The sequence below is a fragment of the Bufo gargarizans genome, chromosome 6 (genome assembly GCF_014858855.1).
Source record: "Bufo gargarizans isolate SCDJY-AF-19 chromosome 6, ASM1485885v1, whole genome shotgun sequence".
NCBI lineage: Eukaryota > Metazoa > Chordata > Amphibia > Anura > Bufonidae > Bufo > Bufo gargarizans.
In genome coordinates this window covers 15484192-15555886 of record NC_058085.1, presented here as the reverse complement: position 1 = coordinate 15555886, position 71695 = coordinate 15484192, and the positions used below count along the sequence as shown (strand labels likewise).

Below are 71695 nucleotides of genomic sequence, written 5' to 3'. Positions count from 1 at the left end.
ACAGCTTAGTTTGCTGTTCACTACAATTCCTAGATCCTTTTCCATGTCAGGGTTACCCAGTGTTTGACCATTTAGTATGTACGGGTGACTTGCATTATTCCTTCCCTTGTGCATAACCTTACATTTGTCAATGTTAAACCTCATCTGCCACTTCTCTGCCCAAGCCTCCAATCTATCCAGATCCATCTGTAGTAGTATACTGTCCTCTGTAGTATATATACAGTATACTGTCCTCTGTAGTATATATACAGTATACTGTCCTCTGTAGTATATATACAGTATACTGTCCTCTGTAGTGTATATACAGTATACTGTCCTCTGTAGTGTATATACAGTATACTGTCCTCTGTAGTGTATATACAGTATACTGTCCTCTGTAGTGTATATACAGTATACTGTCCTCTGTAGTGTATATACAGAATACTGTCCTCTGTAGTATATATACAGTATACTGTCCTCTGTAGTATATATACAGTATACTGTCCTCTGTAGTATATATACAGTATACTGTCCTCTGTAGTATATATACAGTATACTGTCCTCTGTAGTATATATACAGTATACTGTCCTCTGTAGTATATATACAGTATACCGTCCTCTGTAGTATATATACAGTATATTGTAAAACACAGATAACACTAGTGCTGATAATGTAGTAGTGTTACCTGCAGTCCTATGTAAAGCCATATAACACTAGTGCTGATAATGTAGTAGTGTTACCTGCAGTCCAATGTAACAACACAGATAACACTACAGCTGATAATGTGGTACTGTTACCTGCAGTCCTGTGTAAAACCACAGATAGCACAAGTGCTGATAATGTGGTACTGTTACCTGCAGTCCGATGAAACAACACAGATAACACTAGAGCTGATAATGTGGTACTGTTACCTGCAGTCCTGTGTAACCCACAGATAACACTAGTGCTGATAATTTGGTACTGTTACCTGCAGTCCTGTGTAAAACCACAGATAACACTAGTGCTGATAATGTATTAGTGTAACCTGCAGTCCTGTGTAAAACCATAGATAACTTTAGTGCTGATAATGTAGTAGTGTTACCTGCAGTCCTGTGTAAAACCACAGATAACACTAGTGCTGATAATGTGGTAGTGTTACCTTCAGTCCTGTGTAAAACCATAGATAACTTTAGTGCTGATAATGTAGTAGTGTTACCTGCAGTCCTATGTAACAACACAGATAACACTAGAGCTCATCATATGGTTGTGTTACCTGCAGTCCTATGTAACAACATAGAAAACACTAGAGCTGATAATGTGGTACTGTTACCTGCTGTCCTGTGTAAAACAACAGATAGCAATAGTGCTGAGAATGTAGTAGTGTAACCTGCAGTTTTATGTAAAACCACTCCAGTATACTGTCCTCTGTAGTATATATACAGTATACTGTCCTCTGTAGTATATATACAGTATACTGTCCTCTGTAGTATATATACAGTATACTGTCCTCTGTAGTGTATATACAGTATACTGTCCTCTGTAGTGTATATACAGTATACTGTCCTCTGTAGTATATATACAGTATACTGTCCTCTGTAGTATATATACAGTATACTGTCCTCTGTAGTATATATACAGTATACTGTCCTCTGCAGTATATATACAGTATACTGTCCTCTGCAGTATATATACAGTATACTGTCCTCTGTAGTATATATACAGTGTACTGTCCTCTGTAGTATATATACAGTATATTTTCCTCTGTAGTATATATACAGTATATTGTCCTCTGTAGTGTATATGCAGTATACTGTCCTCTGTAGTGTATATATACAGTATACTGTCCTCTGTAGTGTATATACAGTATACTGTCCTCTGTAGTGTATATACAGTATACTGTCCTCTGTAGTATATATATATATACAGTATACTGTCTTCTGTAGTATATATACAGTATATTGTCCTCTGTAGTGTATATGCAGTATACTGTCCTCTGTAGTGTATATATACAGTATACTGTCCTCTGTAGTGTATATGCAGTATACTGTCCTCTGTAGTGTATATGCAGTATACTGTCCTCTGTAGTATATATACAGTATACTGTCCTCTGTAGTATATATACAGTATACTGTCCTCTGTAGTGTATATATACAGTATACTGTCCTCTGTAGTATATATACAGTATACTGTCCTCTGTAGTATATATACAGTATACTGTCCTCTGTAGTGTATATGCAGTATACTGTCCTCTGTAGTGTATATATACAGTATACTGTCCTCTGTAGTGTATATATACAGTATACTGTCCTCTGTAGTATATATATATATATATAACACAGTATACTGTCCTCTGCAGTATATACATATACTGTCCTCTGCAGTATATATACAGTATACTGTCCTCTGCAGTATAATATACAGTATACTGTCCTCTGCAGTATATATACAGTATACTGTCCTCTGCAGTATATATACAGTATACTGTCCTCTGCAGTAGTATATATACAGTATACTGTCCTCTGCAGTATATAACAGTATACTGTCCTCTGCAGTATATATACAGTATACTGTCCTCTGCAGTATATATACAGTATACTGTCCTCTGCAGTATATATACAGTATACTGTCCTCTGCAGTGTATATACAGTATACTGTCCTCTGTAGTGTATATATATACAGTATACTGTCCTTGTAGTAGTATTATACAGTATACGGCCTCTGTAGTATATACAGTATACTGTCCTCTGTAGTATATATACAGTATACTGTCCTCTGTAGTATATATACAGTATTACTGTCCTCTGTAGATATATACAGTATACTGTCCTCTGTAGTATATACAGTATACTGTCTCTGTAGTATATATATATTACAGTATATGTCCTCTAGTATATAACAGTTATACTGTCCTTTAGTATATATACAGTACTGTATCTGTAGTAGATATACAGTATACTGTCCTCTGTAGTATATATACAGTATACTGTCCTCTGTAGTATATATACAGTATACTGTCCTCTGTAGTATATATACAGTATACTGTCCTCTGTAGTATAATACAGATACTGTCCTATGTAGTATATATACAGTATACTGTCCTCTTCATTTAATTACTTTACACAGTTTAGTGTCATCTGAAAAAATGTATATTTTACTTTGCAAGCCTTCTACAAGATCATTAATAAATATAGTGAAGAGGATAGTGCCCAATACTGACCCCTGAGGTACCCCACTAGTAACAGTGACCCCTCCAGTACTGACCCCTGAGGTACCCATAGTGACAGTGACCCCTCCATACTGACCCCTGAGGTACCCCATAGTGACAGTGACCCCTCCAATACTGACCCCTGAGGTACCCCACTAGTGACAGTGACCCCTCCAGTACTGACCCCTGTGGTACCCCACTAGTGACAGTGACCCTCCAATACTGACCCCTGAGGTACCCACTAGTGACAGTGACCCCTCCAATACTGACCCTGAGGTACCCACTAGTGACAGTGACCCCTCCAATACTGACCCCTGAGGTCCACTAGTGACAGTGACCCCTCCATACTGACCCCTGAGGTACCCCACTAGTGACAGTGACCCCTCCATACTGACCCCTGAGGTACCCACTAGTGACAGTGACCCCTCCAGTACTGACCCCTGAGGTACCCCACTAGTGACAGTGACCCCTCCAATACTGACCCCTGAGGTACCCACTAGTGACAGTGACCCCTCCATACTGACCCTGAGGTACCCCACTAGTGACAGTGACCCCCTCCATACTGACCCCTGAGGTACCCCACTAGTGACAGGGACCCCTCCAATACTGACCCCTGAGGTACTCCACTAGTGACAGTGAACCCCATCCAATACTGACCCCTGAGGTACCCCACTAGTGACAGTGACCCCTCCAATACTGACCCCTGAGGTACTCCACTAGTGACAGTGACCCCTCCAATACTGACCCCTGAGGTACCCCACTAGTGACAGTGACCCCCTCCAATACTGACCCCTGAGGTACCCCACTAGTGACAGTGACCCCTCCAATACTGACCCCTGTGGTACCCCACTAGTGACAATGACCCCTCCAATACTGACCCCTGAGGTACTCCACTAGTGACAGTGACCCCTCCAATACTGACCCCTGAGGTACTCCACTAGTGACAGTGACCCCTCCAGTACTGACCCCTGAGGTACCCCACTAGTGACAGTGACCCCTCCAGTACTGACCCCTGAGGTACCCCACTAGTGACAGTGAATCCCTCCAATACTGACCCCTGAGGTACTCCACTAGTGACAGTGACCCCTCCAATACTGACCCCTGAGGTACCCACTAGTGACAGTGACCCCTCCAATACTGACCCCTGAGGTACTCCACTAGTGACAATGACCCCTCCAATACTGACCCCTGAGGTACCCCCTAGGACCACTCCAATCTGGACCCCTGAGGTACCCCTAGTGACCAGTGACCCCTCCAATACTGACCCCTGAGGTACCCCACTAGTGACAGTGACCCCTCCAATACTGACCCCTGAGGTACCCACTAGTGACAGTGACCCCTCCAATACTGACCCCTGAGGTACTCCACTAGTGACAGTGACCCCCTCCAATACTGACCCCTGAGGTACCCACTAGTGACAGTGACCCCTCCAATACTGACCCCTGAGGTACCCCACTAGTGACAGTGACCCCTCCAATACTGACCCCTGAGGTACCCCACTAGTGACAGGGACCCCTCCAATACTGACCCCTGGGTACTCCCACTAGTGACAGTGACCCCTCCAATACTGACCCCTGAGGTACTCCACTAGTGACAGTGACCCCTCCAATACTGACCCCTGAGGTACTCCACTAGTGACAGTGACCCCTCCAGTACTGACCCCTGAGGTACTCCACTAGTGACAGTGACCCCTCCAATACTGACCCCTGAGGTACCCCACTAGTGACAGTGACCCCTCCAATACTGACCCCTGAGGTACCCCACTAGTGACAGTGACCCCTCCAATACTGACCCCTGAGGTACTCCCACTAGTGACAGTGACCCCTCCATTACTGACCCCTGAGGTACTCCCACTAGTGGACAGTGACCCCTCCAGTACTGACCCCTGAGGTACTCCACTAGTGACAGTGACCCTCCAATACTGACCCTGAGGTACCCCACTAGTGACAGTGACCCCTCCAATACTGACCCCTGAGGTACCACCACTAGTGACAGTGACCCCTCCAATACTGACCCCTGAGTAACCCACTAGTGACAGTGACCCCTCCAATACTGACCCCTGAGGTACCCCACTAGTGACAGTGGACCCCTCCATACTGACCCCTGAGGTACTCCACTAGTGACAGTGACCCCTCCAATACTGACCCCTGAGGTACCCCACTAGTGACAGTGACCCCTCCAGTACTGACCCCCTGAGGTACCCCACTAGTGACAGTGACCCCTCCAATACTGACCCCTGAGGTACCCCACTAGGTGACAGTGACCCCTCCAGTACTGACCCCTGAGGTACCCCACTAGTGACAGTGACCCCTCCAGTACTGACCCCTGAGGTACTCCACTAGTGACAGTGACCCCTCCAATACTGACCCCTGAGGTACCCACTAGTGAAGTGACCCCTCCAATACTGACCCTGAGGTACCCAGCTAGTGACAGTGACCCCTCCAATACTGACCCCTGAGGTACTCCACTAGTGACAGTGACCCCTCCAATACTGACCCCTGAGGTACTCCACTAGTGACAGTGACCCCTCCAATACTGACCCCTGAGGTACTCCACTAGTGACAGTGACCCCTCCAATACTGACCCCTGAGGTACTCCACTAGTGGACAGTGACCCCTCCAATACTGACCCCTGAGGTACTCCACTAGTGACAGTGACCCCTCCAATACTGACCCCTGAGGTACCCACTAGTGACAGTGACCCCTCCAATACTGACCCCTGAGGTACCCCACTAGTGACAGTGACCCTCCAATACTGACCCCTGAGGTACTCCACTAGTGACAGTGACCCCTCCAATACTGACCCTGAGGTACTCCACTAGTGACAGTGACCCCTCCAATATGACCCCTGAGGTACCCCACTAGTGACAGTGACCCCTCCAATACTGACCCCTGAGGTACCCCACTAGTGACAGTGACCCCTCCAATACTGACCCCTGAGGTACTCCCACTAGTGACAGTGACCCCTCCAGTACTGACCCCTGAGGTACCCCACTAGTGACAGTGACCCCTCCAATACTGACCCCTGAGGTACCCCACTAGTGACAGTGACCCCTCCAATACTGACCCCTGAGGTACTCCACTAGTGACAGTGACCCCTCCAATACTGACCCCTGAGGTACCCCACTAGTGACAGTGACCCCTCCAAGTACTGACCCTGAGGTACCCCCACTAGTGACAGTGACCCCTCCAATACTGACCCCTGAGGTACTCCACTAGTGACAGTGACCCCTCCAAGTACTGACCCCTGAGGTACTCCCACTAGTGACAGTGACCCTCCAGTACTGACCCCTGAGGTACTCCACTAGTGACAGTGACCCCTCCAATACTGACCCCCTGAGGTACCCCACTAGTGACCAGTGACCCCTGTTGGAGGTACTCCACTAGTGAGTGACCCTCCAGTACTGACCCCTGAGTGTACTCCACTAGTGACAGTGACCCCTCCAGTACTGACCCCTGAGGTACCCCACTAGTGACAGTGACCCCTCCAAGTACTGACCCCTGAGGGTACTCCACTAGTGACAGTGACCCCTCCATACTGACCCCTGAGGTACTCCACTAGTGACAGTGACCCCTCCAGTACTGACCCCTGAGGTACCACACTAGTGACAGTGACCCCTCCAAGTACTGACCCCCTGAGGTACTCCACTAGTGACAAGTGACCCTCCAAGTACTGACCCCTGAGGTACCTCCACTAGTGACAGTGACCACTCCAGTACTGAACCCCTGAGTACTCCACTAGTGACAGTGACCCCTCCAGTACTGACCCCTGAGGTACCCCACTAGTGACAGTGACCCTCCAGTACTGACCCCTGAGGTACCCCACTAGTGACAGTGACCCCTCCAGTACTGACCCCTGAGTTACTCCACTAGTGGACAGTGACCCCTCCAGTACTGACCCCTGAGGTACCCCACTAGTGACAGTGACCCCTCCAGTACTGACCCCTGAGGTACTCCCACTAGTGACAGTGACCCCTCCAATACTGACCCCTGAGGTACTCCACTAGTGACAGTGACCCCTCCAGTACTGACCCCTGAGGTACCCCACTAGTGACAGTGACCCCTCCAATACTGACCCCTGAGGTACTCCACTAGTGACAGTGACCCCTCCAAGTACTGACCCCTGAGGTACTCCACTAGTGACAGTGACCCCTCCAATACTGACCCCTGAGGTACCCCACTAGTGACAGTGACCCCTCCAATACTGACCCCTGAGGTACCCCACTAGTGACAGTGACCCCTCCAATACTGACCCCTGAGGTACCCCACTAGTGACAGTGACCCCTCCAATACTGACCCCTGAGGTACCCCACTAGTGACAGTGACCCCTCCAATACTGACCCCTGAGGTACTCCACTAGTGACAGTGACCCCTCCAATACTGACCCCTGAGGTACTCCACTAGTGACAGTGACCCCTCCAATACTGACCCCTGAGGTACTCCACTAGTGACAGTGACCCCTCCATACTGACCCCTGAGGTACCCCACTAGTGACAGTGACCCCTCCAATACTGACCCCTGAGGTACTCCACTAGTGACAGTGACCCCTCCAATACTGACCCCTGAGGTACCCCACTAGTGACAGTGACCCCTCCAGTACTGACCCCTGAGGTACCCCTAGTGACAGTGACCCCTCCATACTGACCCCTGAGGTACTCCACTAGTGACAGTGACCCCTCCAAGTACTGACCCCTGAGGTACCTCCACTAGTGACAGTGACCCCTCCAATACTGACCCCTGAGGTACCCCACTAGTGACAGTGACCCCTCCAGTACTGACCCCTGAGGTACCCCACTAGTGACAGTGACCCCCTCCAATACTGACCCCTGAGGTACCCCACTAGTGACAGCGACCCCTCCAATACTGACCCCTGAGGTACCCCACTAGTGACAGTGACCCCTCCAATACTGACCCCTGAGGTACCCCACTAGTGACAGTGACCCCTCCAATACTGACCCCTGAGGTACTCCACTAGTTACAGTGACCCCTCCAATACTGACCCCTGAGGTACTCCACTAGTGACAGTGACCCCTCCAATACTGACCCCTGAGGTACTCCACTAGTGACAGTGACCCCTCCAATACTGACCCCTGAGGTACCCCACTAGTGACAGTGACCCCTCCAATACTGACCCCTGAGGTACCCCACTAGTGACAGTGATCCCCTCCAGTACTGACCCCTGAGGTACTCCCACTAGTGACAGTGACCCCTCCAGTACTGACCCCTGAGGTACCCCACTAGTGACAGTGACCCCTCCAGTACTGACCCCTGAGGTACCCCACTAGTGACAGTGACCCAATCTGAGTGTGTACCACTAATAACCACCCTCTGTTCTCTATCACTGAGCCAGTTACCCACATGCAGACATTTTCTCCCAGTCCAAGGATTTTATATACTAACCTTTTATGTGGTTCAGTGTCAGATGCTTTGGAGAAGTCCAGATACACGACATCCATTGATTCACCGCTGTCAAGTCTAGAACTTACCTCCTCATAGAAACTGATTACATTAGTCTGACATGACCGATCCCTCATGAAGCCATGCTGATACGGCGTTATTTGCTTATTTTCATTGAGATCCTCCAAGATAGCATCTCTCAGAAAACCTTCAAACAGTCTATTTGGTGGCCTCTTACGGTGTTTGTTATCCATGTGTCTGTTGAAATCATAGCCCAGACGTGGATAAAATGTTTTCTCCGACCTCCTAAGGGAATGTGGGAAGAAAATAGAAAGAGATTTCTTACCTGCAGAGGGTCTTGATCTCGGGAATCCTCTATTTCCTCTCGCACGCCATGGTCTTCCTCTTGGATGGAAGAACGGAATGGTAGTGTAGCAGGTGGATAGGTAAGTAGTATATTCTTGTTGTTGTGGGGAAGGACCGTTAAAGAATTGTCTGTCGTGGGATCCTCGGCTGGGAAACCGGCCCTTTCGTCTCCCAGCCTTAACTAGTTTTAAAGAAGTCTGGGCCTTATCAAGTGATGAAAATAGCCCCACATACTTGTTAATATCTTTAACAAAATAATCTCCAAAGAGTAACCCATCGGAGGATGGATTACTCTCCGGGCCATTAGGCACCGTGGCAAGGTGCGTCAATTGTGGGTCGAAGCTCATAAGAATAGACCTCTTTCTTTCAGTGCACACGGTCGCATTTGTATTACCTAATAGACATATTGCCCTTTGTGACCATCCTTTTAGGGCTGATAAATCCACAGGGTTGTCTGAAGTAGAAGACTGTTCGGTCAAATCTAATATTTTTGTCAAAGGACCGACCATGTCTAGTAATCTATCTTGGATTGTCCTGAAGGAACGATCTACTCCTTTTTGGGGATTTGTTCCCGATTTGGATAAATATATACCCAAGATTGGATCAATTTCAGGCGTATCTGAAATTTGATGTGGCAGAGTGGGTCTAGGGCATTCGGCTCGTAGTTTGTTTCTTGCAGATCTTTCTAGTGGCTTTTTGAGCCAAGAAGAAACCAATTTAGACACCTGGGGTAATGGTACCCATTCTCCTGACCTGGGATGCTTAATCATTCCAGGGTCAAAGAAAGGTACCCCTGATCCATCCAAATAACGGATGAAGAAAGATTTCCTTCTTCCAGGTTTGTCTCCTCTTCATCAGAAATGTCCACATAAGGAGATATTATATCACTCTTAGAAGAATTATCTTCTTCACTAGAGGATTCAGGAGGGGAAGAGTTAAATGAGTCCAGCTTAACTCTTAAAGCCTTAGATGCCCGCTTCGTGGCGTCAACCTCCGGGGCAGAGGGTGCAACATTAACTGCTTTAGCAGTGGTTATAGTGCTTTTTAACCCTAACCCTGATCCCAATTATCATGTATTTTCTGTAGCTTTTTAGGAGTGGGGTCGGTAGAAAATCGCCTTTTAAACCCATCCGCAAGGCGGGAAGAGGTCTCCTCCGTAGACCAGAATTGGTCGGACGGGGTAACAGGGTGATTTGGTTTTTGCGAGGTTTGCGCGTTAGTCATAGCCATGGTCACAGATTGTGTAATGATATTTGGCTGTGTAACTGCACCTTGTACAGATCTAGATACTGTTTCATTGACCATGGATTGGAGGAGGTCTTCCTCCACAATAAGTGACCTGGTTCCAGGAATATTTGTATCATTTTCAGCAGACATGTTGGCTGACAATATATAGATAAAACCAATTAAGGAAAATGCTGAAATTGTAAAGGATTGTAAAATGTCACAATATACACCAATATAAAGAAATTGTAATGAGGAAGAGTAAATGTAAAGGGTATTATGAAAACTATCACTAGGTGGCAGCAGAGGACAAGGAATGACATTAGCTGGAGCAACAGAAGATACTATATCTCTGAATGAGGAGGAAAGGGCGCGCAGGCTGATGGGGTCCAGCCGCACCTGCGCACAGGGGGTCCAGCCGCACCTGCGCACTGGGGGTCCAGCCGCACCTGCGCACAGGGGGTCCAGCCGCACCTGGGCACAGGGGGTCCAGCCGCACCTGCGCACGGGGGTCCAGCCGCACCTGCGCACAGGGGGTCCAGCCGCACCTGCGCACAGGGGGTCCAGCCGCACCTGCGCACAGGGGGTCCAGCCGCACCTGCGCACAGGGGATCGAGCCGCACCTGCGCACAGGGGATCGAGCCGCACCTGCGCACAGGGGATCGAGCCGCACCTGCGCACAGGGGATCGAGCCGCACCTGCGCACAGGGGATCGAGCCGCACCTGCGCACAGGGGATCGAGCCGCACCTGCGCACAGGGGATCGAGCCGCACCTGCGCACAGGGGGTCCAGCCGCACCTGCGCACAGGGGGTCCAGCCGCACCTGCGCACAGGGGGTCCAGCCGCAACTGCTCACTGGGGGTCCAGCCGCACCTACGAACTGGGGGTCCAGCCGCACCTGCGCACGGGGGTCCAACCGCACCTGCGCACAGGGAGTCCAGCCGCACCTGCGCACGGGGGTCCAGCCACACCTGCGCACTGGGGGTCGGGTGCTGAGGTAAAATGAAAGTAAACCGTGACAGTGCTACTACAGGTAAGTTAGCCTAGAGGAAAGAAGCGGAACTGAAAGCAGGAGAAACACATTAATATGTGAGTGTACACAAATGTTTATACTGTGTTACATAGGACTGCAAGTAACATTACCACATTATCAGCACTCGTGTTATCTGTTGTTTTACATAGGACTGCAGGTAACACTACTACATTATTAGCACTAGTATTATCTGTGGTTTAACATAGGACTGCAGGTAACACTACTACATTATCAGCTCTAGTGTTATCTGAGGTTTTGCACAGGACTGCAGGTAACACTACTACATTATCAGCTCTAGTGTTATCTGTGATGTTACATAGGACTACAGGTAACACTACCACATTATCAGCACTAGCGTTATCTGTTATTTTACACAGGACTGCAGGTAACACTACCACATTATCAGCACTCGTGTTATCTGTTGTTTACATAGGACTGCAGGTAACATTACCACATTATCAGCACTAGAGTTATCCATGGTTTTACACAGGACTGCAGGTAACACTACTACATTATTAGCACTAGTGTTATCTGTGGTTTTACATAGGACTGAAGGTAACAACTACATTATCAGCACTAGTGCTATCTGTGGTTTTACACAGGACTGCAGGTAACAGTACTACTTTATCAGCACTAGTGTTATCCGTTTTGTTACATAGGACTGCAGGCAACACTACTACATTATCAGCACTAGTGTTATCTGTGGTTTTACACAGGACTGCAGGTAATACTACTACATTATTAGCTCTAGTATTATCTGTATTGTTACATAGGACTGCAGGTAACACTACCACATTATCAGCACTAGTATTATCTGTAGTTTTACATAGGACTGCAGGTAACACTACTAGATTATCAGCCCTAGTGTTATCTGTGGTTTTACACAGGACTGCAGGTAACAGTACCACATTATCAGTTCTAGTGTTATCTCTGTTGTTACATAGGACTGCAGGCAACACTACCACATTATCAGCACTAGAGTTATCTGTTGTTTTACACAGGACTGCAGGTACCAGTACAACATTATCAACTCTAGTGTTAAATGTGGTTTTACATAGGACTGCAGGTAACTCTACCACATTAATAGCTCTAGTGTTATCTGTGTTGTTACATAGGACTGCAGGTAACACTACTACATTATCAGCACTAGTGTTATCTGTGGTTTTACACCGGACTGCAGGTAACAGTACTACTTTATCAGCACTAGTGTTATCCGTTTTGTTACATAGGACTGCAGGCAACACTACTACATTATCAGCACTAGTGTTATCTGTGGTTTTACACAGGACTGCAGGTAATACTACTACATTATTAGCTCTAGTATTATCTGTATTGTTACATAGGACTGCAGGTAACATTACCACATTATCAGCACTAGTTTTATCTGTGGTTTTACACAGGACTGCAGGTAACATTAGCACACTATCAGCTCTAGTGCTATCTGTGTTGTTACATAGGACTGCAGGCAACACTACTACATTATCAGCACTAGTGTTATCTGTTGTTTTACACAGGACTGCAGGTAACACTACTACATTATCAGCAATAGTGTTATATGTGGTTTTACACAGGACTGCAGATAACACTACCACATTAATAGCTGTAGTGTTATCTGTGTTGTTACATAGGACTGCAGTAACACTACCACATTATCAGCTCTAGTGTTATCTGTGATGTTACATAGGACTGCAGATAACACTACTACATTAATAGCTCTAGTGTTATCTGTGTTACATAGGACTGCAGGTAACACTACCACATTATCAGCTCTAGTGTTATCTGTGGTTTTACATAGGACTGCAGGTAACACTGACATTATCAGCACTAGTGTTGTCTGTGGTTTTACACAGGACTGCAGGTAACACTACTACATTATCAGCAGTAGTGTTATCTATGGTTTTACATAGGACTGCAGGTAACACTACTACATTATCAGCACTAGAGTTATCTGTGGTTTTACACAGGACTGCAGGTAAAATTACTACATTATCAGCACTAGTGTTTTCTGTGGTTTTACATAGGACTGCAGGTAACACTGACATTATCAGCACTAGTGTTGTCTGTGGTTTTACACAGGACTGCAGGTAACACTACTACATTATCAGCAGTAGTGTTATCTATGGTTTTACATAGGACTGCAGGTAACACTACTACATTATCAGCACTAGTGTTATCTGTGGTTTTACATAGGACTGTAGGTAACACTACTACAGTATCAGCACTAGTGTTATCTGTTGTTACATAGGACTGCAGGTAACACTACTACATTATCAGCTCTAGTGTTATCTGTGGTTTTACATAGGACTGCAGGTAACACTACTACATTATCAGCACTAGTGTTATTTGTGGTTTTACACAGGACTGTAGGTAACACTACTACAGTATCAGCACTAGTGTTATCTGTTTTACATAGGACTGCAGGTAACACTACTACATTATGAGCACTAGTGTTAACTGTGGGTTTACATAGGACTGCAGGTAACAGTACCACATTATCAGCACTAGAGCTATCTGTGGTTTTACACAGGGATGCAGGTAACAGTACCACATTATCAGCACTAGTGTTATCTGTGGTTTTACACAGGGCTGCAGGTAACAGTACTATATTATCAGCTCTAGTGTTATCTGTGGTTTTACACAGGGCTGCAGGTAACACTACTACATTAATCAGCACTAGTGTTATCTGTAGTTTTACACAGGACTGCAGGTAACAGTACCACATTTTCAGCTCTAATGTTATCTGTGTTGTTACATAGGACTGCATGTAACACTACTACATTATCAGCACTAGTGTTATCTGTGTTGTTACATAGGACTGCATGTAACACTATTTGGCCTCATGCACACGACCGTTGTGTGCATCCGTGGCCGTTGTGCCGCTTTGTTTTTTTTCGCAGAACTATTGACTTTCAATGGGTCCGTGGAAAAATCGGAAAATGCACCGTTTGGCAACCGCATCCGTGATCCGTGTTTCCTGGCTGTGAAAAAAATTTGACCTTTCCTATTTTTTACGGCCAACGGTTCACAGACCCATTCAAGTCAATGGGTCCGTGAAAAATCACGGATGCACACAAGATTGTCATCCACGTCCGTGATCCGCGTCCGTGATCCGTGTCCGTCTTTTCCTATCATTTCAATGGCAAACCAGACTTAGATTTTTATTTAATTTTTTATGTCTATGGATCCTCCAAAAATCAAGGAAGACCCACGGACGAAAAAACGGTCACGGATCACGGACCTACGGACCCCGTTTTTGCGGACCGTGAAAAAATACTGCCGTGTGCATGAGGCCTTACATTATCAGCACTAGTGTTATCTGTTGTTTTACATAGGACTGCAGGTAACACTACTACATTATCAGCACTAGTATTATCTGTGGTTTTACACAGGACTGCAGGTAACACTACTACATTATTAGCACTAGTGTTATCTGTGTTTTTACACAGGACTGCAGGTAATACTACTACATTATTAGCTCTATTATCTGTGTTACATAGGACTGCTTTTAACACTACAACTTTATCAGCACTAGTTTTATCTGTGGTTTTACACAGGACTGCAGGTAACATTACCACATTATCAGCTCTAGTGTTATCTGTGCTGCTACATAGGTCTGCAGGTAACACTACAACATTATCAGCACTAGTGTTATCTGTTGTTTTACATAGGACTGCAGGTAACACTACTACATTGTCAGCCCCAGTGTTATCTGTTGATTTATATAGGACTGCAGTTAACAGTACTACATTATCAACCCTAGTGTTGTCTGTGGTTTTACACAGGACTGCAGGTAATACTACTAAATTATTAGCTCTACTGTTATCTGTTGTTACATAGGACTGCAGGTAGCACTACCACATTATCAGCACTAGTGTTATCTGTGGGTTTACATAGGACTGCAGGTAAAATTACTACATTATCAGCACTAGTGTTTTCTGTGGTTTAACACAGGACTGCAGGTAACACTACTACATTATCAGCACTAGTGTTATCTGTGGTTTTACACAGGACTGCAGGTAACAGTACCACATTATCAGCTGTAATGTTATCTGTGTTGTTACATAGGACTGCAGGTATCACTACTACATTATCAGCACTAGAGTTATCTATGTTTTTACATAGGTCTGCAGGTAACACTATTACATTATCAGCACTAGAGTTATCTGTGGTTTTACACAGGACTGCAGGTAACACTACTACATTATCAGCACTAGTGTTATCTATGGTTTTACATAGGACTGCAGGTAACACTACTACTTTATCAGCACTAGTGTTATCTGTGGTTTTACACAGGACTGCAGGTAACAGTACCACTTTATCATCTCTAGTGTTATATGTCTTTTTACATAGGACTGCAGGTAACAATACCACATTATCAGCTCTAGTGTTATCTGTGTTAATACATAGGACTGTAGGTGACACTACTACATTATCAGCACTAGTGTTATCTGTGGTTTTACACAGGACTGCAGGTAGCTGTCCCTTACACTCAGACGGACTGTAGGGGGCTGGCAAAAACAGGGGAGCCAAACGCTCCGCTGTCTCAGACAGCCTCTTGCACTCAGGAACATGTGAATGTCCTGCAGTGTCTGTGAGGCCCCTCCCCCTGCTGGGGAATCATCAGAGAGCTGTGATAAGTGAGCTCAGTGTACAGTAACGTGTGGTTGTCCTGCAGTGTCTGTGAGGCCCCTCCCTCCTGCTGGGGAATCATCGGAAAGCTGTGATAAGTGAGCTCAGTGTACAGTAACATATGGCTGTCCTGCAGTGTATGTGAGGCCCCTCCCCCTGCTGGGGAATCATCAGAGCTGTGATAAGTGAGCTAAGTGTACAGGAACATGTGGCTGTCCTGTAGTGTCTGTGAGGCCCCTCCCCCTGCTGGGGAATCAGAGCTGTGATAAGTGAGCTCAGTGTACAGGAACATGTTGCTGCCCTGCAGTGTCTGTGAGGCCCCTCCCTCTTCTGGGGAATCATGAGAGAGCTGTGATGGGAGCTCAGTGTACAGGAACATGTGGCTGTCCTGTAGTGTGTGTGAGGCCCCTCCCCCTGCTGGGGGAATCATCAGAGAGCTGTGATAAGTGAGCTCAGTGTACAGGAACATATGGCTGTCCTGCAGTGTCTGTGAGGCCCCTCCCCCTGCTGGGGAATCATCAGAGAGCTGTGATAAGTGAGCTCAGTGTACAGGAACATATGGCTGTCCTGCAGTGTGTGTGAGGCCCCTCCCCCTGCTGGGGAATCATTAGAGAGCTGTGATAAGTTAGCTCAGTGGACAGGAACATGTGGCTGTCCTGCAGTGTGTGTGAGGCCCCTCCCCCTGCTGGGGAATCAGAGAGCTGTGATAAGTGAGTTCAGTGTACAGAAACATGTAGCTGTCCTGCAGTGTGTGTGAGGCCCCTCCCCTGCTGGGGAATCAGAGAGCTGTGATAAGTGAGCTCAGTGTACAGGAACATGTGGCTGTCCTGCAGTGTGTGTGAGGCCCCTCCCCCTGCTGGGGAATCATCAGAGAGCTGTGATAAGTGAGCTCAGTGTATAGGAACATGTGGCTGTCCTGCAGTGTGTGTGAGGCCCCTCCCCCTGCTGGAGAATCTTCAGAGAGCTGTGATAAGTTAGCTCAGTGTACAGGAACATATGGCTGTCCTGCAGTGTGTGTGAGGCCCCTCCCCCTGCTGGAGAATCTTCAGAGAGCTGTGATAAGTTAGCTCAGTGTACAGTAACATATCGCTGTCCTGCATTTTCTGTGAGGCCCCTCCCCCTGCTGGGGAATCTTCAGAGAGCTGTGATAAGTGAGCTCAGTGTACAGGAACATGTGGCTGTCCTGCAGTGTGTGTGAGGCCCCTCCCCCTGCTGGGGAATCAGAGATCTGTGATAAGTGAGCTCAGTGTACAGGAATATGTGGCTGTCGTGCAGTGCGTGTGAGGCCCCTCCCCCTGCTGGGGAATCATCAGAGAGCTGTGATAAGTGAGCTCAGTGTACAGGAACATGTGGCTGTCCTGCAGTGTCTGTGAGGCCCCTCCCCCTGCTGGGGAATCATCAGAGAACGATGATAAGTGAGCTCAGTGTACAGGAACATGTGGCTGTCCTGCAGTGTCTGTGAGGCCCCTCCCCCTGCTGGGGAATCATCAGAGAGCTGTGATAAGTGAGCTCAGTGTACAGGAACATGTGGCTGGTCTGCCCTGATTCGACTCTGCATTGTCCCAGTCTGCTGAGTGAGGGAGCGTCTGCCAAGTGCAGGTCCAGCATTTGGTTGTAGGTGGACTGCCAGACTAACTCAGGTACTGACTGGCATGAGGTCAGGTACCTGGTTAGTCTTCCCTGGCAGGGGGAGATGTGTGGCCAAACTAACCTCGCCACTGGGTTTTGGAGGGGCCTGTTTGCTAGCCTCTCGCTCCAGGATTATGGTCCCTCTCATCAGCCAGGCTTCTTTTGTTCACAAAGGACTTGTACTAACTTGAACCCCTGGTCTAAGTCGTGCCATTTTGGGATGTTAAATGTCTATGTGTATTGTAAAGGGTGGGACATTGTATACGTTGAGTAGTGAGGTCTGTTCCATTGTCTCTCTGGGTGTATTGGCGATGTCCCTTTGTCCTGAGTGATAATTGAATTAGAACTCGATTGTCTCCAGGACAGAGGACATTGTGTATTCTCCTGCCTGTGGTGATTATGTTAACCATGGTGTACCATGATTATATCACAGGCAGAGGGGAGGATTCTATGTGGGTTGTAGCCTTTGTGTTATTGGTAATTGTATTTTGTTGATTGCGTCTCAGACAATGCCAGTGTGCTAGTTAATTGCGTCAAAGACAATGCTCATTGTCTTTTGTTGATTGCGTTACAGACAGAGGGAAGGGGGTTTTGTGGACAATTGCTGGGAAGGTTTCAATACTGTAAATGAATGTGATTGGCTGTTTTTACAAAACCCTGTGGGTGGTAACCTTGTTGGAAGATGTGTATAAATCACTGCTGTGTGTTCAAATAAAGAGTTCCTATTTTACATTCAACATAGAGCCTCGTCTCGTGTGTGGGGATTGCTATACGTGTATACTCCCCTGGCTATTACTCCTAGCTCTTGTAAGAGCTGTTCCTGTTCCTGTGGTGGTATCGGTGTCAAGTGGAGTGCTTGCAGTCCTCGGGAGGCACTGGGAGCATCCATCAACGGAGGTACGCAGTTGGGGTGTCAGGAGATCCTTTACAACGTGTAATCCCAGACGTGCAGTATATCAGAGACTTTTTTCAGCCCAGTAACCAAAAAGCCGTATTTCTGGCCTAAATGTGACAGTACTAATACCTGTCTAATCCCAGATGTGGAGTATATTAGAGGGTTTTTTCACCCCAGTAACCAAAAAGCCATATTTATGGCCGAAATGTGACAGTCACTTATGCTCATGTGTGTAGGGATTGCTATACGTGTATACTCCCCTGGCTATTACTCCTAGCTCTTGTAAGAGCTGTTCCTGTTCCTGGTTCCTGTGGTGGTATCGGTGTCAAGTGAAGTGCTTGGAGTCCTCGGGAGCATCCATCAACGGAGGTACGCAGTTGGGGTGCCAGGAGATCCTTTACATTGGTGGCAGCAGTGGGATCGTTCCCACAGCCATAAGGACAGATACAGGAGACACCATTCCGTGGATTTTACAATTTGAGGGCAACGCATGTCCTAGCACAGCGACCCTGACAGCACCAGAATGGAAACAGCAGTGGAGTACGATGAGGGTGTCATGGATGACAGAGATACAGCCCGCAAAGGCATGTGGTATCGGGCACTGGGTATTGTGCAGTATCTGTGGGAAGGAGAGGCTCCCCACGGAAGACCAGCGGTTGCAGCAGGGAGTAGCCCTGCGGATGCCCTTCCTGGGAGAGCAGCCCCGGGAGGAATGGGTAAAGGAACTGGAACTCCTAGCATGGCAGGAGCTGTGGCTAGAAGATGCCTACCAGGCGCTCTGGTGGTATGGGGCACAGTACCTAGCCAGGACAGCTGAGCATGACAAGTCAGAGGGAGAGGAGTTTGATGGTCCTGGTTTGTTATGGGAGACTTTTTCAGAGCTGGAGTTTGGGAGCCCTACACAGTAACCAAAAAGCCGTATTTCTGGCCTAAATGTGACAGTCACTTATGCATGTGTAATCCCAGATGTGCACTATATTTAACAGATGTATTTTATTAACCCCAGTAAGCAAAAAGCTGTATTTCTGGACTTGCAGACATGCAGATAGCCTGTGCTGGTGCACTATCATTGCATAAAATGGCTGCCGATTATGTATTGATATTGACTAACTGAAGGAAAAAAAAGTTTGTTTTCAGCAGTAGTTGTCTCGGGGCAGGCTTAAAAAAATTGTGCACTGCACCCACAAAACACATTTGCTGTAGATCGCTGAGTACATAAACCAGTTCTTGATGAGATTTCTCCCTAATCTCTCCCTCACAGCAGCTGTAGCCTCTCCCTACACTAATCTGAGCAGAGTGACGGGCGGCGCTACGTGACTCCAGCTTAAATAGAGCCTGGGTCACATGCTGCAGTTGGCCAATCACAGCCATGACAATAGTAGGCATGTCTGTGATAGCCTTTTGGGGCAAGTAGTATGTCGCTTGTTGATTGGCTGCTGTGCAGCCTTTCAAAAAGCACCAAGAAAGTGCCGAACACCGAACCCGAACTTTTACGTAAGTGTTCGGGTTCGGGTCCAGGTGCCGAAAAACCTAAAGTTCGGTACGAACCCGAACTTTACAGTTTGGGTTCGCACAACTCTATTTAAGAATCCTACATTGCCAGGTCTTGTAAAAAGCCTCCAAACACAGAAGACATGACTGCAGCAAACACCTTCTGGTTATTACTTACAAACCTAAACAGTCCCAACACTATGAACAGGAGCATTTGTCATTTCACTCCAGAGCGTTTACCACCCGCTGCCACCAGCATCATATGCAGTTCACAAGGACTCATGGGCGTTAAACAGAAAAGAACGCACACCTCATACAGCATTCACAGCAGTAGACATTTCAAGGAGAGGAAAAATTATTATATTTGAACACAAACGCATTTCAAACAGTTATATCTTTTAGGCCATGAAAAATAAGCTCCAGTCTTCCAAATGTAGAAGAAACATTGGTGCGTTACTTGCTCCCACTGCTCTCTGCACACGCTCAGTATGGCCACTGGATCGAGAGACACATCTCCAACTTACCTACCCCCCACACTAAGCCATACTATCTACATGTCCCAAACAGAGGACTTTGATTCCATGTTCGAGCTCAAGCCCCCATTGAACCCAGTACCAGAGCCACCATTAGGAGAACCCCAGCCTATAGCAGAGTTCGAGCCATGAGAATTACTACCTGAGCCAAAACTCTGTGGCCGGTCTCTTGGCTGATTCCCTTGCCACTGATTGATACCCTGTGGACCAGGCTGATTCTGCTGACTAGCAAGCATACCCATCATCCCCGAGCTGCTCTGTAAGGCTGCCGGAGCAGCAGCCATCATTGTAGGCTAAATGCTTGTAACGGATCTCCTAGCACCCCGACCGGGTACCTCCGTCGATAGATGCTCCTAGTGCTTTCTGAGGACTCCAAGCACTCCACTTGACACCGTACGCACTGCAGACCCCACGAACCGCCGCAGCTTGGTTGGGGTCTCAACGTCCTCCACCCACGCTGGACCTACGACAAGGCTCCAGGCTCCAGTGGGTGAACCTCTCCTACAGCCAGAGAGCAGGAACAGCTCTTACAAGAGCTCGTAGTTATGCCAGGGGAGTATAGCAAATCTTCAGCGTATAGCAATCCCCCAGTTTTGATCAGTTATCCAAACACCAGTCTCAATATGATGAGGGATAAAACAGGAACACTTTATTGAGGGCTACCCGCCCGTATTTATGCAGGTCCCCATCTGGTGGACACGCCCCCAGGGGACCAGAATGGAGACTGCGACACACCAAACAGTTCCCCACAATGCATCATGGTTTCCTCCTCTCTGCCCCAGAGACAACGAGGAATAATCCAATTATCTCTCAGGACAAAGGGGAGATCGCCAATACACATGTGGAGACAACAGGACAGACATCACCATTTCAACACACAATGTCACACCCTCCCAGCAACCACAGACATTTAACATATTCCCAGATAGCTCAAGTCTGAGTGCATATCATTAGGCGAATGGCACTCAGATCCACACGAATACAATTAAACTAGCCATCTGGGTACCCTCACATAACAAAATACAATTCCAAAGACAGATTTAAGCTGTGCGGCCGGCCTGTCTTCTTTAAAGTTAGTATGGGCCATAATCCTGAGGCAGGAGGCTGGCAACCAGCCCCCTCCAAAACACCGTGGCGAGGTTGGTTTCGTCACACATCTCCCCCTTCCAGGGAAGACTAACCAGATACCTGACCTCACGGTCAGTACCTGAGTTAGTCTGGCAGTCCAACCACAACCCCATACTGGACCTGTTGAATTTTGGGGCCTGGCTCTGTTCTGTATGTCCCCAGCTGTTGAGTGGGCATCTGCGACTCCTTGCTGCCTTGTGGTTCTCCAGCTTGGAGCTGTAAGTACTTGGTTGGCAGAGGCCGACTGCGCTCTGCCCAGATGCCAGCTCTTCTGCGGGGGTAGCCTGTGGAAAGTCCGGCTCTGAAGAAGAGGGTAGGGGAGGGCAGAGGCCGACTGCGCTCTGCCCAGATGCCAGCTCTTCCGCTGGGGTAGCCTGTGGGGAGTCCGGCTCTGGAGAAGAGGATAGGGTAGGGCAGAGGCCGACTGCACTCTGCCCAGATGCCAGCACTTCCGCTGGGGTAGCCTGTGGGATGTCCGGCTCTGGAGAAGAGGATAGAGGAGGGCAGAGGCCGACTGCGCTCTGCCCTGATGCCAGCTCTTCCGCTGGGAAGAAATCAGTGGGTAGCGCAGGCTCATCCCCTGCCCCCAGAACTATGTTGGGAAGTAGCTGGGAAGGGGAGGGCTTGCTTACCTCCTCCTCCTGGTATCCCTGCGGAGATGGATGGGGATCTGGACCGACTGTCCAGCATCCCTGTAGGGCCAGTAGAGAGACATCGGTCCCATCTCCACCTGCCATCTGTGGGTCCTCCCAGGACCGGTATGTGAAGTCCCTCAACATTTGCGAGTCAGGATCACCTGCGTCCACACCTGGCAACTCCGGCTGCTGCTGAGGGTCTGGGCCAGCATCCCAGCATCCCGGTGGAGAGCCCTCGGTCCCGTCTCCACCTGCCTGTTGTGGTTCCTCACAGGACCAGTCTATGAGGACCCCTACCTCTGTAGCTGGTACTGAAGCAGGGGATACTTCAGTCGGGTCTTCCCAGCTGTAGGGTTGTAGGTCTGGGACTGCCACCCAGCTCTCTGGCAGTGTATATTGGGACCGAATTGAGCTGAAGAAGTATTGGTAGTCCTGCTCCAGCTCCCACTCCTTTGTCACTAGAGATGCCAGGTCTTGTCTCACCTCTCTCGCTGTAGCCCAATCATGCATAGCCTCTCTGTAGTCATAGATATCCCAGAACCGGGACCCTCCAGCATCTCCGAACTCCGGTTCTGCGAAGGCCTCAAACAACAGGCCAGGGCCATCATAATCCTCACCCTCGGGTCTGTCGTGCTCAGCCATCCAGGGAGAGTGCCGAATCACATACCACCAGAGTGCCTGGTAGGCGTCATCTAGCCAAAGCTCCTTCCATACCAGGCTCTCCAGTTCTGTCACCCACTCATTCAGGGGCTCCTCTCCCAGAAGGGGCATTCGCAGGGCCACTCGCATCCGCAACTGCTGCTCCTCACTGGGGAGACACTCGGCCCGCCGACGCTGTACATCTTCCAGGGCCTCGTGCCAGACGCCTTTCTGTCTGCATCCCTCCAGTCCGGGTCATCATCCTCCTCGTAGTGGAACGCTGTTCGAAGACTAGCCGATTCCATCCTGCTGTAGCCAGGGGCGCTGTACGGATACTAGCGTTGCCCTCAATATACTCCACGAACGGTGTCTCTGAGCTGCTTCTCTTCACACTAGGACGCCATCCCACTGCTTGCCACCAATGTAACGGATCTCCTAGCACCCCGACCGGGTACCTCCGTCGATAGATGCTCCTAGTGCTTTCCGAGGACTCCAAGCACTCCACTTGACACCGTACGCCCTGCAGACCCCACGAACCGCCGCAGCTTGGTTGGGGTCTCACCGTCCTCCACCCACGCTGGACCTACGACAAGGCTCCAGTGGGTGAACCTCTCCTACAGCCAGAGAGCAGGAACAGCTCTTACAAGAGCTAGTAGTTATGCCAGGGGAGTATAGCAAATCTTCAGCGTATAGCAATCCCCCAGTTTGATCAGTTATCCAAACACCAGTCTCAACAGGATGAAGGATAAAACAGGAACACTTTATTGAGGGCTCCTCGCCTGTATTTATGCAGGTCCCCATCTGGTGGACACGCCCCCAGGGGACCAGAATGGAGACTGCGACACACCGAACAGATCCCCACAATGCATCATGGTTTCCTCCTCTCTGCCCCAGAGACAACCGAGGGATAATCCAATTATCTCTCAGGACAAAGGGGAGATCGCCAATACACATGTGGGGACAACAGGACAGAAATCACCATTTAAACACACAATGTCACACCCTCCCAGCAACCACAGACATTTAACATATCCCCAGATAGCTCAAGTCTGAGTGCATATCATTAGGCGAATGGCACTCAGACCACACGAATACAATTAAACTAGCCATCTGGGTGCCCTCACATAACAAAATACAATTCCAAAGACAGATTTAAGCTGTGCGGCCGGCCTGTCTTCTTTAAAGTTAGTATGGGCTATAATCCTGAGGCAGGAGGCTGGCAAAAAGCCCCCTCCAAAACACCGTGGCGAGGTTGGTTTCGTCACAATGCTGAATGGCCCAAAGTTCATGCCACCACCATCCCCCATGTCATTAGGCTGGTTGTGCGCAAGGCCTCCATTGTTTGGCCTGTTATTAGGATATCCCCAATTCCCAAAGATGGGTCCTGGACTCTGCCACCGCTCTCCAAAGGGCTCTCTTTCTATAGTGTTTAGCTGCCGATACGTGAACACTGACTCCTTTGATAATCACATCTTCTCCACACAAAGACTCGGCAACCTTGGGAAAAAAATAAAGACATTCAGTCACCGAGGTGACATCTACAAATCCAATTCTAGCCCCAATGACTGGGAAAAACATTGGAATTACCGGGCTTCTAAACAACGGCACATTGGTTAACCCTTTCAGCACCGGGCCACTTTCCACCTTAAATCCCAGGCTGATTTTTGCAAATCTGACATGTGTCACTTTGTGTGGTAATAACCTTAGAACACTATTACTTATACAAGCCATTCAGAGAACGTTTTCTCGTGACACATTGTACTTCATGACAGTGGTAAATTTCAGTCGATATATTTCACCTTTATTGATACAATTATCCTAAATTTTCCAATTTTTTTTTTAAAAATTGGCTCTTTTCTAATTAGAATTTCTCTACTTTTAAGACATCTAGTAATGCCTCATAAAATGGTTACCAACCAACATTCCCCATATGTCGGCTTTGTGTTGGCATCATTTTGTAAATGTTCCTTTTATTTTTAGGACATTAGAAGACTTTCAACAAAGTTTCCAAAACCATTTTTTAAGCACCAATTCAGTTATAAAGTGATTTTGAGGGGCTTACGTAATGGAAACCCCCCATAAATGACCCCATTTTAAAAACTTTACCCCTCAAATTATTCAAAACTGATGTTACAAACTTTGTTAACCCTTGAGGTATTCCACAAGAATTTAAGGAAAATGAAGGTGAAATGTCTAAATTTCTCTTTTTTGGTAGATTTTTTATATTAAATCGATTTTTGCTTGCACACAGGAAGGGTTAACAGCAAAATAAACATTTTGGAGGCAGATTTCACAAGATTGGTTATTAGGCACCATTTTGTATTTGAAGAGACCCTGACATACCCCTACAGTGGAAACCCTCAAACAGTGACCCCATTTTGGAAACTACACCCCTTAAAGATTATGTTACGGATGGTATTGAGCACTTTGACCCCCTAAGCCTTTTACAGAATTTGGAAACGCTTCGCTGTAAAAATGAAGTTTTGTTTCTTCCAATAAAATGTTGCTTTAGCCCCAAATTTTATATTTTCACAAGGGGTAACAGGGGAAAAAGCATCAACTAATTTGTTACCCATTTTCTCCTGAATCGGTAACGCCCCATATGTGGTGATAAACTGCTGTGGGGGCTCATGGCAGGACTCAGAACAGAAGGAGCGCCATATGGCTTTTGCAGCGCAGATTTTGATGGATTGGTTTACGGGTGCCATTGGTTTTTATTGTCTTACGTGGGGGGCTTATTTTTTGCGGGATGATGTGACTGTTTGATTGGTACCATTTTGGTCGCTTGGTATTAAACTTTGTGAGGCAAGGTGAAAAAACATGGCTGTTTTGGCATAGTTTGGCCACGCCGCAGGATACCACGGTCAGCGCTGACCGAGGCAGTGCAAGGGTTAATGCACCGGGCATCAGCGTTTTCTCCGATGCTGGCTCATACAGCAGGGGTCCGACTATCAGTGACTGCCGGACCACTGCGGCTGATCGGACGGGAGCATCTCCTGTGCCCGCACAGAGCACCGTAGCCGTATGGTGCTGGGATTTGTGACCCTGATACCAGTGCCGTCCATGTACAGTGCTGGTATCCTACGGGTTAAAGGGCTTGTCCAGGTTCAGGGCTGAAGCCGGATATAAGCTCCCCTTCACTCCATTACCATGTAGGAGTGCAGCATTTCCTTGCTCCGATGCTCCACTTGTGCAGGGCACGATCTGTTTTACTGCCGGTGACAGATCAGGCTTCACATCAGTATGCTAGGCAGAGACTTCCACCTAGCAGTGAGCCTGGTGACGTCACCAACACAAATGGGTAGTGTATAGCACTGTCCTGGGCATCAGTGGTACTGCCTCTAAAACCACCCAGAACAGCTATCTACACGGCCCATTTGTGCCAGTGACATCACCGGGTTCCCTGCTAGGCACAAGTCTCTGCCTAGCATACTGATGTGAAGCTCGGTACGTCACCAGCTGACAACAAGCTACACGATGCAAGGAAAGGGGAGCTTCTATCAGGTCCAGCTTTGGACGCAGCCACTCCTTTAATGACTTGTATTAGGAATGTAAGTGAGTGCTCTCATCTGGGGATTAAGGGCATAAACTCTTGGGCCCACTACTATCTTGAGAACGGGGCCCTACCTTACCCTGAGAGGAGGCTGTGCACGCATGGATCTCCATTCACTTCTATGGAAGTTTCAAAAATAGCCAAGCATGGGTCCCCTTTTCAAGATTGTTGTGCTGGTCCCACTTCTGAGACCTGCCTCCATCAGACATTTAGGACATACCAGTGGATGTGCCACAAGTATAGATGGGACAACCCCTTTAAATCCAGACAGCCACATGGCAAAAAGGAGAAAGCTAAGAAAACTGGTGGTCCGTCATATCCACAATTGTCAGTGTGAGCACTTTTCAGAACCTACCCAATGCTCAGGCAAGAACTGGATCCATTAGTATTTTCTCCATAGATGTGCTATGGAAGGTCTGATCTGTGGAAGCCAGAGCTATATTGCCCACATACAGGGGAATATGTTTATGTGCTTATATAATAGGAAATGATACAATCCTCTAATATGCATGTATATAAAATTCTGCATACATACCGCTCATATCAGACAGCTGAGCCTATATGAAGAAGAATGGTACAGCCCATGTATCAGTCCTGTGTAATGTATCCATGGCCGTCATGCCACACCCTTCACCATACAATGTATGACATTACTGACGCCATGTTTAGTCCTAACCAGCCCTCCTACGGATGCATTTTACAGGACTACAATGGACTGTGACAAAGGCACGGATATAAAAAGGTCCATGAACAGAATTTTAAATAGATGTATATTAGAAAATTGCTCCATAAAACCGGAATACCTGGTTAGGAGGAAGTGAGCGCTTGCACTCAGCCCCCCAGACATCACTGCTTAGTTCTGCAGAAGATTTCATCTACTTAAAGGGAGTGCCCCAAGTCTTCCAATGCCCTAACTCTGCATTCACTATCCATGGGAGCCTCTGAAGTCTTAAAGGGAGTGCCCCAAGTCTTCCACGGCCCTGACTCTGCATTCACTCTCCATGGGAGCCTCTGAAAACTTAAAGGGAGTGCCCCAAGTCTTCCACAGCCCTGACTCTGCATTCACTCTCCATGGGAGCCTCTGAAGACTTAAAGGGAGTGCCCCAAGTCTTCCACAGCCCTGACTCTGCATTCACTCTCCATGGGAGCCTCTGAAGACGTAAAGAGAGTGCCCCAAGTCTTCCACAACCCTGACTCTGCATTCACTCTCCATGGGAGCCTCTGAAGACTTAAAGGGAGTGCCCCAAGTCCTCCACAGCCCTGACTCTGCATTCACTCTCCATGGGAGCCTCTGAAGACTTAAAGGGAGTGCCCCAAGTCTTCCACAGCCCTGACTCTGCATTCACTCTCCATGGGAGCCTCTGAAGACGTAAAGGGAGTGCCCCAAGTCTTCCACAGCCCTGACTCTGCATTCACTCTCCATAGGAGCCTCTGAAGACTTAAAGGGAGTGCCCCAAGTCTTCCACGGCCCTGACTCTGCATTCACTCTCCATGGGAGCCTCTGAAGACGTAAAAAAGGGAGTGCCCCAAGTCTTCCACAGCCCTGACTCTGCATTCACTCTCCATGGGAGCCTCTGAAGACCTAAAGGGAGTGCCCCAAGTCTTCCACAGCCCTGACTCTGTATTCACTCTCCATGGGAGCCTCCGAAGACTACAGCAGGATGGGCAGGGTGTACGTGGGAAACTGGACCCCCACCAATCAGGTACTTCGTTATACCTTATCCTGTGCGCAGGGGACAGCTTGAAAACTTGGCACAACCCCTTTAAAATGTATGAATGAACACGTTAAAAACCATTTACTCATGCAGAACAGATGACAGATACAATATATACCTGAGCTTCCTCTTACCTGCTCATCGGCAAAGGTCACAAAGGCAAACGCTCTAAATGGCTTTGGGACAAACACATCCACAACCTCCCCGTACTGCGTGAAGAAATGGTGAAGCTCCTCCGCTGTGATATCCTCAGTGCACCGGCCAACATATACCATCCGGCTGCGTACAGGTTCATCCAGGCTTTGCTGTAGAGAAGCCACAATGAGTGAGAGGCCTAGAAGTATGCATCCCAACGTTGTGACGAATAGTAATAAAGTGACATGGCGGCGTCACGTAAATAGGCACAGCAGCACTTTTACCATTTCCAGAGAACCCTCCATATACAGCTTATAAGAGAATGCATAAAAAAAATGCAATTGCTGTCAGACCGCTCAGGCAAGATGGCTGCCTCCACAGTGCGGGTCGGAAGATAGAAGGAACAAAGTCTGCCATGAAACTAGATTAGAACCAAAGGACTTGTGTGTCACTGTCTGGTTTTAACGGGCAGTAAAGACTTCTGTGACATATCCCTTTAAAGAGGACCTTTCCTGGGTGTGTAGTAATTGAGATAAATATCTGTGCTGCCACCCTGCCTGGTTTTTAAAATAGCGCTCCTGCGCCCCGTTTTGGCCCCCCACAAATTCCGCGCTCAGTATGCTGATACGGAGCAATGAGGAGGAGACGGAGTCTCTCTGTGGACGTCTCCTTCTCCCTGGCGGTAGAGCTGTCCAATCGCAGCGCAGAGCGTCACAGCCAGGGAGAAGGAGACGCCCAGAGAGAAAGACTCCGCCTCCTCATTATTGCTCTGTATTGGAATACTGAGCGCGGAACTTGTGGGGGGCCATAACGAGGCACAGGAGTGCTATTTAAAAAAAAAAAAACAGACAGGGTGGCAGCATCAGGTACAGATTAGGCCTGCACGATATATCGCCAAAGCAATCGTTTTGGCGATAATCAACGATTGTGATATGGCGAGTTGGCCGACCCAAAAATGCTGTGATAACCTACAATGATACACGGCCGCCTGCGATGCCGCACAGCGCGGTCGGTGGTTGTATGAACAGAGGGAGGAGGGGCTGGGGGCCGGCATCTGGATTAGGAATGACAGTGGGGACCGGTGCAGTCCCTGTATCCTAATGCACCGGCCCTGCTCACTGTTGTATAATCTTATCTAACCTGCATTGTTAAGATATAATAATCATGTGTAATCCAGCTGTATTACTTACAACTAGGTTCTGTAGCAGGGAGGACGGGCGGGCGACGCGTCACTCACTACGTCATGCACCTGCGCCGCCCACTTTATGAATGAAGCAGGCAGCGTCCTCCCGTCCTCCCTCCTCCCTGCTACAGAACCTAGTTGTAAGTAATACAGCTGGATTACACATGATTATTATATCTTAGCAATGAAGGTTAGATAAGATTATACAACAGTGAGCAGGGCCGGTGCATTAGAATACAGGGACTGCACCGGTCCCCACTGTCATTCCTAATCCAGATGCCGGCCCCCAGCCCCTGTATTCAGGGTCATTCACACTGCAGGGACACTGTTATGGGGGGGGGGGGATCTGTGGATGGCACAAAGCATAAGATGCTATAACAGTGCCATCAACAGATCACCCCATAGCAGTGTCATCCACAGATCCCCCCATAACAGTGCCAAACACAGAGCCCCCATAACAGTGCCAGCCAGAGATCCCCTCCATAGCAGTGTCATCCACAGATCCCCCCATAACAGTGTCATCCACAGATCCCCCCATAACAGTGCCATACACAGAGCCCCCATAACAGTGCCAGCCAGAGATCCCCTCCATAGCAGTGTCATCCACAGATCCCCCATAACAGTGTCATCCACAGATCCCCCATAATAGCGTCATCCACAGATCCCCATAACAGTGCCATCCACAGATCCCCCATAACAGTGCCATCCACAGATCCCCCATAACAGTGCCATCCACAGAGCCCCCATAACAGTGCCATCCACAGAGCCCCCATAATAGTGTCATCCACAGATCCCCCATAACAGTGTCATTCACAGAGCCCCCCATAACAGTGTCATCCACAGATCTTCCCTATAACAGTGTCCTCCACTGATCCCCCATAACAGTGTCATCCACAGATCCCCCATAACAGTGTCATCCACAGATCCCCCATAACAGTGTCATCCACAGATCCCCCATAACAGTGTCATCCACAGATCCCCTATAACAGTGTCATCCACAGATCCCCATAACAGTGTCATCCACAGATCCCACATAACAGTGTCATCCACAGATCCCACATAACAGTGTCATCCACAGATCCCACATAACAGTGTCATCCACAGATCCCACATAACAGTGTCATCCACAGATCCCACATAACAGTGTCATCCACAGATCCCACATAACAGTGTCATCCACAGATCCCACATAACAGTGTCATCCACAGATCCCACATAACAGTGTCATCCACAGATCCCACATAACAGTGTCATCCACAGATCCCACATAACAGTGTCATCCACAGATCCCACATAACAGTGTCATCCACAGATCCCACATAACAGTGTCATCCACAGATCCCACATAACAGTGTCATCCACAGATCCCACATAACAGTGTCATCCACAGATCCCACATAACAGTGTCATCCACAGATCCCACATAACAGTGTCATCCACAGATCCCACATAACAGTGTCATCCACAGATCCCACATAACAGTGTCATCCACAGATCCCACATAACAGTGTCATCCACAGATCCCACATAACAGTGTCATCCACAGATCCCCCATAACAGTGTCATCCACAGATCCCCCATAACAGTGTCATCCACAGATCCCCCATAACAGTGTCATCCACAGATCCCCCATAACAGTGTCATCCACAGATCCCCCATAACAGTGTCATCCACAGATCCCCCATAACAGTGTCATCCACAGATCCCCCATAATAGTGTCATCCACAGATCCCCCATAACAGTGTCATCCACAGATCCCCCATAATAGTGTCATCCACAGATCCCCCATAATAGTGTCATCCACAGATCCCCCATAATAGTGTCATCCACAGACCAATATTAGTTCAAAACCCAACAAAAGCACACCTTTTTCAAAATATTATTTTTCTTATTTTCTTACTCAAAAAACCTAGGTGCGTCTTATGGGCAGGTGCGTCTTATAGGGTGATAAATCCGGTCTATTCCCTTATATTGCTGCTGCTGACTATGGTGTTCTGTAAAACGTTCCTGTTTGTTCGGTGTTTGGAATGATCACATGTTCTTCTCTCTGTTCTATCGGATTTCTCCGTTCTGTGCAGCGCTAGTAAGAAATGGGAAGTTCTGTATTTCGGACTTTTGCAGTAATGAAATATGTTATTCCCTTTAGTAAGAGATGTTTTAGTGTGTAAAGCGCTGTGCGTTTCAGTTCTGGAGTTGGGCATAACTGCATTTCAGCATTACCAGTAATGTGTGTGTGATTGTACCTAGAAAATCCAAGCAAATAGACCTCTAGCGCAATTCCCTTAAAATATCGCATATCGTTATCGCAATTTCTAGGGCCCTAATCGCAATCGCACAAAATTCCCATTTCGTGCAGCCCTAGTCAGATATTTATCTCAGTTACTACAAACCCAGGAAAGGTCTTCGTTACAAGATAGCCGCTTTCTACAGATCCGATCCAAAGCCATTTACATCAATCTTCCCATAAGAACCGCTACAGCCATCAAATGCATAATGCCATACACGTCCCGCATTATGTTCCAGGGATTGTATAGAGTGGGCTGCAGTGCCGAGCCCACCCCATATGCAGACGTGACGGCTATATAATAAAGCAGGCACCTGGCCACATTGAGCCCCACGGTACAGCTGTAGTTCTCAAGGAGCCCCACAGGTGGCAGCGCTCCATAACAAATATAGCAGATCTCCCGAACCCTGCAGAGCAAGGAACAGGCGATCTGAAGATCACAGAGTATTTTACACTAAAGTTATCCCTCTTTCCCCATAATGAATTCGCCTTTCACATTCACGTTTTGGCTTCTGTCTGCGACATCCGTTCAGGGCTCAGCGTCCAAAACGGATCAGTTTGCATTCTAATGTATTCTGAATGGAAAAGGATCCGCTGAGAATGCACCAGTTCAGTCTCCGTTCCGCTCTGGAGGCCGCAGCGTCTTGTGTCCGTCTGATGGACTGAGCCAAACGTCCTGGCACACAATGTAAGTCAATGGGACGGATCCGTTTTCACTGACACAATCGGGCACAATAGAAAACGGATCCGTCCCCAGTGACTTACATTGTGTGCCAGGACGGATCCGTTTCCACTGACACAGTCTGGCACAATAGAAAACGGATCCGTCCTCCATTGACTTACATTGTGCGCCAGGACGGATCCGTTTTCACTGACACAGTCTGGCACAATAGGAAACGGATCCGTCCTCCATTGACTTACATTGTGCGCCAGGACGGATCCGTTTTCACTGACACAGTCTGGCACAATAGAAAACGGATCCGTCCTCCATTGACTTACATTGTGCGCCAGGACGGATCTGTTTTCACTGACACAGTCTGGCACAATAGAAAACGGATCCGTCCTCCATTGACTTACATTGTGTGCCAGGACGGATCCGTTTTCACTGACACAATCGGGCACAATAGAAAACGGATCCGTCCTCCATTGACTTACATTGTGCGCCAGGACGGATCCGTTTTCACTGACACAATCGGGCACAATAGAAAACGGTTCCGTCCTCCATTGACTTACATTGTGTGCCAGGACGGATCCGTTTTCACTGACACAATCTGGCACAATAGAAAACGGATCCGTCCTCCATTGACTTACATTGTGTGCCAGGACGGATCCGTTTTCACTGGCAGTCTGGCACAATAGAAAACGGATCCGTCCTCCATTGACTTACATTGTGTGCCAGGACGGATCCGTTTTCACTGACACAGTCTGGCACAATAGGAAACGGATCCGTCCTCCATTGACTTACATTGTGCGCCAGGACGGATCCGTTTTCACTGACACAATCGGGCACAATAGAAAACGGTTCCGTCCTCCATTGACTTACATTGTGTGCCAGGGCGGATCCGTTTTCACTGACACAGTCTGGCACAATAGAAAACTGATCCGTCCTCCATTGACTTACATTGTGCGCCAGGACGGATCCGTTTTCACTGACACAGTCTGGCACAATAGAAAACGGATCCGTCCTCCATTGACTTACATTGTGTGCCAGGACGGATCCGTTTTCACTGACACAATCTGGCACAATAGAAAACGGATCCGTCCTCCATTGACTTACATTGTGCGCCAGGACGGATCCGTTTTCACTGACACAATCGGGCACAATAGAAAACGGATCCGTCCTCCATTGACTTACATTGTGCGCCAGGACGGATCCGTTTTCACTGACACAGTCTGGCACAATAGAAAACGGATCCGTCCTCCATTGACTTACATTGTGTGCCAGGACGGATCCGTTTTCACTGACACAATCTGGCACAATAGAAAACGGATCCGTCCTCCATTGACTTACATTGTGTGCCAGGACGGATCCGTTTTCACTGGCACAGTCTGGCACAATAGAAAACGGATCCGTCCTCCATTGACTTACATTGTGTGCCAGGACGGATCCGTTTTCACTGACACAGTCTGGCACAATAGAAAACGGATCCGTCCTCCATTGACTTACATTGTGTGCCAGGACGGATCCGTTTTCACTGACACAATCGGGCACAATAGGAAACGGATCCGTCCTCCATTGACTTACATTGTGCGCCAGGACGGATCCGTTTTCACTGACACAATCGGGCACAATAGAAAACGGATCCGTCCTCCATTGACTTACATTGTGTGCCAGGACGGATCCGTTTTCACTGACACAATCGGGCACAATAGGAAACGGATCCGTCCTCCATTGACTTACATTGTGTGCCAGGACGGATCCGTTTTCACTGACACAATCGGGCACAATAGGAAACGGATCCGTCCTCCATTGACTTACATTGTGTGCCAGGACGGATCCGTTTTCACTGACACAATCGGGCACAATAGAAAACGGATCCGTCCTCCAGTGACTTACATTGTGTGCCAGGACGGATCTGTTTTCACTGACACAATCTGGCACAATAGAAAACGGATCTGTCCTCCATTGACAAAAGAGAAATCCCAGACAGCCGATTTGCCGTTTTTCCTCAGTCCACCTTGCACAAACACGGCCTGGTCGGTGACTAGCGGTGTGACTGACAGCTGCAGGTTGTGCATCCCAAACTCACAGCAGCCTAGGATCACTATGATGCTGTAGTCAGGAAAGGCCATGGTCACAGGACACACGCAGCCACGTGGCGTGTTACCGCGGGGCAGCATTGCACTTTTTACACTGCAGGTTGTGTTAGTTTTTGGGGCATATATAATGTCCTAGTGGGGAAGGGTCTTCACTACCGACCACTTCATCATAACAGATGTGAACACGTACACCAAAGTCTGAACATGGCTTTACCGTGGAATTAGGCAGCCTACAACGGCACCATCTTCCATCTATCTTGTGACGCAGGGACATCACCTTCACTTGGGTTTCATATTCCGTAAACCTTATGAAGCCAAAACCTCTGGAACTGCCGGTGTGGGCATCTTTTTTAATCTGGCAAAACATTGAGAAAAAGCGTTAAGTGGCAAGAACCATGAAACCACAGCAGGCACTGGGGGACTTTAGCAACATCAATACCAGGGCCATAAGAAGTTCCCCGTAGGTGCTGAAGTAGTCCTTTAGATCCTGCTCTGTTGTTTTCCATGGTAAGCCAAGCACAACGAGATCAGAGGTTTTTGTCGCAGCTCGCTTGGTTTTTACAGCAGAAGATGCATCAGTTTCTGCAACATAAAAAATAAAATGTAAAATGAATTAGAAACCTTCCTTAAAACTAGAGGGAGCGGCGGCTGCTGCAGAGCCCAACCAGGAGACCGCTAGGACTGCCTCTCACCGCACAGGGCAGGGGGTCGGGAAGTCACCAGGTTAGAATCCAACTCAGGACTAAATGTCCTCCCCACAATTGTGAAAAAGAAGTTCACAACATAACCTCTGTCAGGCCATCCTATGGAGGGATGGCACACTGCTCGGACATGGTTCAGGGGCCAAGCAATATGCCATCACTCCATGGGACGGGTGCTTTAACCCCCTCAGCCCCGCTAGCGGAAACCCCCTTAATGACCAGGCCACTTTTTACACTTCTGCACTACACTACTTTCACCGTTTATTGCTCGGTCATGCAACTTACCACCCAAATGAATTTTACCTCCTTTTCTTCTCACTAATGGAGCTTTCATTTGGTGGTATTTCATTGCTGCTGACATTTTTACTTTTTTTTATATTAATCGAAAATTACCAAAATTTTTGCAAAAAAACAATTTTTCACTTTCGGTTGTAAAATGTTTCAATTAAAACTACATTTCTATATACATTTTTCTCTAAATGTATTCTTCTACATGTCTTTGATTTCAAAAATGCAATAAGTGTATATTTATTGGTTTGGGTAAAAGTTATAGCGTTTACAAACTATGGTGCAAAGAAGTAGAAACACCCCACAAATGACCCCATTTTGGAAAGTAGACACCCTAAGGTATTCGCTGATGGGCACAGTGAGTTCATGGAAGTTTTATTTTTTGTCACAAGTTAGCGGAAAATGATATTTTTTTTTTTACAAAGTCTCATATTCCACTAACTTATGACACAAAATTTTTACATGAACTCGCCATGCCTCTCAGCGAATACTTGGGGTGTCTTGTTTCCAAAATGGGGTCACATGTGGGGTATTTATACTGCCCTGGCATTTTAGGGGCCCTAAAGCGTGAGAAAAAGTCTGGAATATAAATGTCTAAAAAATGTTACGCATTTGGATTCCGTGAGGGGTACGGTGAGTTCATGTGAGATTTTATTTTTTTGTCACAAGTTAGTGGAATATGAGACTTTGTAAGAAAAAAAAAAAAAAAAATACATTTCCGCTAACTTGTGCCCAAAAAATGTCTGAATGGAGCCTTACAGGGGGGTGATCAATGACAGGGGGGTGATCAGGGAGTCTATAAGGGTGATCAGGGGTTAATAAGTGACAGGGGGGGTGTAGTGTAGTGTTTGGTGCTACTTATTACAGAGCTGCCTGTGTCCTCTGGTGGTCGATCCAAGCAAAAGGGACACCAGAGGAGCAGGTAGCGGTATATCAGACTCTTATCAAAACAGCAGCTAATATACCTTTTAGGGGTTAAAAAAAAAAAAAAAAAAATCGCATCTCCAGCCTGCCAGCGAACGATTGCCGCTGGCAGGCTGTAGATCCACTTGCTTACCTCCGGTTCCAGTGAACGCGCGCTCCTGTGTGCCTGCGTTCACAGGAAATCTCGCGTCTCGCGAGATGACGCCGATCGGCGTTGGTGTGACCTGACAGAGCCACAGCATTGACGCCGATCGGCGTTAGCGAGACGGGAGATTGTTAAACAAATGGCGATCAACTTATTTTACCATCGATCGGCGCTCATAAGTGGCTCCGAATCGAGCCTTCTAAAAGGACCCAACTTGTGGACCGTGTAAGATTTCCATTCATTACCAGCAAACAGACATATTGAAGAACTGAAAGGAATAGATCATATAAAGTACCGTCATTATATTCATGTACCATATATTTCATTATACAATTATTCCACTTTATTTACATAGGACTGGATAATTCCATTAACTCCTTCAGTGCCAAGCTCTTTTCACCTTTACCCTGGGTTCACACCTGAGCGTTTCTGAGACGCGCGTTTAACGCGCGTTTTTTGCAATAGTAAACGCGCGTTTGACGCGCGTTTCTGTGATTGACTGCAGTGTTGTCCAATCAGCAAATATCCCTGTGTATATGAAGTTTGGCCAATCCTAGCGCATTGGAGGTGTGAAATTCCATGTGTGTTGGTAGAGTGTGTGGTTTGGAGTCATGGAATGCTATAGAAGGCGACGTGTTGCGGCACTTGTTGCAGCTATCCACCTGGAACGCTTGAGGAGAAGGCGGGACAGCAGGCGACGTTTCTGGGTCCATCCTGTGATTGCAAATAGACAGGAGAGGGGCCAGTTCTGGGCACTGTATGCCAACCTCCGTGCCCATGAGGACCAGTTTTTTGACTACACCAGGATGTCCATCCACAGGTTAGTACGTATACGTGGTTGCAATGTTTTTTCAATGGTTCAGCTAAGTGTTTTGTGCTTTTTGTATTGTTAACCATGAACATTTTATTGTTTCCCAGCTTTGACGAGCTCCTGGTGCTGTTGTCTCCTCATTTGCAGCGTCAGGACACCTTCATGCGGGACTGCATCCCACCACTGGAAAGACTGGTCATTACTTTGCGGTAAGTAGCCTATTATTGTGGCCATTTAAACCATTTGCAGTGTGTTGTGCCATGATCTGAGTTTCGCCCTGTTTCTCTTGCTGTTTGTGACGTATGAGTGTTTGTGCGGGGGGTATGTGATGTGTATGTTGTCAACGTGTGGCATAGATATCCCATACATGCATCATGTATCCACATTTGGCCATGTTTTACCCCTCACTTTCCAAAAATAGTCCAAACAGTTGTTTAAATTTTTTAAACTTTGGTGAATGTATTCACATCATACATTTCCAAATAAAATGTGTTTAAACTGTTTTACAAACAAAGGAGCAATGTAGTAAAAATAACATAAATATGACCAACAATTTTCTAGATAAGTGCCCTTTTTGGCTCCCAAACCCTTGAGCCGGAGAATTTCCCTCTTCTCCGTTTCTCAAAGGGTTTCATATTGCGGCCCAGAAAACTCTGCCTCGGGATCCCGCCGTGTCTCTCTGGCTCCGCGAGACTGATTGGCGGGTGGCATTTCAGTGGTGGTGATGGTGGAGGTGCTTGGGCCCGTGCTTGAAGAGGGATATGGGTATGATGTGTGTTGTGTCTGCCATGTCTCAAGAGGGTGTTGTATGTTACTTTGTGTGTATGTGTGTGCTGGGTATGTGTGAGGGTGTTGTTGTGCATGTTGGGGATGTAGTGGGCCATATTGTGGGGCATATTGTGGGCAATATTGTGCCCCATATTGGTGGCCATATTGTGGGGGATGCTGTGGGGGGATGCTGTGGGGGGATGCTAGACGTTGCTAGCTCGTAAGGGAGGCAATACTTGTCTATGGTGTTAGTCACCTCCTCCCTTACTTTGGTGATCAGATGTCTCGGCACATGCAGCATTTTCTCCTCTAGACTCAGGAGAAAATATGCGTCGCTGCTAAGTTTGGGCACAGGATGTGCCAGGGCATCTAGGCAGCCGATTAGGCGGTCCTCCTGTCTCTCAGTTCTCCTCCTTTTATGTCGGGGCTGCCGAGTTGCCTCTGGTACGGCTTGGACAGTCTGCATGGGGCTGACGAAAGTCGGAGTGGGGGGGGGGGGGCTGGAGGACTCATTGGCCCCATAGATGGGCCCGGCTCACTGTCGATTGTGCCCTCGTCCTCTTCCTCATCAGCTTGCGCCTGGCTGGGTTCCCAGCTACTATCGGTGCTGTGAAGTGGAAAATATAGGCAAGTATGTTCCCCATATGAAATTGAATGTATGTAATGTCATACCACATCCTCTCCTCAATGTGTATGCCCTTGACTCACCTCCGCATTTCGGTGCACGATATCAAAAATGACATTTGTGCTGCATGCACATAACTGGAGCGTCCGCCTGGGGAGGATCCGCTCTTCTGCTCCTTTTGTTTGCGGCGATGGCGGATAAAGGCGTCTTTCAGGCTTTTCCATTTGCCTTTGATAGTGTTGACTATGAAAAACGAAAAAAAAAGCATCCGTTAATATCTCTTTATTTTCTTACATTTGTTTCAGGTATTTAGCTACCGGACAGTCATTGGCCAGTCTCCACTTTGCGTTTCTCATTGGGAAGTCCACAGCCAGCATGATCATCCGTGAAACCTGCGTGGCAATTTGGGACGTCCTTCATCCTGCTGTGATGGCCCAACCACAGAAGGAGGACTGGCTGCAAATTGCGGATCTGTTTTTCCAATCCTGCAATTTCCCAAACTGTCGGCGCAATAGACGGGAAGCATATCCGCGTTCAGAAGCCCATCAGGAGCGGGAGTCAATTTTTTAATTATAAAAAATATTTTTCTTTTGTTCTTTTTGCGGTGTCTGATGCAAACTATTGCTTCCGATACATTGATGTGGGGTCCTACGGCAGCAGCTCAGACTCAGCTGTTTTCGGGCATTCGGCCTTTGGCCAAATGCTCAATAATAATGAGCTGGACCTCCCGGGGAACACCACACTGCCTGGGACCACTTTTCCCGCTATGCCCTTCGTTTTTGTGGGGGACGAGGCCTTTGCGCTGGGGGAGCATCTGATGAGGCCGTACTCCAGCCGGGGACTCTCCATTGCCAGGCGTGTATTTAATTACCGGCTGACAAGGGCACGCAGGGTGGTGGAGTGCGCCTTTGGGATTTTAGCGAACAAATGGCGCTTTCTCCATTCGCCCATTTATTTCAAATTGGAGACCGCTATCTCGGCCGTGAAGGCAGCGTGTGCTCTGCACAATTTTGTACGTCTACGGGATGGCTTTAATTTCGAAGATTCCCTCAGCCATTCCTTGGAGAGTCGGAATCAGAGCGGTGTGCGTGGGACCCGGCACGGTGCAGCTGTCCGGGACCACTTCAACACATATTTTGTGAGCCCACATGGGGCGTTACCATGGCAGTTGGAAGCCATCTAAGTTTCTGTTCATTTATATTTTTTGTCTGAAAAGTGTGTTTACATATTATTTGATTTTCTAATTTGTTTGATTATGACTAGGGCTAAATGAGAAATTTGGAAACGATCTTTTGTGCATTTGTTTTTTTTTTAACCTATATAGTGCCCCTTGAGGATGCCCCTATAGTGGCCATCAATAGTCGCCCATTAACAAGGGTTTAGAAATATGGGCGAAATCATGTGTCCCATTTAAGTGGCCAATACTCGGCCAGTAGAATATAAGCCAAGGAGGGTGAAATAACGGATCCCATCAAGGTGCCCAATACTGGCACGTTACAAACCGAAGCACCTAACATATGCCTTGCCACCCAGAGCCCACAAACAGTCTAATTCTAAAAAGTACACAATATCAATAACAACTTAGGATTCAAATCCCTCAACCCAAACTTAGGCCTACATTTCAAAATGCCCCTACATTTGCGGATTGAAAGAGCGCAGTCTGGCACAAGACAGTGGAACCACTGCAAATTGATCATACTGGCCCATTGCATTGTACCAGAATGTGGGGGAGGGTGAACCAGGACAGTACTAAAAAATAAAGGGGTGAGGGGACACTATTACAACATGTAATGTGCACATTATTCTTTGTAAACTAAGGCCACTGAGTGCCCATATACAAGAACAGGGATGGTGATGCTGCGTCCCTCTAGCTGTTGCTAAAATCCCACTCCATGCATGCCTGCACAGGCTCCAGCAAGTACAATACAGGGCAGCATTTGTGGAGGTGGCGTTTGACAACAGCTGGAGGGCTGCAGGTAGAGCTGGCCGGGGCTATTACATATAGTTGGGACACCACTGCACACAAGGAGTTTACTTTCACTTTACAACACACATGGACATACCTTTTCCCTGTTTCACTGTCTTGGTGAAACTGCTCCAATCTGGCCAGATGCTTTTGGCCAATATCCTCCCAGGCCTGCTGCCTGCTCCTCCGATTTTTGTACTTGGCATCCTGCGTATCATACAGGCAGCGTTTGGCTTGCACCAGCCTGATGAGGTTCTCGGTGTCACAGAGAGACTCCTCCATGCTGGATTCTCTCCAAAACTGTGCTTTGCACCTGGGGTTGGGCCTTTTCCTGCATGTTGCAAAATCCAAGACGCGCGTTCGAACGCGCGTTTTATGTGTCAAAAACGCGCTAAAATCAAGCGTTGCGCGTTCCCATTGAAGTCTATGGGCCAAAACGCGCGACAAACGCCCAAAAAAAAGCTCAAGCACTTGTTTGAGCGTCGGGCGTTTTACAGCGCGTAGGAACGCGCTGTAAAACGCCCAGGTGTGAACCCTTCCCATAGGGAACCATTGGATTTCATGTCTTGAGCGTTTTACAGCGCATTTGAACGCGCTGTAAAACGCTCAGGTGTGAACCCAGGGTAAATCCCAGGCTGATTTTTGGAAAGCTGACCCGTGTCACTTGGCGTGGTAATCACTCCGGCATGCTTTTAGTTATCCGAGCCATTCCGAGACTGATTTCTCGTGACGGCATTGTACTACATGTTAGTCAGAAATTTCAGTAAATACGTTTTATCTTTATTAATAAAAATAAATAAAAAATGTACAGAAAATTTTCAAAATCTGAATTTCTCTACTTCTAAGGCCTCATGCACACGACCGTTGTGTGCATCCGTGTCCGTTGTTCCGTATTCCGTGATATTCTGCGGACCCATTGACTTTCAATGGGTCCGGTGAAAACTCGGAAAATGCACCGCTGTTCATCCGCGTCCGTGATCCGTGTTTCCAGTCCGTCAAAAATATATAACCTGTCTTATTTTTTTGACGGACAACGGTTCACGGACCCATTCAAGTCAATGGGTCCGTGAAAGAACACGGATGCACACAAGATTGTCATCCGCGTCAGCGATCCGTGTCCGTAGGCTACTTTCATACAGACGGATTGCAGGTCCGTCTGCATAAAAGATTTTTCAGAGCTAAGTTTTCAGTGACTTCATGAAATCTCAGATCCAACAGTATATTCTAACACAGAGGCGTTCCCATGGTGATGCTTCAAGTTAGACTATACTGAGAACTGTGTACATGACTGCCCCCTGCTGCCTGGCAGCACCCGATCTCTTACAGGGGGCCGTGATCCGCACAATTAACCCCTCAGGTGCCGCACCTGAGGGGTTAATTGTGCATATAATAGAGATCAGGGGCTGCCAGGCAGCAGGGGGCAGAGCCCCCTCCCTCCCTAGTTTTAAATTCATTGGTGGCCAGTGCGGCCCCCCCTCCCTCCCTCTACTGTATTAATTTCATTGGTGGCCAGTGCGGCCCCCCTCCCTCCCTCTACTGTATTAATTTCATTGGTGGCCAGTGCGGCCCCCCTCCCTCCCTCTACTGTATTAATTTCATTGGTGGCCAGTGTGCGGCCCCCCTCCCTCCCTCTACTGTATTAATTTCATTGGTGGCCAGTGCGGCCCCTCCCTCCCTCTACTGTATTAATTTCATTGGTGGCCAGTGCGGCCCCCCTCCCTCCCTCTACTGTATTAATTTCATTGGTGGCCAGTGCGGCCCCTCCCTCCCTCTACTGTATTAATTTCATTGGTTGCCAGTGTGCGGCCCCCCTCCCTCCCTCTACTGTATTAATTTCATTAGTGGCCAGTGCGGCCCCCCCCTCCCTCTACTGTATTAATTTCATTGGTGGCCAGTGTGCGGCCTCCCTCCCTCCCTCTACTGTATTAATTTCATTGGTGGCCAGTGCGGCCCTCCTCCCTCCCTCTACTGTATTAATTTCATTGGTGGCCAGTGTGCGGCCCCCCTCCCTCTACTGTATTAATTTCATTGGTGGCCAGTGCGGCCCCCCTCCCTCTACTGTATTAATTTCATTGGTGGCCAGTGCGGCCCCCCTCCCTCCCTCTACTGTATTAATTTCATTAGTGGCCAGTGCGGCCCCGCCTCCCTCTACTGTATTAATTTCATTGGTGGCCAGTGCGGACCCCTCCCTCCCTCTACTGTATTAATTTCATTGGTGGCCAGTGTGCGGACCCCCTCCCTCCACTATATTCATTTCATTGGTGGCCAGTGCGGCCCCCCTCCCTCCCTCTACTGTATTAATTTCATTGGTGGCCAGTGCGGCCCCCCCTCCCTCCCTCTACTGTATTAATTTCATTAGTGGCCAGTGCGGCCCCGCCTCCCTCTACTGTATTAATTTCATTGGTGGCCAGTGCGGCCCCCCTCCCTCCCTCTACTGTATTAATTTCATTGGTGGCCAGTGTGCGGACCCCCTCCCTCCACTATATTCATTTGATTGGTGGCCAGTGCGGCCCCCCTCCCTCCCTCTACTGTATTAATTTCATTGGTGGCCAGTGCGGCCCCCCTCCCTCCCTCTACTGTATTAATTTCATTGGTGGCCAGTGCGGCCTCCCTCTACTGTATTAATTTCATTAGTGGCCAGTGCGGCCCCGCCTCCCTCTACTGTATTAATTTCATTGGTGGCCAGTGCGGCCCCCCTCCCTCCCTCTACTGTATTAATTTCATTGGTGGCCAGTGTGCGGACCCCCTCCCTCCACTATATTCATTTCATTGGTGGCCAGTGCGGCCCCCCTCCCTCCCTCTACTGTATTAATTTCATTGGTGGCCAGTGCGGCCCCGCCTCCCTCTACTGTATTAATTTCATTGGTGGCCAGTGCGGCCCCCCTCCCTCCCTCTACTGTATTAATTTCATTGGTGGCCAGTGTGCGGACCCCCTCCCTCCACTATATTCATTTCATTGGTGGCCAGTGCGGCCCCCCTCCCTCCCTCTACTGTATTAATTTCATTAGTGGCCAGTGCGGCCCCCCTCCCTCCCTCTACTGTATTAATTTCATTAGTGGCCAGTGCGGCCCCGCCTCCCTCTACTGTATTAATTTCATTGGTGGCCAGTGCGGCCCCCCTCCCTCCCTCTACTGTATTAATTTCATTGGTGGCCAGTGTGCGGACCCCCTCCCTCCACTATATTCATTTCATTGGTGGCCAGTGCGGCCCCCCTCCCTCCCTCTACTGTATTAATTTCATTGGTGGCCAGTGCGGCCCCCCTCCCTCCCTCTACTGTATTAATTTCATTCAATAAAAAGAGTAGCAGTGTGTAGGAGACACGGTCACGGTGTAAGCAGTGTGTAGGAGATACGGTCACGGTGTAAGCGGTGTGTAGGAGATACGGTCGCGGTGTAAGCAGTGTGTAGGAGACACGGTCACGGTGTAAGCAGTGTGTAGGAGACACGGTCACGGTGTAAGCAGTGTGTTGGAGACACGGTCACGGTGTAAGCAGTGTGTAGGAGATACGGTCACGGTGTAAGCAGTGTGTAGGAGACACGGTCACGGTGTAAGCAGTGTGTAGGAGACACGGTCACGGTGTAAGCAGTGTGTAGGAGACACGGTCACGATGTAAGCAGTGTGTAGGAGACACGGTCACGGTGTAAGCAGTGTGTAGGAGACACGGTCACGGTGTAAGCAGTGTGTAGGAGATACGGTCACGGTGTAAGCAGTGTGTAGGAGACACGGTCACGGTGTAAGCAGTGTGTAGGAGACACGGTCACGGTGTAAGCAGTGTGTTGGAGACACGGTCACGGTGTAAGCAGTGTGTAGGAGATACGGTCACGGTGTAAGCAGTGTGTAGGAGACACGGTCACGGTGTAAGCAGTGTGTAGGAGACACGGTCACGGTGTAAGCAGTGTGTAGGAGACACGGTCACGATGTAAGCAGTGTGTAGGAGACACGGTCACGGTGTAAGCAGTGTGTAGGAGACACGGTCACGGTGTAAGCAGTGTGTAGGAGATACGGTCACGGTGTAAGCAGTGTGTAGGAGACACGGTCACGGTGTAAGCAGTGTGTAGGAGACACGGTCACGGTGTAAGCAGTGTGTTGGAGACACGGTCACGGTGTAAGCAGTGTGTAGGAGATACGGTCACGGTGTAAGCAGTGTGTAGGAGACACGGTCACGGTGTAAGCAGTGTGTAGGAGACACGGTCACGGTGTAAGCAGTGTGTAGGAGACACGGTCACGATGTAAGCAGTGTGTAGGAGACACGGTCACGGTGTAAGCAGTGTGTAGGAGACACGGTCACGGTGTAAGCAGTGTGTAGGAGATACGGTCACGGTGTAAGCAGTGTGTAGGAGATACGGTCACGGTGTAAGCAGTGTGTAGGAGATACGGTCACGGTGTAAGCAGTGTGTAGGAGATACGGTCACGGTGTAAGCAGTGTGTGGGAGATACGGTCACGGTGTAAGCAGTGTGTAGGAGATACGGTCACGGTGTAAGAGATACGGTCACGGTGTAAGCGGTGTGTAGGAGATACGGTCACGGTGTAAGCAGTGTGTAGGAGATACGGTCACGGTGTAAGCAGTGTGTAGGAGATACGGTCACAGTGTAAGCAGTGTGTAGTAGATACGGTCAGGGTGTAAGCAGTGTGTAGGTGATACGGTCACGGTGTAAGCAGTGTGTAGGAGATACGGTCACGGTGTAAGCAGTGTGTAGGAGATACGGTCACGGTGTAAGCGGTGTGTAGGAGATACGGTCACGGTGTAAGCGGTGTGTAGGAGATACAGTCACGGTGTAAGCGGTGTGTAGGAGATACGGTCAGGGTGTAAGCAGTGTGTAGGAGATACGGTCAGGGTGTAAGCAGTGTGTAGGTGATACGGTCACGGTGTAAGCAGTGTGTAGGAGATACGGTCACGGTGTAAGCAGTGTGTAGGAGATACGGTCACAGTGTAAGCAGTGTGTAGGAGATACGGTCACGGTGTAAGCGGTGTGTAGGAGATACGGTCACGGTGTAAGCAGTGTGTAGGAGATACGGTCACGGTGTAAGCAGTGTGTAGGAGATACGGTCACGGTGTAAGCAGTGTGTAGGAGATACGGTCACGGTGTAAGCGGTGTGTAGGAGATACGGTCACAGTGTAAGCAGTGTGTAGGAGATACGGTCACGGTGTAAGCAGTGTGTAGGAGACACGGTCACGGTGTAAGCAGTGTGTTGGAGATACGGTCACGGTGTAAGCAGTGTGTTGGAGATACGGTCACGGTGTAAGCAGTGTGTAGGAGATACGGTCACGGTGTAAGCGGTGTGTAGGTGATACGGTCACGGTGTAAGCAGTGTGTTGGAGATACGGTCACGGTGTAAGCAGTGTGTAGGAGATACGGTCAGGGTGTAAGCAGTGTGTAGGAGATACGGTCACGGTGTAAGCGGTGTGTAGGAGATACGGTCGCGGTGTAAGCAGTGTGTAGGAGATACGGTCACGGTGTAAGCGGTGTGTAGGAGATACGGTCACGGTGTAAGCGGTGTGTAGGAGAGACGGTCACAGTGTAAGCAGTGTGTAGGAGATACGGTCACAGTGTAAGCAGTGTGTAGGAGATACGGTCACGGTGTAAGCAGTGTGTAGGAGATACGGTCACAGTGTAAGCAGTGTGTAGGAGATACGGTCACGGTGTAAGCAGTGTGTAGGAGAGACGGTCACGGTGTAAGCGGTGTGTAGGAGAGACGGTCACGGTGTAAGCAGTGTGTAGGAGATACGGTCACAGTGTAAGCGGTGTGTAGGAGATACGGTCGCGGTGTAAGCAGTGTGTAGGAGATACGGTCACGGTGTAAGCAGTGTGTAGGAGATACGGTCACAGTGTAAGCAGTGTGTAGGAGATACGGTCACGGTGTAAGCGGTGTGTAGGAGATACGGTCACGGTGTAAGCGGTGTGTAGGAGATACGGTCAGGGTGTAAGCGGTGTGTAGGAGATACGGTCACGGTGTAAGCAGTGTGTAGGAGATACGGTCACGGTGTAAGCAGTGTGTAGGAGATACGGTCACGGTGTAAGCAGTGTGTAGGAGATACGGTCACGGTGTAAGCAGTGTGTAGGAGATACGGTCACAGTGTAAGCAGTGTGTAGGAGATACGGTCACGGTGTAAGCAGTGTGTAGGAGATACGGTCACGGTGTAAGCAGTGTGTAGGAGATACGGTCACGGTGTAAGCAGTGTGTAGGAGAGACGGTCACGGTGTAAGCAGTGTGTAGGAGAGACGGTCACAGTGTAAGCTGTGTGTAGGAGATACGGTCACGGTGTAAGCAGTGTGTAGGAGATACGGTCACGGTGTAAGCGGTGTGTAGGAGATACGGTCACGGTGTAAGCAGTGTGTAGGAGATACGGTCGCGGTGTAAGCAGTGTGTAGGAGATACGGTCGCGGTGTAAGCAGTGTGTAGGAGATACGGTCACGGTGTAAGCGGTGTGTAGGAGATACGGTCACGGTGTAAGCAGTGTGTAGGAGAGACGGTCACGGTGTAAGCGGTGTGTAGGAGAGACGGTCACGGTGTAAGCAGTGTGTAGGAGATACGGTCACAGTGTAAGCGGTGTGTAGGAGATACGGTCGCGGTGTAAGCGGTGTGTAGGAGATACGGTCGCGGTGTAAGCGGTGTGTAGGAGATACGGTCGCGGTGTAAGCGGTGTGTAGGAGATACGGTCACGGTGTAAGCAGTGTGTAGGAGATACGGTCACAGTGTAAGCGGTGTGTAGGAGATACGGTCACGGTGTAAGCGGTGTGTAGGAGATAGTCGTTTAATTCTTCATCGTCACAGTATTTTGTTACCTCACCAGTATTACAGTCACTCACATTGGTTGAATTGGCACATGGATACACATGTGAGCAGTAACGCCACGTCAAGGCTTCAACCCTTGTTACTGACCAGTCACACACCATGCTTTTCATTCCTACGCATTTGGTATTCCAGATGTTTTGGACTACACCTCTCATTATGCTTTGCCAGCATGATGGGAGATGTAATTCACAGCATGTGGACGGCCTAAGGTTACCTACCTGTGACCTCGCGGTGATCACAGTACACAATGCTGGAGCAGCTCGTCACCTGTCAGATGCCCCTTCACTGCTCCCGCCAGGGCGCGGGCCTCACACATGGGCCTCTTCATTCCACTTCAGGTACCTCGTGTTCCATAGGAGAACATGCTGGTCAGAGTAAATGGCAGAACAGACAGCAGCAGACTGACGGCCCACATATATACAGCCGACAGACAGCGGCGGATCTGGTGGCAGATGTGTCCCTCTGGCCGGGGGGCAGCTTCTCATCCTTCTCCGAGTGACGAGATGGCTGCAGTTTCATAGCAAAAAGCCTGCCATGGCAGAGGAGATCTGGGGGAAAACTAGGGTTGTACACATCTTACACACAGGCCACACGTACTGCACAGCTCCCCCAAATATAATACACTGCCCCCCACATGTAACGCACAGTCCCGCCATCTAATACACTGCCCCCCCACATGTAACGCACAGCTCCCCCAAATATAATACACTGCCCCCCACATGTAACGCACAGCTCCCCCAAATATAATACACTGCCCCCCCACATGTAACGCACAGCTCCCCCAATATAATACACTGCCCCCCCACATGTAACGCACAGCTCCCCCAAATATAATACACTGCCCCCCACATGTAACGCACAGCTCCCCCAATATAATACACTGCCCCCACATGTAACACACAGCTCCCCCAATATAATACACTGCCCCCACATGTAACACACAGCTCCCCCAAATATAATACACTGCCCCCCACATGTAACGCACAGCTCCCCCAAATATAATACACTGCCCCCCACATGTAACGCACAGCTCACCCAATATAATACACTGCCCCCCACATGTAACGCACAGCTCCCCCAAATATAATACACTGCCCCCCACATGTAACGCACAGCTCACCCAATATAATACACTGCCCCCCCACATGTAACGCACAGCTCACCCAAATTTAATACACTGCCCCCCACATGTAACGCACAGCTCCCCCAAATATAATACACTGCCCCCCACATGTAACGCACAGTCCCGCCATCTAATACACTGCCCCCCACATGTAACGCACACACAACCCCAATATACTTCACAGACCCCCAATCTACTGCAAAGACCACCCCAATATATAGCACAGACACCCCCCAATATACTGAGTAGACCCCCACAAAATATACTGTGCAGACACCCCCATATACCGCTCAGACAGTACCCCAAATACTATGCAGACACCCCCAATATACTGCGTAGACCCCCACAAAATATACTGTGCAGACGCCCCCCAATATACTGCGTAGACCCCCCAAAATATACTGTGCAGACAGACCCCCATATACTGCTCAGACAGTACCCCATATACTATGCAGACACCCCCCAATATATACTGTGCAGACACCCCCCAATATACTGCGTAGACCCCCCAAAATATACTGTGCAGACAGACCCCCATATACTATGCAGACACCCCCCAATATATACTGTGCAGACACCCCCAATATACTGCGTAGACCCCCCAAAATATACTGTGCAGACAGACCCCCATATACTGCTCAGACAGTACCCCATATACTATGCAGACACCCCCCAATATACTGCGTAGACCCCCCAAAATATACTGTGCAGACAGACCCCCCATATACTGTGCAGACAGACCCCCCATATACTGTGCAGACAGACCCCCCCATATACTGTGCAGACAGACCCCCCATACTGTGCAGACCCCCCATATACTGTGCAGACAGACCCCCCCATATACTGTGCAGACAGACCCCCCATATACTGCTCAGACAGTACCCCATATACTATGCAGACACCCCCCAATATACTGCGTAGACCCCCACAAAATATACTGTGCAGACAGACCCCCATATACTGCACAGACAGTACCCTATATACTATGCAGACACCCCCAATATACTGTATAGACCCCCCATATACTGCACAGATAACCCCCATATAATGAACAGCCCCCCCCATATACTGCACAGATAGCCCCCATATAATGAACAGCCCCCCCATACACTGCACAGATAGCCCCCATATAATGAACAGACCCCCCCCATACACTGCACAGATATCCCCCATATAATGAACAGACCCCCCATATACTGTGTGCAGGCAGACCCCATATACTGCACAGATAGCCCCCATATAATGAACAGCCCCCCCCATATACTGCACAGATAGCCCCCATATAATGAACAGCCCCCCCATACACTGCACAGATAGCCCCCATATAATGAACAGCCCCCCCCCATATACTGCACAGATAGCCCCCATATAATGAACAGCCCCCCCATATAATGAACAGACCCCCCCCCATACACTGCACAGATATCCCCCATATACTGCACAGATAGCCCCCATATAATGAACAGCCCCCCCATACACTGCACAGATAGCCCCCATATAATGAACAGCCCCCCCCCATATAATGAACAGCCCCCCCCCATACACTGCACAGATATCCCCCATATAATGAACAGACCCCCCATATACTGTGTGCAGGCAGACCCCCATATACTGCACAGATAGCCCCCATATAATGAACAGCCCCCCCATACACTGCACAGATAGCCCCCATATAATGAACAGCCCCCCCCATATACTGCACAGATAGCCCCCATATAATGAACAGCCCCCCCATACACTGCACAGATAGCCCCCATATAATGAACAGACCCCCCCCATACACTGCACAGATATCCCCCATATAATGAACAGACCCCCCCCATACACTGCACAGATATCCCCCATATACTGCACAGATAGCCCCCATATAATGAACAGCCCCCCCATACACTGCACAGATAGCCCCCATATAATGAACAGACCCCCCCCATACACTGCACAGATAGCCCCCATATAATGAACAGACCCCCCATATACTGTGTGCAGGCAGACCCCCATATACTGCACAGATAGCCCCCATATAATGAACAGACCCCCCCATATAATACACAGATAACCCCCATAATATAATGAACAGACCCCCCCATATACTGCACAGATAGCCCCCATATAATGAACAGCCCCCCCCATATACTGCACAGATAGCCCCCATATAATGAACAGCCCCCCCATACACTGCACAGATAGCCCCCATATAATGAACAGACCCCCCCCATACACTGCACAGATATCCCCCATATAATGAACAGACCCCCCATATACTGTGTGCAGGCAGACCCCCCCATATACTGCACAGATAGCCCCCATATAATGAACAGCCCCCCCATACACTGCACAGATAGCCCCCATATAATGAACAGACCCCCCCCATACACTGCACAGATATCCCCCATATAATGAACAGACCCCCCATATACTGTGTGCAGGCAGACCCCCCATATACTGCACAGATAGCCCCCATATAATGAACAGACCCCCCATATAATACACAGATAACCCCCATAATATAATGAACAGATCCCCCCATATACTGCACAGATAGCCCCCATATAATGAACAGACCCCCCCCCATACACTGCACAGATAGCCCCCATATAATGAACAGACCCCCCCCATACACTGCACAGATATCCCCCATATAATGAACAGCCCCCCCCCATATAATGAACAGCCCCCCCATACACTGCACAGATAGCCCCCCCCATATAATGAACAGACCCCCCCCATACACTGCACAGATAGCCCCCATATAATGAACAGCCCCCCCCCCATATAATGAACAGCCCCCCATACACTGCACAGATAGCCCCCATATAATGAACAGACCCCCCATATACTGTGTGCAGGCAGACCCCCATATACTGCACAGATAGCCCCCATATAATGAACAGACCCCCCCCATATAATACACAGATAACCCCCATAATATAATGAACAGACCCCCCCATATACTGCACAGATAGCCCCCATATAATGAACAGACCCCCCCCATACACTGCACAGATAGCCCCCATATAATGAACAGACCCCCCACATACTGTGTGCAGGCAGACCCCCATATACTGCACAGATAGCCCCCATATAATGAACAGACCCCCCATACACTGCACAGATAGCCCCCATATAATGAACAGACCCCCCACATACTGTGTGCAGGCAGACCCCCATATACTGCACAGATAGCCCCCATATAATGAACAGACCCCCCCCCATACACTGCACAGATAGCCCCCATATAATGAACAGACCCCCCACATACTGTGTGCAGGCAGACCCCCATATACTGCACAGATAGCCCCCATATAATGAACAGCCCCCCCATACACTGCACAGATAGCCCCCATATAATGAACAGCCCCCCCCATATACTGCACAGATAGCCCCCATATAATGAACAGCCCCCCCATATAATGAACAGACCCCCCCCCATACACTTCACAGATATCCCCCATATAATGAACAGACCCCCCCCATATACTGCACAGATAGCCCCCATATAATGAACAGCCCCCCCATACACTGCACAGATAGCCCCCATATAATGAACAGCCCCCCCCATATAATGAACAGCCCCCCCCCATACACTGCACAGATATCCCCCATATAATGAACAGACCCCCCATATACTGTGTGCAGGCAGACCCCCATATACTTCACAGATAGCCCCCATATAATGAACAGCCCCCCCATACACTGCACAGATAGCCCCCATATAATGAACAGCCCCCCCCATATACTGCACAGATAGCCCCCATATAATGAACAGCCCCCCCATACACTGCACAGATAGCCCCCATATAATGAACAGACCCCCCCCATACACTGCACAGATATCCCCCATATAATGAACAGACCCCCCCCATACACTGCACAGATATCCCCCATATACTGCACAGATAGCCCCCATATAATGAACAGCCCCCCCATACACTGTACAGATAGCCCCCATATAATGAACAGACCCCCCCCATACACTGCACAGATAGCCCCCATATAATGAACAGCCCCCCCATATACTGTGTGCAGGCAGACCCCCATATACTGCACAGATAGCCCCCATATAATGAACAGACCCCCCACATACTGTGTGCAGGCAGACCCCCATATACTGCACAGATAGCCCCCATATAATGAACAGACCCCCCCATATAATACACAGATAACCCCCAGAGATTTTTATGGGCAGCAGATTTTCACAGAACACGGGGAAATCAGCTGCGCTCCTAGCAGACTGGCTCCGCCTACTGGAGGCTGGTCACATGGGCGTGACGTCGTCAGAGGAAGGAGCGTCTACCATTGTACGTCAGCAGCGCGCTCAGCCAATGAGGAGGAGCCGCCGCTACTCACGTGACTGCTGACGTGATTGACGCTTCCCGGCGGACTCCGCGCTCAGAACTCCGCAGAGAAGAACCTGTCTCCATGCTGCCCGGGCTGTCTCCATGCTGCCAGCATGCGGCCCGGGCTGTGTCTGCTGTCTCCATGCTGCCATCATTGCCAAATGCCATGCTGCCCGGGCTGTCTCCATGCTGCCATCATTGCCAAATGCCATGCTGCCCGGGCTGTCTCCATGCTGCCATCATTGCCATGCTTTCTCCATGCGGTCCAGGACTGTGTCTCCATTACTGCAGGATCGTGCCTAACTCCATGCACGGCACAGACCTGGTCCTTTACAGTATAGGGACTAGCCAGCTCTATAGGAACCGTCTAAACTCCATGCACGGCACAGACCTGGTGCTTTACAGTATAGGGACTAGCCAGCTCTATAGGAACCGTCTAAACATGCACGGCACGGACCTGGTCCTTTACAGTATAGGGACTAGCCAGCTCTATAGGAACCGTCTAAACTCCATGCACGGCACAGACCTGGTCCTTTACAGTATAGGGACTAGCCAGCTCTATAGGAACCATCTAAACTCCATGCATGGCACGGACCTGGTCCTTTACAGTATAGGGACTAGCCAGCTCTATAGGAACCATCTAAACTCCATGCACGGACCTGGTCCTTTACAGTATAGGGACTAGCCAGCTCTATAGGAACCGTCTAAACTCCATGCACGGCACGGACCTGGTCCTTTACAGTATAGGGACTAGCCAGCTCTATAGAGACCGTCTAAACATGCACGGCACGGACCTGGTCCTTTACAGTATAGGGACTAGCCAGCTCTATAGGAACCGTCTAATCTCCATGCACGGCACGGACCTGGTCCTTTACAGTATAGGGACTAGCCAGCTCTATAGGAACCATCTAAACTCCATGCACGGACCTGGTCCTTTACAGTATAGGGACTAGCCAGCTCTATAGGAACCGTCTAAACTCCATGCACGGCACGGACCTGGTCCTTTACAGTATAGGGACTAGCCAGCTCTATAGGAACCATCTAAACATGCACGGCACGGGCCTGGTCCTTTTACAGTATAGGGACTAGCCAGCTCTATAGGAACCGTCTAATCTCCATGCATGGCACGGACCTGGTCCTTTACAGTATAGGGACTAGCCAGCTCTATAGGAACCATCTAAACATGCACGGCACGGGGCTGGTCCTTTACAGTATAGGGACTAGCCAGCTCTATAGGAACCGTCTAATCTCCATGCACGGCACAGACCTGGTCCTTTACAGTATAGGGACTAGCCAGCTCTACGGACCTGGTCCTTTACAGTATAGGGACTAGCCAGCTCTATAGGAGCCGTCTAAACATGCACGGCACGGACCTGGTCCTTTACAGTATAGGGACTAGCCAGCTCTATAGGAACCGTTTAAACATGCACGACACGGACCTGGTCCTTTACAGTATAGGGACTAGCCAGCTCTATAGGAACCGTCTAATCTCCATGCATGGCACGGACCTGGTCCTTTACAGTATAGGGACTAGCCAGCTCTATAGGAACCATCTAAACATGCACAGCACGGACCTGGTCCTTTACAGTATAGGGACTAGCCAGCTCTATAGGAACCATCTAAACATGCACGGCACGGACCTGGTCCTTTACAGTATAGGGACTAGCCAGCTCTATAGGAACCGTTTAAACATGCACGACACGGACCTGGTCCTTTACAGTATAGGGACTAGCCAGCTCTATAGGAACCGTCTAATCTCCATGCATGGCACGGACCTGGTCCTTTACAGTATAGGGACTAGCCAGCTCTATAGGAACCATCTAAACATGCACGGCACGGACCTGGTCCTTTACAGTATAGGGACTAGCCAGCTCTATAGGAACCGTCTAAACTCCATGCATGGCACGGACCTGGTCCTTTACAGTATAGGGACTAGCCAGCTCTATAGGAACCGTCTAAACTCCATGCACGGCACGGGGCTGGTCCTTTACAGTATAGGGACTAGCCAGCTCTATAGGAGCCGTCTAAACATGCACGGCACGGACCTGGTCCTTTACAGTATAGGGACTAGCCAGCTCTATAGGAACCGTCTAAACATGCACGACACGGACCTGGTCCTTTACAGTATAGGGACTAGCGAGCTCTGTAGGAACCGTCTAAACATGCACGGCACGGACCTGGTCCTTTACAGTATAGGGACTAGCCAGCTCTATAGGAACCGTCTAAACATGCACGGCACGGACCTGGTCCTTTACAGTATAGGGACTAGCCAGCTCTATAGGAACCGTCTAAACATGCACGGCACGGGCCTGGTCCTTTACAGTATAGGGACTAGCCAGCTCTATAGGAACCATCTAAACTCCATGCACGGCACAGACCTGGTCCTTTACAGTATAGGGACTAGCCAGCTCTATAGGAACCATCTAAACTCCATGCACGGACCTGGTCCTTTACAGTATAGGGACTAGCCAGCTCTATAGGAACCGTCTAAACATGCACGGCACGGACCTGGTCCTTTACAGTATAGGGACTAGCCAGCTCTATAGGAACCATCTAAACATGCACGGCACGGACCTGGTACTTTACAGTATAGGGACTAGCCAGCTCTATAGGAACCATCTAAACATGCACGGCACGGACCTGGTCCTTTACAGTATAGGGACTAGCCAGCTCTATAGGAACCGTCTAAACTCCATGCACGGCACGGACCTGGTCCTTTACAGTATAGGGACTAGCCAGCTCTATAGGAACCATCTAAACATGCACGGCACGTACCTGGTCCTTTACAGTATAGGGACTAGCCAGCTCTATAGGAACCGTCTAATCTCCATGCACGGACCTGGTCCTTTACAGTATAGGGACTAGCCAGCCCTATAGGGACCGTCTAAACTCCATGCACGGACCTGGTCCTTTACAGTATAGGGACTAGCCAGCTCTATAGGAACCGTCTAAACTCCATGCACGGCACGGGCCTGGTCCTTTACAGTATAGGGACTAGCCAGCTCTATAGAGACCGTCTAAACTCCATGCGCGGCACAGACCTGGTCCTTTACAGTATAGGGACTAGCCAGCTCTATAGGAACCATCTAAACTCAATGCACGGACCTGGTCCTTTACAGTATAGGGACTAGCCAGCTCTATAGGAGCCGTCTAAACTCCATGCACGGCACGGACCTGGTCCTTTACAGTAGAGGGACTAGCCAGCTCTATAGGAACTGTCTAAACTCCATGCACGGCACGGACTTGGTCCTTTACAGTATAGGGACTAGCCAGCTCTATAGGAACCATCTAAACTCAATGCACGGACCTGGTCCTTTACAGTATAAGGACTAGCCAGCTCTAGAGGAGCCGTCTAAACATGCACGGCACGGACCTGGTCCTTTACAGTATAGGGACTAGCCAGCTCTATAGGAACCGTCTAAACTCCATGCACGGTACGGACCTGGTCCTTTACAGTATAGGGACTAGCCAGCTCTATAGGAACCGTCTAAACATGCACGGCACGGACCTGGTCCTTTACAGTATAGGGACTAGCCAGCTCTATAGGAACCGTCTAAACATGCACGGCACGGACCTGGTCCTTTACAGTATAGGGACTAGCCAGCTCTATAGAGACCGTCTAAACATGCACGGCACGGACCTGGTCCTTTACAGTATAAGGACTAGCCAGCTCTATAGGAGCCGTCTAAACATGCACGGCACGGACCTGGTCCTTTACAGTATGGGGACTAGCCAGCTCTATAGGAACCGTCTAAACTCCATGCACGGCACAGACCTCTCAGCGCCCTGGTCGTCAGGTCCGGAACTATGATGGGATTTAGCAGATTCTAAGTGAATTGGCTAAACTCTATACTCCGTAAGGACCTTCTTAACCCTTTGTGGTATGTGATCCATTACAATTAATTCTGCCAAATAAAGTTGGACAGATGAGCGGTAGAAAATCAGGTTTTTATTTTTAATCCTTATAAGGACTCCTGCAGAAGACCGGATGGTTTCGCGGTCCGTTTTAAACAGATCAGTTTAATTTTTTTGTTTCAGTACTGTCTCAATTTCCGTTCCGTTTTTCCGTTTGGTTTCCGTTTTTTGAGGGACAGAAACTGAAAAAAGGCTTTATACAGTAATTACATTCTAAAATTCAGCTAGCCATAACATTTTCAATAGACGGTTCCGCAAAAAATGGAACAAATACGGAAAACACGGATTAATTCTGTATCCGTTCATTTTACAGCCCCATTGACTTGAATGGAGCCTCGGGACATGATTTGTGGGCAATAATATGACCTGTTCTATCTTTGAACTGAAAAATGGAAACTTGGGGTTCCCTCGTCACAGTAAATGGTACCCTTTCCACCACTTAAAATGTTCGTACAGAGGTGCTGTTTCCGAAATGGGGTCACTTCTTGGGGTTATTCGTTTCTGGGGACCTCAGGAAATTTTTTTTAATCCGACATGGCAGCTAAAATCCATGTTTGCCAATTCAGGCCTGCAAAAACCATATTTTGCACTTTGTGTGTAGAGGCCTGCTGTGAGCCAATACTGCAGGCTACAAACACATATGGGGAGAAAATGGGGAACATATATTGGGGTGCATTTTCTCCTTTAACCCCTTGTGAAAGTGAAAAATTGGGGTCTGCTAGTAATTTTTCATTTTTACAAATATGTGCTTTGAAATCCTCTTTCTAGTATTTCTTCCTTCTGTGAGACACCCGTTTGGTAAAAAGTACCCTTTCCACCACTTAAAATGTTCGTACAGAGGTGCTGTTTCCGAAATGGGGTCACTTCTTGGGGTTTTTCGTTTCTGGGGACCTCAGGAAATTTTTTTAATCCGACATGGCAGCTAAAATCCATGTTTGCCAATTCAGGCCTGCAAAAACCATATTTTGCACTTTGTGTGTAGAGGCCTGCTGTGAGCCAATACTGCAGGCTACAAACACATATGGGGAGAAAATGGGGAACATATACTGGGGTGCATTTTCTCCTTTAACCCCTTGTGAAAGTGAAAAATTGGGGTCTGCTAGTAATTTTTCATTTTTACAAATATGTGCTTTGAAATCCTCTTTCTAGTATTTCTTCCTTCTGTGAGACACCCGTTTGGTAAAAAGTACCCTTTCCACCACTTAAAATGTTCGTACAGAGGTGCTGTTTCCGAAATGGGGTCACTTCTTGGGGTTTTTCGTTTTTGGGGACCTCAGGAAATTTTTTAAATCCGACATGGCAGCTATAATCCATGTTTGCCAATTCAGGCCTGCAAAAACCATATTTTGCACTTTGTGTGTAGAGGCCTGCTGTGAGCCAATACTGCAGGCTACAAACACATGGGGAGAAAATGGGGAACATATATTGGGGTGCATTTTCTCCTTTAACCCCTTGTGAAAGTGAAAAATTGGGGTCTGCTATCTATTTTTCATTTTTACAAATATGTGCTTTGAAATCCTCTTTCTAGTATTTCTACCTTCTGTGAGACACCCGTTTGGTAAAAAGTACCCTTTCCACAACTTAAAATATTCGTACAGAGGTGCTGTTTCCGAAATGGGGTCACTTCTTGGGGTTTTTCGTTTCTGGGGACCTCAGGAAATTTTTTAAATCCTACATGGCAGCTAAAATCCATGTTTGCCAATTCAGGCCTGCAAAAACCATATTTTGCACTTTGTGTGTAGAGGCCTGCTGTGAGCCAATACTGCAGGCTACAAACACATATGGGGTGTTTACAAAATGGGGAACATATACTGGGGTGCATTTTCTCCTTTAACCCCTTGTGAATGTGAAAAATTGGGGTCTGCTAGTAATTTTTCATTTTTACAAATATGTGCTTTGAAATCCTCTTTCTAGTATTTCTACCTTCTGTGAGACACCCGATTGGTAAAAAGTACCCTTTCCACCACTTAAAATGTTCGTACAGAGGTGCTGTTTCCGAAATGGGGTCACTTCTTGGGGTTTTTCGTTTTTGGGGACCTCAGGAAATTTTTTAAATCCGACATGGCAGCTAAAATCCATGTTTGCCAATTCAGGCCTGCAAAAACCATATTTTGCACTTTGTGTGTAGAGGCCTGCTGTGAGCCAATACTGCAGGCTACAAACACATATGGGGAGAAAATGGGGAACATATACTGGGGTGCATTTTCTCCTTTAACCCCTTGTGAAAGTGAAAAATTGGGGTCTGCTAGTAATTTTTCATTTTTACAAATATGTGCTTTGAAATCCTCTTTCTAGTATTTCTACCTTCTGTGAGACACCCGATTGGTAAAAAGTACCCTTTCCACCACTTAAAATATTCGTACAGAGGTGCTGTTTCCGAAATGGGGTCACTTCTTGGGGTTTTTCGTTTTTGGGGACCTCAGGAAATTTTTTAAATCCGACATGGCAGCTAAAATCAATGTTTGCCAATTCAGGCCTGCAAAAACCATATTTTGCACTTTGTGTGTAGAGGCCTGCTGTGAGCCAATACTGCAGGCTACAAACACATATGGGGTGTTTACAAAATGGGGAGAAAATGGGGAACATATACTGGGGTGCATTTTCTCCTTTAACCCCTTGTGAATGTAAAAAAATTGGGGTCTGCTATCTATTTTTCATTTTTACAAATATGTGCTTTGAAATCCTCTTTCTAGTATTTCTACCTTCTGTGAGACACCCGTTTGGTATAAAGTACCCTTTTCACCACTTAAAATATTCGTACAGAGGTGCTGTTTCCGAAATGGGGTCACTTCTTGGGGTTTTTCGTTTCTGGGGACCTCAGGAAATTTTTTAAATCCTACATGGCAGCTAAAATCAATGTTTGCCAATTCAGGCCTGCAAAAACCATATTTTGCACTTTGTGTGTAGAGGCCTGCTGTGAGCCAATACTGCAGGCTACAAACACATATGGGGTGTTTACAAAATGGGGAGAAAATGGGGAACATATACTGGGGTGCATTTTCTCCTTTAACCCCTTGTGAATGTAAAAAAATTGGGGTCTGCTATCTATTTTTCATTTTTACAAATATGTGCTTTGAAATCCTCTTTCTAGTATTTCTACCTTCTGTGAGACACCCGTTTGGTATAAAGTACCCTTTTCACCACTTAAAATATTCGTACAGAGGTGCTGTTTCCGAAATGGGGTCACTTCTTGGGGTTTTTCGTTTCTGGGGACCTCAGGAAATTTTTTAAATCCTACATGGCAGCTAAAATCCATGTTTGCCAATTCAGGCCTGCAAAAACCATATTTTGCACTTTGTGTGTAGAGGCCTGCTGTGAGCCAATACTGCAGGCTACAAACACATATGGGGTGTTTGCAAAATGGGGAAAAAATGGGGAACATATACTGGGGTGCATTTTCTCCTTTAACCCCTTGTGAAAGTGAAAAATTGGGGTCTGCTAGTAATTTTTCATTTTTACAAATATGTGCTTTGAAATCCTCTTTCTAGTATTTCTACCTTCTGTGAGACACCCGTTTGGTAAAAATTACCCTTTCCACCACTTAAAATGTTCGTACAGAGGTGCTGTTTCCGAAATGTGGTCACTAATTGGGGTTTTTCGTTTTTGGGGACCTCAGGAAATTTTTTTTAATCCGACATGGCAGCTAAAATCCATGTTTGCCAATTCAGGCCTGCAAAAACCATATTTTGCACTTTGTGTGTAGAGGCCTGCTGTGAGCCAATACTGCAGGCTACAAACACATATGGGGAGAAAATGGGGAACATATATTGGGGTGCATTTTCTCCTTTAACCCCTTGTGAAAGTGAAAAATTGGGGTCTGCTAGTAATTTTTCATTTTTACAAATATGTGCTTTGAAATCCTCTTTCTAGTATTTCTACCTTCTGTGAGACACCCGTTTGTTAAAAATTACCCTTTCCACCACTTAAAATGTTCGTCTAGAGGTGCTGTTTCCGAAATGGGGTCACTTCTTGGGGCTATTCGTTTCTGGGGACCTCAGGAAATTTTTTTAATCCGACATGGCAGCTAAAATCCATGTTTGCCAATTCAGGCCTGCAAAAACCATATTTTGCACTTTGTGTGTAGAGGCCTGCTGTGAGCCAATACTGCAGGCTACAAACACATATGGGGTGTTTACAAAATGGGGAGAAAATGGGGAACATATACTGGGGTGCATTTTCTCCTTTAACCCCTTGTGAATGTAAAAAAATTGGGGTCTGCTAGTAATTTTTCATTTTTACAAATATGTGCTTTGAAATCCTCTTTCTAGTATTTCTACCTTCTGTGAGACACCCGTTTGGTAAAAATTACCCTTTCCACCACTTAAAATGTTTTTACAGAGGTGCTGTTTCCGAAATGGGGTCACTTCTTGGGGTTATTCGTTTCTGGGGACCTCAGGAAATTTTTTTAATCCGACATGGCAGCTATAATCCATGTTTGCCAATTCAGGCCTGCAAAAACCATATTTTGCACTTTGTGTGTAGAGGCCTGCTGTGAGCCAATACTGCAGGCTACAAACACATATGGGGTGTTTACAAAATGGGGAGAAAATGGGGAACATATACTGGGGTGCATTTTCTCCTTTAACCCCTTGTGAATGTAAAAAATTGGGGTCTGCTATCTATTTTTCATTTTTACAAATATGTGCTTTGAAATCCTCTTTCTAGTATTTCTACCTTCTGTGAGACACCCGTTTGGTAAAAAGTACCCTTTCCACCACTTAAAATATTCGTACAGAGGTGCTGTTTCCGAAATGGGGTCACTTCTTGGGGTTTTTCGTTTCTGGGGACCTCAGGAAATTTTTTAAATCCGACATGGCAGCTAAAATCCATGTTTGCCAATTCAGGCCTGCAAAAACCATATTTTGCACTTTGTGTGTAGAGGCCTGCTGTGAGCCAATACTGCAGGCTACAAACACATATGGGGTGTTTACAAAATGGGGAGAAAATGGGGAACATATACTGGGGTGCATTTTCTCCTTTAACCCCTTGTGAATGTAAAAAATTGGGGTCTGCTAGTAATTTTTCATTTTTACAAATATGTGCTTTGAAATCCTCTTTCTAGTATTTCTACCTTCTGTGAGACACCCGTTTGGTAAAAAGTACCCTTTCCACCACTTAAAATGTTCGTACAGAGGTGCTGTTTCCGAAATGGGGTCACTTCTTGGGGTTATTCGTTTCTGGGGACCTCAGGAAATTTTTTTAATCCGACATGGCAGCTAAAATCCATGTTTGCCAATTCAGGCCTGCAAAAACCATATTTTGCACTTTGTGTGTAGAGGCCTGCTGTGAGCCAATACTGCAGGCTACAAACACATATGGGGTGTTTACAAAATGGGGAGAAAATGGGGAACATATACTGGGGTGCATTTTCTCCTTTAACCCCTTGTGAATGTAAAAAATTGGGGTCTGCTATCTATTTTTCATTTTTACAAATATGTGCTTTGAAATCCTCTTTCTAGTATTTCTACCTTCTGTGAGACACCCGTTTGGTAAAAAGTACCCTTTCCACCACTTAAAATATTCGTACAGAGGTGCTGTTTCCGAAATGGGGTCACTTCTTGGGGTTTTTCGTTTCTGGGGACCTCAGGAAATTTTTTAAATCCTACATGGCAGCTAAAATCCATGTTTGCCAATTCAGGCCTGCAAAAACCATATTTTGCACTTTGTGTGTAGAGGCCTGCTGTGAGCCAATACTGCAGGCTACAAACACATATGGGGTGTTTACAAAATGGGCAGAAAATGGGGAACATATACTGGGGTGCATTTTCTCCTTTAACCCCTTGTGAATGTAAAAAATTGGGGTCTGCTATCTATTTTTCATTTTTACAAATATGTGCTTTGAAATCCTCTTTCTAGTATTTCTACCTTCTGTGAGACACCCGTTTGGTAAAAAGTACCCTTTCCACCACTTAAAATATTCGTACAGAGGTGCTGTTTCCGAAATGGGGTCACTTCTTGGGGTTTTTCGTTTCTGGGGACCTCAGGAAATTTTTTTTAATCCGACATGGCAGCTAAAATCCATGTTTGCCAATTCAGGCCTGCAAAAACCATATTTTGCACTTTGTGTGTAGAGGCCTGCTGTGAGCCAATACTGCAGGCTACAAACACATATGGGGTGTTTACAAAATGGGCAGAAAATGGGGAACATATACTGGGGTGCATTTTCTCCTTTAACCCCTTGTGAATGTAAAAAATTGGGGTCTGCTATCTATTTTTCATTTTTACAAATATGTGCTTTGAAATCCTCTTTCTAGTATTTCTACCTTCTGTGAGACACCCGTTTGGTAAAAAGTACCCTTTCCACCACTTAAAATATTCGTACAGAGGTGCTGTTTCCGAAATGGGGTCACTTCTTGGGGTTTTTCGTTTCTGGGGACCTCAGGAAATTTTTTAAATCCTACATGGCAGCTAAAATCCATGTTTGCCAATTCAGGCCTGCAAAAAACATATTTTGCACTTTGTGTGTAGAGGCCTGCTGTGAGACAATACTGCAGGCTACAAACACATATGGGGAGAAAATGGGGAACATATACTGGGGTGCATTTTCTCCTTTAACCCCTTGTGAAAGTGAAAAATTGGGGTCTGCTAGTAATTTTTCATTTTTACAAATATGTGCTTTGAAATCCTCTTTCTAGTATTTCTACCTTCTGTGAGACACCCGTTTGGTAAAAATTACCCTTTCCACCACTTAAAATGTTCGTCTAGAGGTGCTGTTTCCGAAATGGGGTCACTTCTTGGGGTTATTCGTTTCTGGGGACCTCAGGACAAAATTTTAATCCGACATGGCAGCTAAAATCAATGTTTGCCAATTCAGGCCTGCAAAAACCATATTTTGCACTTTGTGTGTAGAGGCCTGCTGTGAGCCAATACTGCAGGCTACAAACACATATGGGGTGTTTACAAAATGGGGAGAAAATGGGGAACATATACTGGGGTGCATTTTCTCCTTTAACCCCTTGTGAATGTAAAAAATTGGGGTCTGCTATCTATTTTTCATTTTTACAAATATGTGCTTTGAAATCCTCTTTCTAGTATTTCTACCTTCTGTGAGACACCTGTTTGGTAAAAAGTACCCTTTCCACCACTTAAAATGTTCGTACAGAGGTGCTGTTTCCGAAATGGGGTCACTTCTTGGGGTTTTTCGTTTCTGGGGACCTCAGGAAATTTTTTTAATCCAACATAGCAGCTAAAATCAATGTTTGCCAATTCAGGCCTGCAAAAACCATATTTTGCACAATTCCAAAGCATAGTATATTTGTTACTGATCATTTTCAGAAAACATACATTGATGTCTATGCATACATGAAGCCTCTAGACAATTTGCCCTCTACTTTAATTATTCTCAAAAACCATTCAATTAAGAGCCCCCCTCCCTAGAACTGAGAAAACCCCAGACGCGCCCCCCCTCCCCCCAACCCCAAACCAAATCTAACCGTCGTCCTGCCAGAACATTCACCATACCTTTCGACAGACATGGGCTAGAAGCATGACATCAGCATATTAGTAACATCACCGGCTGTTGTAAGAAGCTTGCTATTGTGCCAAGCGGCCTAGTGGCCCTTTTAACTGCTCCTCCAGATACCATTTCGTTAATGTGAAGGGTCTCATGACCTGCTCATTTTCAGAATCAGAGAAAAACTGTGTCAGAAAGCCTCTCCATTTCTTTAGAAATTTGCCTCCCTTACCTTCCTTATGTTTTATAACATCCCCTCGCTCCAAAGTCAGTAACTCTTTAAGACAAGCTAAAATGTCATCCCTAGAGGGAACCGAGGGCCGGAGCCAGTGTTGTAAAATGCTCCTTTTAGTTACCATACAGAGTGCATGAAAGGGGGTCGGCAGCCTACGTTCCAGGGGGACCCCATCCTTCAACTCCTCCCAATAATGAAAAAGAAAGGTCACAGGGCTTAGCGGGGCTGTCAGATTCCAACTATCCTTTGCTATCTGGGCCACCTGGTTCCATAGATCTTGTATTTGAGGGCAGGACCATAGACCATGAAATAGGTCAGTGTGCATCTCCTTACATTTTGGGCAGCTAGTGATCCTGTCCGGCTTATTGGGACCTGCCGGGAGATACAAAGCATAAATGGCATTATGTTCCTCATAGCCCACCAGCCCTTTAAAATCTTTTCTCCTGCCTCGCTGTCCTCTAATACACGGGCCCACGGGCGAAAAGCCAGGTGCGGCAGGCCGTCCCCCAAAATCTCCCGTAATTGGGAGTATAATAAAGAAATGGATTGTGGGCCTGTACCCCTCATTACTATCTTGTCAAATTCATTTGTCGTCTTTTCCTTGGAGACATCCCTCAACCTATCAGTTAAGAATTTATTAACCTGGGAGTATTGAATAGTTTGAAAAGGACTCGGGTGATAAACGTCCCTAACCTCTTGACATGACAGCCATCTATTCACAGTCTTCTGCAACAATTGCTGGGCCGTCAGTATTCCTTTCTGCTTCCATTCCTTAAACAGACCATTCCTCCTTCCCTGTTCAAATTCCGGGTGCCCCCACAAAGGTAAAAATTTCGAGACTTTCTGACAGAGTCGCAGATTCTTCCTAATAATTATCCACGCTGCCCATGTGTGGCGGAAAATAACTGAGTTCCTCAAATGCATAGGTAGGGCTCTCAAGGCCGTGTGCAACAGAGTGCAAGGATCCCAAGGTGCGCAAAGTTCCCTCTCTAATGTATAATCAGAGTGGAAACTTGTGTGACGCAGCCAATCAATAATGTGTCTGAGAAGACAAGCATGGTTATACATCCTGACATCTGGCATATTCATCCCCCCTTTCAGTTTAAGGGCCATCAACTTCCTCAGGCCTATTCGTGGTCTCTTTCCCCTCCAGATAAAGCATGTCACCTCACCATGAAGCCTGCTGACGTCCACATGCTTAACCAGCAAGGGTAATGTCTGAAGAGGATGGAGAAGCTGATCATTTTGACTAAATGAATTCTGCCTAACAGGGGTAGGTCCTGCCACCTACGCAGCTCACTAGTCACCTTGCGCAATAAGGGGGTATAGTTCAGACCGTACAGTGATTCTGCCCTAGGGCCTATCTTGATACCCAAGTATGTAATGTGGTCCTTAGCACCGGTATCCCTTCTATAGTACTCCCAGGCCTCAGTCTAGTTTCCCCCCTCGCTAGCTGTAGAAGAGCACACTTGGCTGTATTTATCGTAAACCCCGAGAACTGACCAAATTTTGCAATGCTGCTCAGTACTGCCTGTAGCTCAGACATGGGGTTATCCATAAATAAGAGTATGTCATCTGCAAAAAAAAATGGCTTTCAGCTCAGAGTTCCCTATTCTTATACCCTCAAAAATCCCACCCGAGTTTAGCAGACGAACCAGTGGCTCCACCGCCAGGTCAAACAATAAAGGGGATAAGGGACAGCCCTGCCTGGTTCCCCTATGCAAGCTAAAAGGGTCAGAAAGAAAACCCTGCATGCCAATCCTGGCCATAGGTGTTGTGTAAAGCTGAGAAAGATACTCCCTGAAAGAACCTCTCACCCCATATTTGTCTAGCACCCTCCACAGCCACTCCCAATGAACTTTATTGAAAGCTTTCTCAGCGTCCAGAGTGACTATGAAGGGCGCCAAACCCCCTCCCTCCCTCCGACCCACCTCATCTAAGACCGCGAAAACTCGACGGATGTTGGTGACCGCTGACCGGTTCCTAATGAAACCAACCTGCGATGGGCTGATCAGGCTCGGGAGGATGCATGCTAATCTATTGGCCATAAGCTTCGAGAGGATTTTAACATCCTGATTGATGAGGGATATAGGTCTGTATGACGCGGGGTCCTCTGCTGGCTTACCCTCCTTAGGGAGCATGCGTATGTGTGCCATGTTCATTTGAGCAGACAGCCTCCCCCCCTGCAAAATAACATTTCCCACTTTAGATAGTACCGGCGACACTTGTGCTTTAAGGGCTTTGTAGAAGTCACCCGAATAGCCATCTGGTCCCGGCGCCTTATTCCCAGGTAACTGCGCTATCGTCCTCAAAATTTCCTCTTCCGTGATGGGCCTATTAAGCTGCTCCAGGTCCTCCTGTGCTACCACTGGGAGATTTAAACCTTCCAAGAAACTGGGGTCTAACACTACATTGTCAGGAAGTCTACTATACAGGTCAGAGTAGTAACTTCTAAAGATTTTCAATATGTCGGGGGTCGGGATCTCAATTTTCCTGCAGAGTCGCGTAAATGGGTGATTGGGCTGTTTGCCTAAGCCCCTTAGCCAGATTTGCCAGGAGCTTGCCTGCCTTGTTACCAAACTTGTGCAGCTCCAATTCCCACCTAGCAGTGTGAAAGGTCTCCTTTCTCCTTGCCCAGAGCTCAAACTCTCCCCTAGCTGCAACCCATTTGTCTTTGTTCTCAGACGACGGAGATTGCACAAAAGTCCTGTAACAACACTGGACTGCCTGACTACACTTAACAAATTGCGTCTTCGTAGCTTTCTTGAGCCCTGTTATGTATGCTATCAGCCTGCCTCTTAGAACTGACTTGCCTGCTTCCCAAAAAAGAAGAGGGTCAGATTCATGTTCCTGGTTGGTAGTACTGTATTCCAGCCACCACCCCTGAAGTAATTCTACAAAAGTTTCATCCTCAGCTAGGAAAGACGGGAATTTTCAGATATATTCTGCCCCTCTCGGTTCCATATCCGCCAAAGTCAAAACCACTGGCGAATGGTCAGAGATCACCAGATTTTCGATAGCTACCTCGCTAACTCTGGATAGAAGTTCTGACTTAGCAAACCAGTAGTCTATACGAGACCACGAGTTTTGCGCATGGGAGAAGTGGGTAAAGTCTCTTTCATCCGGATGTGACATCCGCCAGGTATCCACCATAGCAGTGTCCTCTGCAAGAGAAGACAAAGCCCCACTCCTTCCATGGACTCTACTCTTCACCAACCCTGACTGCTTGTGATCCTCGCTCTCCACCATTGTGGCATTAAAATCCCCTCCCACCAAGATGCTACCCTCCTGATCTGCCAGTATCTTATCTCTCAGGGAGGCAAAAAAACGCCCTTGCGATACATTGGGTGCATACACATTATATATGTTGAGATTTCTGTTCCCATCTTTCAATGTTAGTATCAACACCCTGCCCTCATCGTCAGCAGCATAACCTTGTACCCTATGCAGTAAATTCCTGTGCACCAGAGTGATTACACCTGCCTTGCCCTGTATAGCTGGAGATCCATAGACTTTGCCCACCCACAGCCTTGACATTCTTATAAAATCCGCCTCCAGGAGATGCGTTTCCTGCAGAACCGCAATATCTGCCCTCAAACGCTTGAGATGGTGCAGCACCATTATGCGTTTCTGCGGGGAGCGCAGGCCCTTGGCGTTCCAAGTTACAATCTTAATCATCACCCCACATTTTTAGAAGGTTCTTCCCCCCGCTGTCATTTGTATGAGACATAAAGATTGGCAGGACAAAACTAATAGAACTAAAACACGTAAAAGGAACATAGAAAAACATCCCTGAATAACCTGTAAAGGCAAGTGAACCAAACCTTACATCCTGGTACTTTTTTCTGGTACCATCTTACAATCCGACACATTTCCCCCTGGTTAGCTTACAATGGAGGATTGAAACCACCAGATCCTTCAGCCCCCTCATTGATTACTCGCAACCCCTTGCATGGAGGTGCATAGATTTAAAGCAAAGCACCCCTCATTTTCGCTGCTTCCGCTGATTTCCAGACGCGAAGTGCAAGCCCTCATCCTTCCTTTGCGACTTGTCTCTGGAAGTCCCTTGTGATCCAGATTGTGGTCTCTGTGATCCTCTTCTCCCCCTTTCCCCCGGATCCTCAGATTCCTTGAGATATGGGCCTTGTGAAAAAAAAGCTACAGCATCTGAGGCGTTATTAAAGTTCCTGTAGACTCCATCAGCGCACTTCACTTTTAAAACTGCCGGATACAGTAGCTTCCTCTGGAACAGTGACGTGCATATTTCGCTGAAACCTCTCCTTTTCTTTGTGATCACTGCCGAATAATCATTGAAAAGCATGATCTTTTGCCCCCTATATGTTAGAGGCTCTTTTCGCACCCTGAGAGCGCGTATAATGTCCTCCTTGTCAGAGAAATCAAGGTATTTCATTATAACCTGTCTGCCTCTCTGCGAACGGTTAGATACCTCCTTAGATCCCTCAGGAGGGCTCTGTAGTGACCCCAATCTGTGCGCTCTTTCCACTTTGCGGGGAATTGACAATCCCAACGCTCTGGGGAGTTCTGACTCACAGATATGCTTAAGCTCTGAGCCTGGTATGTCCTCTGGGAGACCCACCAACCTGAGGTTACTGCGGCGTGAGCGGTTTTCAAAGTCATCAACCTTCTCTTTTAACTCATTCACCGTCTGCATCAGCACTGTCATCCGCGATTGCGTGCCTTGCATGTCTTCTTCCATGCATGACGTCCTCTGTTCGAGTTTGTCTATGCGGTACCCCTGTTGACTGTAAGCTTCCTGCAGCTCTGTAAGGGAGTCCTGTATCGTGGCAGCCAGCGTGGATTTAAGATCGGGTGCCAGGTGGGCCGCGACCTCAATTGCCAGCCTCTTCAGATCCGCAACTGGTAGCGGGGTGGGCTGAAACAAGTCCTCCTGGGAGGATAGCAGGGGCTGATTCACTTCAACCACCCGCGGCGTGGTCTCACTCTCGGCCGCCATCTTGGCCTCTATATGCAGCCGCTCCAGCCGCGACTCTTCTCCTTTCTCCGGCTTCTTCCCGCTACGTAGCAGGTACCTCTCCATACACACTGCGCTGTCAGCCGACACTTACCACACTCCGTGTGGTTAATTGAGCCCGTAGGCGGTAATCGGAGGGTAAAGCTGTTCGGGGAGGTATGAGTCTCCTCATACCAGCGCCGGAACCGGAAGCCATATTTTGCACTTTGTGTGTAGAGGCCTGCTGTGAGACAATACTGCAGGCTACAAACACATATGGGGTGTTTGCAAAATGGGGAGAAAATGGGGAACATATACTGGGGTGCATTTTCTCCTTTAACCCCTTGTGAAAGTGAAAAATTGGGGTCTGCTATTAATTTTTCATTTTTACAAATATGTGCTTTGAAATCCTCTTTCTAGTATTTCTACCTTCTGAGAGGCACCTGTTTGGTAAAAAGTACCCTTTCCACCACTTAAAATGTTCGTACAGAGGTGCTGTTTCCGAAATGGGGTCACTCCTTGGGGTTTCATTTCCGGGAACTCAGGAAACATTTTAAATGCGACATGGCAGATAAAATCCATGTTTGCCAATTCAGGCCTGCAAAAACCATATTTTCATTTCTGGGGACCTTTTAGGATGTTTTTTTTTTTCAATTTCAATTCTTAATTTTTCTTTTGTCATAAGAACACAATAAAGAACAATGTCGTGTGCAAATGAATAAACAGGGGTAAATGGTTGACATATAAATGTTACAATTTCAAATATGGGAGTTGCAATTTGATACTGAATAAGTACAATAATACCTATCAAACCGATTGATAACAAAAGGTATCAAAAAGAGTAAAGAAGAGCACACAAAAAAAAGAAAGAAAGATGGGTGGGGGGAGGTGTTTGGGTGGACTGATGAGAGAGAAAAATCTTGCGTTTAGTCTGTTGAAGTGATTTGACGGAACTGTCGCCAAGGGGACCATGTTTTCAGGTATCTGTCTCTGTTCTTATTGGATAGACTTGTGAGTTCCTCAAATTGGCTGATATGATCTACCTTAGAGAGCCATTCTTGGAGAGAAGGGGGATCTTTGCTCAGCCTATGAAGTGGGATGAGTGCTTTGTCTGCATCTATAAGATGTGTGATAAGATTATGTTTTGACGGCATATATTCTTGGGACTTTCGTGCGAGGGCTATATAATTTGGTTTCAGGATAAAGGAGGTTGAACAAACCTTTTGTATGGTTTCTTCAATTTCTTTCCAATAATTGTCAATGAGCGAGCATTCAAACCAAATATGGGAGAGTCAACACCCGTCCCACATTTCCAGCACACTTTCGACGAGGTCAGGTTGTGCGTGAACAGAGATTTTGGGGTTTTGTACCATCGGGTTAGTAATTTGTGGTGGTTCTCCTGCAGTCTCACGCACGGGGAGAAACCCTGAGAGGAGCGCAGTATAAATTTGACATCATCTGTGAGACTGGTGTTCAGCTCCCTCTCCCAGGAGGTGATGAACGCAGGTCTAGCCAAGGTTTGTGGCGTGAGAAGCATAGAGTAAAGTTTCCCTTCTTTCCTAGATTCTCGTTGGCCTGCGTATAGAATTTGTTCAAAGAAAAAGCTCGTAGAAAGCCTTCTGCTACTCTTTGGAAGTGGGACATGTGAAGTAGATTAATATGGGAGAGGTGCAATGTTTCTTGCAGTTGTTCTCTTGACGGTATTTTGTTTGACCCGAAGAGATGTATGATTGGAATGGCTTTAAGTTTCTCCCAAAATTCTGAGTACGGCGAGTCGAGAGTTGTAGTGACTACAGGCAATATGCTTGAGGGGAAGGGAGCAAGAGTTTGTTTCAGGAAGAACCAGACTGCACAAGTCCCATGTAACAGGGGGTCAAGGTCTGAGTTGTTGATGAGTCCTTCCGTAGGCATCCATAAAGCTTTTTTTTTTTTTTTTTTTTTTACATGAACTGATGTGGTTTTACTGCATTTGGCCATAATACGCTGCCTCAAGAAAACAAGACGATACAAGAGTCATAAACAAAATGTTTGCGACACGCAGCCTTGTCTATCCTCCAGCCGTATGAACTCTCATTAATACTTGGATGTCTTCATTGGGCTAGCTGATGTCTGAGCGCAGAAAGCAGGTATTAAAAACACTCAGTTGATGTAACGGGTGTAAATGTTTTTTCACATGACAGCGTGAAGGGCAGCCTAAAGGACAAATAGAATAGTCAATTTTGAAAAGAAACTTCTTCTAGTTAC

The 71695-nt window shown here is 47.7% G+C and overlaps 1 pseudogene; it reads right to left on the bottom strand.

The window, feature by feature from the left end:
* Nucleotides 1-20377: 20377 nt before the first annotated feature.
* Nucleotides 20378-38745, bottom strand: LOC122941886 (annotated as a pseudogene).
* Nucleotides 38746-71695: the final 32950 nt, after the last annotated feature.